Source organism: Pleurodeles waltl, chromosome 2_1, assembly GCF_031143425.1.
Source record: "Pleurodeles waltl isolate 20211129_DDA chromosome 2_1, aPleWal1.hap1.20221129, whole genome shotgun sequence".
NCBI lineage: Eukaryota > Metazoa > Chordata > Amphibia > Caudata > Salamandridae > Pleurodeles > Pleurodeles waltl.
In genome coordinates, this window is record NC_090438.1 from 14,504,865 (window position 1) to 14,576,953 (window position 72,089).

The following is a 72,089-nucleotide window of genomic DNA, read 5'->3' on the forward strand; positions in this document are numbered from 1 at the left end:
AAGGCAAAATGGCCTATTCCCCATGTGGGAGCTTACGGACATGCTCAGGTGGTCAGTCCCTTTCAGCCAGCAATATATCACAACTAAGTTCATGCCAAAATATCACACCAATGGTGCGCTCCACGTATCCCTCAATTTGGATATTTAAATCATAAACCCTGTCAGGTGGGAGGACACGGCCGTCTGCAGTCTCAACTGCAATAAAATCACTAGTTGCTGTTGCATCCAGATGATCTTTCAGACTCTGGCGAACATATTGTGACCCCTGCTGCACTGTCTAACAGTGTCACTGCCCACGTCTTCTTCTTCAGCAATGTTCTCAACTGTTCTGCCACCTTTTTCTTTTTAAACTGTGGCTTTTGTTGTGGGGACTTTTCTTCTTTTTTGTCTGAAGCCTGTAGTGAGTCTTTCTTCTGTTTCACGTATTCAGGACATCGTTAAGGGTGGCCCCCCTCTCTCGCTATGTCGGGTAGGCTCTAATTTTTCTAATGAGACTACTGAATTTTGAGCAGCAGAATTGCCCGCGATGTGGGAGACTAAGGGGGTCATTACAGCTTTGGCAGGCGGATACCGCCGCCCGCCAAGCTGTAACCGCCGGGCGGCCGCCAATGCGGCCACACTCCCGCAGTGCCCATTTGGACATCCCCGCTGGGCCGGCGGGCGGAACCAAGTTTCCGCCCGCCGGCCCAGCGGGGATGTGGGCCGCAACATGGGAGCCGGCTCCAAATGGAGCCAGCGGTGTTGCGGCCGTGGACGGGTGCAGTTGCACCCGTCGCGCTTTTCACTGTCTGCATAGCAGACAGTGAAAAGCCGCATAGGGCCCCTGGGACCCCTGCACTGCCCATGCCACTGGCATGGGCAGTGCAGTGGCCCCCTGACAGGGGGTTCAAACCGCCAGGAAAAGGCTGGCGGTTGGGGACTCGTAATCCCCTGGGCAGCGCTGCTAGCAGCGCTGCCCAGGCGGATTATCACCGCTGGGGCAAATCTGGCGGAATACAGCCGGCCCCGGCGGTGCAACCGCGGCGCTTCCGCTGCGGTCGTAATGGGCCAGGAAGCACCGCCAGCCTGTTGGCGGTGCTCCCGTCATTTTAGCCTGTCAAAATGACCCCCTAAATCGAACCCACTGCGGGTGACACCTGTCACTCCAATCCGGGTTTTGCTCTGGCTAACTAGCAGTGCCTTATCTCTACCCAAAGGTAGTGATGACTGGGCAGCCGAGCTCATGACATACTTAACTTCTCAGGGAAGTCGTGGTCACGCAGGTCTCGTTCGTTTCTCTCATTTACAATTCAGTCACATATATAAATGACACACAGAGGCAGTATATGTTTCAATAATAGGTTTAATAAAACAACTGCATCTTAGATAGCAGAGTGTGAGCTGCAACAACCAGGACGACACAACATGACAGTATTAAAATTGTGACTAGAAGAGTGAAGCATAAGAATAGCGCTTACATATTGTCACTATAGTCAGTGGGATAATTCCTACCTAGGCTAGGATAGAGGCACAGCATGTTAAACCCGAATTCTGCCCCTCAGGTTCTCCTGGGAAGACATCAACCCCCAAACCTGAGCAAAGGCCTGCGGTCTGCATTAGCATCTGTAGCAAAGCGTTCAGCAATCAGCATACAGTCGTGGTTCCCTGGCTGGAATCACCCTCTAACGTGTAAGGGACAAGGAAGTGTTTTTAAAACAACACAGCTGATATTCTGAGAAAATGTCCCTACTTAAGGATGAGTATTTTCTACGAATGTTGGAGACTAAACTTCTACCACGTTCACCGGCAATGTACCATGCTGTAGCCTTGGAAGAAGCACAGAGTGATCAGGAATGTCTTGTTTGAGAACAGAGTGCTGGCCTAGGCAAAAACAGTTAGATAAACGGAAAATAAAACAAGACCTTAAAAATGGTTATTGTAAGAATAATAAAACAACGTTGAATAAAATATATCTAGGTTAAAGTGCACAGCTGCCTAGTGTGTTAAAATAACGTGCATGGAGCTATAACTAAAAATGGCTACACAACACCCTCCCCTTGTCGGTTGAAAGTTATTCAAAGCCAAAGATATATACATTTATTGCTAAAAAGCTCAACCTAAGATATATATATATAAAAGCAATGTTAATGATGACAAGTCCCCCCCTCCCAGCTCCTTGAGACCCTCGCGGGTGAGTAGCGCGCTCTATACCTTTTTTTGATTGATTGATTGATATAACGGGACAATTTAAAATATGAGCATGTGGCATAAAACCGAATTCCAAAAGGCAAGTCAATTTTGAACAATTCCAATTGATTCTTGGTCCATAGAGAGCAGGAGATCTTCCACTTCGTCCGATGTTAAAGTCAGAAAGTCATTGCCAAGAAGGATCAATGAGCAGTTCTGTTCCGTAGCCTCAGCCAAGGCGGCATTCCGTGGTGTGCCCAGTGATGAGTCGTGAGTTACATTCTCCAAGAAGAGTAACTCATAAGTGGCTTCTGGTAGCAAACGCAACCTCAATGCGTATGTCTGGTAATGAACCCTCAGTGAGAACATCAACAGATCAGCGTCCAATGTAGGCAATCGCTGCGTCGAAAGACAGACTTCCAGTGCATGTTCGAAAGAGCACCAGAGGCAACAAAACACGGGCTGCACACAATGCAAGACCGGTCTGAATGACAAAGACCAGCCACACTCCAATTGTTCCAGGAGTGTTGCTCCAAAGTACTGCATCATGCATTCATGACTCAGCTGCGCTGATGGGAGTGCTTTCATTCCTCCTTGTTGCGCGGGACAGCCATTGTGCATAAAAAATAGCAACAGCAAGATGCCAACTAATAAAGCCAAAGTTATCGGAAATCCCCCGAAAATTCTAGAGAAGATTGAGTGGATTGCTGATGGTATCAAACCGAATACGGAGGAGAAAGTGTGAATAAAACCAGAACCAACAGCTTTGAAAAAATTTGCTATTCCAGTTGTACACTGGACGCATTAAATATTCGTCCCACGAGTTCACCAAAGTGTCTCGGAAAGTTTGCATTTAAAAGGAACTGTATTTCTGCTGATGACCATTCCGCCTGAAGTGCGTAGGTCTTGCGTGTAGATGTAAGGGACACATGCTTTTGAGACAGTAAAGCCTTGAGTCTTCTCAACTTGTCAAAATTCACATTTGAAGTAGCAATGTGAGGCCAAATGTCAGCTACCTCTTTCATTTTAGTGGGAGGAAAGAGTACGTTCCCACAGCATGTAACAACCTTAGAGACCGAAACAACGTAAACTATTCTGGCTCACATACCACAACAGTCTTCAACATTGAGAAGGATGTAGCTGCCGTTTAAAAGCACCTGGAACGTAGGTCTAATCAAGGGGACTCGAACTCCCGTCAGATAACAATCTAAATTTGCAGCAGAGGTGTTACATGCTCCGTGCAAGGACAGCTGTTTACAAACCATCGATGGCTGAAAGGTCTCTCAATCACTACCGCTAAGAAAGACTTCTTTCATGCCACTGAGACATTTGTATGAGAAGGGAAGCTCCCACACCTCATGGATGTAACTATCTCTGAGCCTTTCATATCTGCCTACCAGAATGTGTTTTAGACAGGAGGTGAATAGAAGTGTAGAAATAGGCAGATTAATAACCCCGTGTATTAGCCACTCAGCAGATGGTGTTTCAGCCACAGTAAAAGGCAACTTTTCAAATTTCTCAATATTAAGCATGACATAAGTTGCTTCCTTCTTAGCCATTAGTTGTTGTTGTTGCGTTAAATTAAAGGAAGAAAATATCTCCCTCACACTGACATGCTGCCAGGGAACGCGACCCACCTTCAATGTTTGAAGTGTCCAACCCAACTGCGTAATGGACCTTAGCTGACTCTGTACATGGTGTAAAGACGACATATCTGTTTGTATAATGTCTATAGCAGAAGAGACAATGTTATTTAAAGTGTATATCTGGTCAGACAAGGTATTAAGCCCAATATCCATAACAGCTAATTGTTGTGACTATACCCGCATGTTCGGATGATATATAGCGAGGGTCCGGCCTACTAGTTATAAAACCCCGAGGAGCTGATAAAACATTGATGACAGCCATTGGTATCTATTGGCCACAATAACCACCCGCCAGGACGTGTCAGTGAAACATTAAATGTACCATTCTGGACCCATTCGCCGAGCTGATCTTCAGTTGCATTTGTATATTTTTGCCATTTATAGAACTTTGCAGGGACAGGTATACTGGGCATGTTCAATTCCTTAATTTTAGCTAGGCCTAAACAACTTGTTTGTTGTACAATTCATTTAAGAATATCATTTGTACAGGTATAAGGCATGCTCTAAGTAAAGCTTCCTTTCCCCTAATTTGCCAATGTCTAGTTCCTCACACACTTTTCAGATCAATCAATTTCAGCCAAAATTAATAGCCTTCTATAGACAACCGGGAAACAAAGGATTCCGAATATATACATTTCACATTCCTCATTATTATATATATATCTTTAGTAGGTAGTACCTTAAAATAATATGACTCAGCATTTTTTACATTGTGCCTAGAAAAATATGTAAACTTTTCAGAATATATTTTGGAACTCCCTTGTGGTGGAGTCGGACAATGTTCCCATTGTGTATAATTAAAAACAGTTTTGGGTCTGCTCGCTCTATGTATGAAATGGTGCCCATAATTATTATTATAGCAAAACATATCACCATAATTTTCTTTAGATTGATAAATGTCTTTGTTTTCAAACACAGTGTAATACTGCAATTCTGTCATTATAGAATCAACTGTTTTTACATACCAATCATCAGAAATAATGCCTGGTATTATAATATCGTTCATTGATAATTTAAACACATATGGTATTTGGATAACTTCCATGGAACCATATATATCAAATATTACTTTGTCCCAAACAATCCCATCAGGAATTGGTACCACGGAAATGTTCACAAATGATAAGTCTCTTCGGACCTTATGTGATGAAAAATGTGGTTTTAAGACCTCCTCCACCAATTCAACTGTTGAGTTCTCAGGAAGAAAATGACCATGTATTAACAAGAAAAAGATAGCAACAAAACCAATTCAAAGTAGGAAGGCTAGGGCAGTCAAAGAGAGCCATAGATAAATCAGTGGAAAAACAAAATATGTTTCTTTAAGCCAGTTTGTTAGCTTACGTGTTTTTGACAAGTCAGGTGTCGAAGAGGCGAATGAGTCTGAGACGTCATCATTGAAGTCGGCAAAATATCCAGAAGCAGTACAGGCAAATGATGGAGCTGTGGTCATTGGTGGAGTTGGTGTTTCTCATGGTGGCGCACAATAAATAGCAGTAATGCATTACTCTTTGACACTTTAGCATGGAATTACCATTGATTACACAATGTTGGTAGTAGCCCTATCTGCAATAGTCCTTCCAGCACTCTATTCTGCTCCCCAAAAAACAGAGAAAGAGAATCTTTACATTGTAGACATTAAGGAGGAGACCTTTTTCTGGACAAGATAGAAGATTCCAAAGTTTCTTGTTCCCTTTTTGAAATTTTGTGCAGTCAAGCATGTTTTTTTAACATGAAGTCCAAACCATGAGTATTTGAATATGATCCCTGACAACACTGACATACAAGAAGTTAGATCTGGGAGTTCAAGGTAGGTCAAAGAAGGGAACATCAGTTTCTCTATTCGAGTGCAAGGAGCATCATTGGTGGAGATCTGCAGGGCAGCTACATGTGTCACTCCTTCAATCTTTGTGGTCATTATAGAATAATATAAGAAGTAGATATAAAGGAGGTTCTTTCTTTTGTTGAGTGATTAGGAGAAAAGACTAAGTTTATTAATGTTGTGAGCTTTCATTTTTAGTTCTACTGTTGCTTTCGTTGGATAAACCTTCCCTCACTTTGAATGACTACTTTCTTCCCTCCCATCTTGTTATAGCAGTCCATCAACTTGATATGTGGCTTGGTTCGAGCAGGAAGTGATGGAGAGGGAAGGGCATTTATGCAAAACACGTTGTTCATATGTATTCTATTCATAGGTTCTGGCAGCAGATGCCAACACCAGAACATTTTACACATACACTGAAGCAGCAATACTAAACAGTTACATTGATTATGAAGATTTGGAAACTACACTATCATTTCAGGAAAACACAAATTGGTTCCAAGGCACCCTGCCACATCTATTAGCAACTTTCAGGCTGAGTCTCCTCAGCGATGACGGGGCAGCAAGGCCAGTCTTAGCCGGTTACGGACCAACTCCACAATTAGCAGCACTCACAGCAGCAGAGATTTGTGCACTTTACAATGGTTTGGTTAAGTTATACAGATGTATGACAGTTTGTGAACCAGAACAAGCTGCTCATGCTGCCCAACTGTATGTAGTAATGTCTTCGATTAGTCCAGTAACTATTATCACAATTATGGGTGAAGTTCATATAGGAAGGGAGGAGATTCTGTATGGATTGCAAAAAATGCAAACCAGCTTGAAGCAGTGTTTGCCCATACAGGACCCGAAGATAAACACAAAGTGCTTTCAATGTGCCTATCCTTAGGGTTGGTTCCCCAAGTAGAAGAATGTGCCACATGGGGCACAGTATTTGTAGCAATCTATACCATCATGTGTGGTACAGCATCCATAGCTGTTTTGGCTGATGTGATGAGACAGATTCAAAATAAATATGGGGTGGCCTCTGCCCTGGATTTTGGGATGACAATTATAGGCAATTATGCCACAGTAGCCTGAATAATTATAAGTAATATTAAAGGGGAAGCAGCAGCATTGGCAGCATTCCAGTGCCTTGCTCCATTTGCTTTGCCAAACCAGGAGCGCATACCCAATAACCAATTTGGCTGGAGCCTATACGCAGTGCCAAGCCAGCGACCCACAATGCCTAGAGGGGCAACTATGGGAATATTGCTGTGTGGTTTGATCCAATGCCTAGAGTGCAAGTGGGTTGTGATGCCGTATGCCAGGAAGGAATTCTTCCAAAGACTTTATTGTGCCAAAATGGTCACGCAACTGTGTAAAGAGAACCATCCAATTGTAAGGTTCTAGATTCTGTGGAAGGTGGTTGCAAAGGAATGACTAAAGGCTGTGGCTGGGGTTTCATGTAAAAAGACATTTCTCCTAAAACACAAGTGCTTCTGACTTCGTTTCAACTTCCACCTGACTTGGCAGTTCATACTGGACTGATCCCATTGAAGCAGGATGAAGACCGATGTACACATGGTTGGGTCTAATCTAAGGTGGCATGGTGGGCAAAACAATAATGGGTTGGAATGTTACCCCAAGTGATTGCCAGTGGTCAGACTTATTGCAGGCTCCTCCATCACCTTGTGTGATGTGTTTAGGCAGAAAACAATCACAAGGCCTGTCTGTAGTGACTGATTACATGTGAAGCTTGGATGAGGATGAGATGTCTTGTAGAGGTCAGTTGTGTTGATCAACGTTCAGCTCAGCAGGGTGTCACTACCAGGAAATACATCTCTGTGGCAGATCTTGGCTGGTAGGGAATGGCAAGAACTTCCTGGGCAGGGACACAAAGAGTCGACTTTCTCTGTTCTCTGGGGGATACAGATGGCCCAGCAAGAGTATGATTGAGTTGAATGACAAGAGATGCTGCCCAACCCTGCTTCTTGATGACTCCCCATCAACTATCTTCTCAAAGACCCCCACTGAGGGATGTACAGAGAAGTATCCTCAGGTAGAATACTGCTCCTGATCAATTATAAATGGCCTTGTGTTCCAACAAACATATTTCACTGTTGCAGGAAGACTATACCTAAGTTTAATGGCTGAAAAATCAAATGTGTGAAATCACTCAAAAAAGGGTCTTCTGTGCGGCCGGCCACATACCAACAGCTCAGCATGACCCTCTTGCAAGGCACAGGGGATTGTTTAATGGTCCCCTTCCCAAGTCAAACCTCTCTCTTTGATTGGACAACCTTCTCATCATTATCCTTGGCACCCAGACTTCTACTACTTGTTCAGAGGAGGTTGGTTAGTGTGTGTGTTAGTTAAACTCAATGGAAATGGAAATTGTATTTTGACTTTTTGCCAATCATGACCTACACAGCTATTACCCATTTTTCGCAGAATTGTGAATTCACTCAGCCTAGTATCTACACAGCTAAATACACCTTACATGTAAACAAGTTAAAGTTTGGTGCGTCAGTGGTCCAGGAAGTGGTCAACAGGAAGGAAGAACTTCTGACCCCAAAAACACAAGTTACTGAATGCAGATCCTAAAACAAAATGTCTTTAACAGAATCCTAATATGGATACCAGTGAGGCAGTTGAGGAAAAAATTCAAACACAAACTTAGCTGTACCAAAAAGAAAATTGTTCCCTAGTGACATGACACTGTATTAAATGATATAGTGTAGGAAGGTAGCCTCTTTCTAGCCTTGTTACCCCCACTTTTGGCTTGTTTGTGAGTATATGTCAGGGTGTTTTTACTGTCTCACTGGGATCCTGCTAGCCAGGGCCCAGTGCTCATAGTTAAAACCCTATGTTGTCAGTGTGTTTGTTATGTGTCACTGGGATCCTGCTAGCCAGGACCCCAGTGCTCATAAGTTTGTGGCCTATGTATGTGTTTCCTGTGTGATGCCTAAATGTCTCACTGAGGCTCTGCTAACCAGAACCTCAGTGGTTATGCTCTCTCTGCTCTCGAAATTCACATTAGCATACTGGTACACCTATACAATTCCCTAGTATATGGTACTGAGGTACCCAGGGTATTGGGGTTCCAGGAGATCCCTATGGGCTGCATCATTTCTTTTGCCACCCATAGGGAGCTCTGACAATTCTTACACAGGCCTGCCACTGCAGCCTGCGTGAAATAATGTCCACGTTATTTCACAGCCATTTACCACTGCACATAAGTAACTTATAAGTCACCGATATGTCTAACCTTCACCTGGTGAAGATTGGGTGCCAAGTTACTTAGGGGGTCATTCTGACCATGGCGGTAATTACCGCCATGGCGGAGGTCGGCGGTAGCACCGCCAACAGGCTGGCGGTGCACCGCTGGGCATTCTGACCGCGGCGGTTTAGCCGCGGCCAGAAACGGAAAGTCGGCGGTGTACCGCCGACTTTCCGCTGCCCGTCTGAATCCTCCATGGCGGCGGAGCGCGCTCCGCCGCCATCGGGATTCTGACACCCCCTACCGCCATCCTGTTCATGGCGGCTCTCCCGCCATGAACAGGATGGCGGTAGGGGGTGCCGCGGGGCCCCTGGGTGCCCATGCCAATGGCATGGGCACGGCAGGGGCCCCCGTAAGAGGGCCCCAAAAAGTATTTCAGTGTCTGCCCAGCAGACACTGAAATACGCGACGGGTGCAACTGCACCCGTCGCACCTTCCCACTCCGCCGGCTCAATTCTGAGCCGGCATCCTAGTGGGAAGGTTGATTTGCCCTGGGCTGGCGGGCGGTCTTTTGGCGGCCGCCCGCCAGCACAGGGCAAATGTCAGAATCACCGCCGCGGTCTTCTGATAGGTTCTTACCTATCTTGGTAGCCAATCCTCCTAACCTGGTAGCCAAACCTCCTTTTCTGGCTATTTATGGTCTCTGCTTTGGGGAATTCTTCAGATAACGAATGCAAGAGCTCACCAGAGTTCCTCTGCATCTCCCTATTCACCTTCTACCAAGGATCGACCGCTGACTGCTCCAGGATGCCTGCAAAACCGCAACAAAGTAGCAAGACGACTACTGCAACATTGTACTGCCTAATCCTGCCGGCTTTCTTGACTGTTTCCTGGTAGTGCATGCTCTGGGGGTAGCATGCCTTCACCCTGCACCAGAAGCTCCGAAGAAATCTCCCGTGGGTCAACGGAATCTTCCCTCTGCTAACGCAGGCAACAAAATACTGCAACACTGGTCCTCTGGGTCCCCTCTCATCCCGACGAGCGTGGTCCCTGGAACACAGCGATTCTGTCCAAGTGACTATCACAGTCCAGTGACTCTTCAGTCCAAGTTTGGTGGAGGTAAGCCCTTGCCTCCCCACGCTAGACTGCAAAGCTGTGTCCAGCGTGATTTGCAGGTGCTCCGGCTCCTGTGCACTCTTCCAGGATTTCCTTCATGCACAGCCAAGCCTGGGTCCCCAGCACTCCGTCCTGCAGTGCACAACCTTCTGAGTTGTCCTCCGGCGTCTTGGGACTCCCTTTTGTGACTTTGGGTGGACTCCGGTTCACTTTTCTTCTAAGTGCCTGTTGGGGTACTTCTACGGGTGCTGCCTGCTTCTGTGAGGGCTCTCTGAGTTGCTGAGAGCCCCCTCTGTCTCCTCCTCCAAAAGGCGACATCCTGGTCCTTCCTGGTCCTCAGCAGCACCCAAAAACCTCTACAGCGACCCTTGCATCTAGCAAGGCTTTTTTGTGGTCTATCTGCGTAGGAACCCCTCTGCAAGCTTCATCGCGACGTGGGACATCAGTGTTCCAAAGGAGAAGTCCCTAGTCCTCTTCTTTCTTGCAGAACTTATTCTTCCTGCAGAATCCCCCTATCACGACTTCTGTGCTCTCTGGAGGTAGTAGGTGTACTTTACTCCTACTTTTCAGGGGTCTTGGGGTGGGGTATTTTTCTAACCCTCACTGTTTTCTTACAGTCCCAGTGACCCTCTACAAACTCACATAGGTCTGGGGTCCATTTGTGGTCCGCATTCCACTTTTGGAGTATATGGTTTGTATTGCCCCTATACCTATCTGCTCCTATTGCAATCTGTTGTAATTCTACACTGTTTGCATTGCTTTTCTTGCTATTACTTACCTAACTTTGGTTTGTGTACATATAACTTGTGTATATAACTTATCTTCCTACTGAGGATACTCACTGAGATACTTTTGGCATATTGTCATAAAAATAAAGTACCTTTATTTTTAGTAACTCTGTGTATTGTGTTTTCTAATGATATTGTGCATATGATATAAGTGGTATAGTATGAGCTTTGCATGTCTCCTAGTTCAGCCTAAGCTGCTTTGCCATAGCTACCTTCTATCAGCCTAAGCTGCTAGAAACACCTCTTCTACACTAATAATGGATAACTGTACCTGGCACAAGGTGTAAGTACCTCTGGTACCCACTACAAGCCAGGCCAGCCTCCTACATATAGTTCAGCCTATCTCATTGGGACATATCACCCTACCCTCCCAAAACCAGACATCACTGACCGTAGGTCTGAATAGATGCCTGCCATCTTTGTTAGTCATACATTCTAAACATATGTATTTGTTCAATGAGTTCTTATGCCTCACTGACAAACTTTCATGATTGAGGAGCTGTGCAGCTATGGAGTGCCCACCACAGTGTGCCTTAATCTGTGCTTGTTTTTTACTCTTTAGGTAAGTTATGCAGCACAACATGATGTCCTGAGTGACAAGACCCAATATCCATCCTTTCTACGCACTGTCCCTCCTATGCACCTTCAGGCCTCAGTGCTTGCCAAGCTAGTGAAACACTTTGGTTGGTCCTGGATAGGAATCTTGGCCTCAGATTATGACGTATGCTACGTTGCAATGAAGCAGATGAAGGAGGAAGTAGAAGGGATGGGAGTATGCGTGTCCTTCTGGGAAAAGATACATGACTCTTACTCCAAGGAAAAGATGAGGATCATTGCTCAAAGATTAAGGAGCTCGTCTGCCAGGGTCATCATATGTGACTGTTTCGAGATTGACCTCAAGCCTTTTCTGGAGGAGCTGATTGACTTCAATATAACTGATAAAATCTGGATTTTTCCTACTGCTTTTATTCTAACTCCTGGATATTTTCCAATAACCTCCTTGAGAATACTGAATGGGTCCCTGATATTAGTTCTATATGCTCCAGAAATGCCACATCTCAAGACATTTTTAGAGAGCCTTCACCCCTCCAGATACCCTGAAGACATCTTCATCCATTCCTTCTGGGAGGAAGCCTTTGGCTGCAAGTGGCCGATCAATGCCAGCTCTACAGTAGCAATGCCTGGAAAGTCAGGGGGTGAGAAGCAGAACTGCACAGGCACTGAGGTGTTGGGCGACTTGGAGTCAATGTTTGTATTGTCAGATATGAGTTATACCTATCAAAACTACCTGGCAGTGTATGCCCTGGCATGGGCTCTGCAGGACATGATGTTGTGCCGCCCTAGGAAGGGACCATTCTTGAATGGTAGCTGTGCTGATATGGAACATCTGATACCATGGCAGGTAAGAGGCGAGGAGAGACCAGACTCAAACAGAATAACGTATTTAACCAAATAATAAATATTTTCAAAATAACAGTTTCCAAATTAAGGTTATTCTATGATGGGCAGCTAACATGAACATGTTCCTCTCATGCAGCTCTGTATAATATACTAATATGAGAAGTGTTTGGCTCTTATTCATTTATGGTCATCACTGGCTACTATATGATGTTTTTTAGCAGGAGAGTTTTCTGGTGACGTTTGAACAATTGTCAGATTGCATAATTGGTAAAATAAAACGTGACAAATCCTGTGTGGTTTTCCGTTGATTTTCAAATGAAGATTTCAGCTGCATTAATCAGCCCAAATGTCCATGTGAAACACAGCATTTAGAAATCTGATGGGTCCATCAGAATTAAGAGCCCACTCATTATGCATGTCTCAATTGTTACTGCTATTTAATGAAAATTGCTCTAAATCATGCATCCTTAATGGTATCTACATGTGTATTCAAAGCAGGGGTGCATCTATCAATGGTGCAGGCAAAGGGGTAATTCTTAGTGTAGTAGTGTAGTGTGGTCAGTGTCTAGAAGCCAGGCTCTCTAGAGGTAGCTGTGGATGAGCAGCCAAGGTTTATCTAGGAGACATGCAAAGCTTATGCAATACCACTGTAGTCACACATTACTTACACACATGAAAGAACCACACAGTGTTACAAAAATAAAGGTACTTTATTTTGGTGACTGTGGGAGACTGGTCTGGCTTGTAGTGGGTACCTATGGTACTTCAACATTATACCAGGCCCAGTTATCCCGTATTAGTGAAATATAGGCAGTGCCTAGAAGCCAGGCTCCCTAAGGGTAGCTCTAGCTGAGCAGCGAAGTCTGATCTTTGTAGGAGGCTGGCTGCGTCCAGTTATACCTTATTAGTGAAGTGTAGTCATTGTCTCGAAGCCAGGCTGATAGAAGTAGCTGTAGCTGAGCAGCCAAGGCTTATCTAGGATATATGCAAAGCGCATGCAACACCACTGTAGTCACACAGTACTGACACACACAAAAGAAAATACTCAGTGTTACAAAAATAAAGGTACTTCATTTTGGTCACACAAATGCCAAAAATACAATAGAGACTATACTCCCCTAGGAGGTAAGCAATACACAAATTATGTATACTAGTATGCAGAAATAGCTGTAAAAACAGTGCTAATAGTGAAAATCACAATAGTTAGAAATGGGCCAGGGGGAACAAAAACCATATACTAAGAAAGTGGAATGCAAAAGTCGGTTTCCCACCTAGGCAAGTGTAGTGCATAGAGGGGTGAGAAGATAATTCTTCCACAAATCCATTGTTGGGGTCTTGCAGTCTCTTCTGGTTCTTGCATAATCTTTTTCTTGTGTTCTTGTGTGTTCTAGGAAAGTTACTGTGATTTACTCCTGCTTTCCTGCACTCTGGGTTGGGTTCTATTACTTACCGTTGGTGTTTCCTAATACTCCCAGCACCCTTCTACACACTACTCTTGCCTAGTTGGGAAACTGACATTCACGTTCTGCTTTCTTTACACTTCTAGACACTTTCTACATTTCACTAATGAGGGATCACTGGACCTGGTATAAGGTGTAAGTACCTTAGGTACCCACTACAAGCCAGACCTGCCTCCTACATTGGGGGTGCAGCGGTGGGATAAGTACTTGCAATTGCCTTATCACTCTGTCACCGATGTTTTCCACAGGAAAGAACACTCTGTACCTAGAGCTATATACATATACATAGTTACAGAGGTCTAGTCTCTTACTTTCCTTTCTAAGAGACTAGAAGTTAGGTAGAGAAGGTTTTTGCTTACACTACACTAACACTCACACTCACACAACATGATGTCTACTGCTGGGCCTAGCTCTGAGGTCATGGGTGTTAGAAAGTAGCCTCTATCTATCATGGTTACGCCCAATTTTGGCCCATTTGTCAGTGTGTTTTGACTGTGTCACTGGGCTCCTGCTAATCAGGACCCCTGTGCTTATAGTTTGTGCCCGACATGTCAGTATGTTTCACTGTTTTTGTCAGTATGCTTGCCTGTGTCGCTGGAGTCCTGCTAATCAGACCTCCTGTGCTTATGCTCTCAATGGTTCCATATTTGTACTTACATACTGGTAACCCAGTATTACACTCCAAATTGGCATACTGGTCCCTAGTATATGGTACCTAGGTACACAGGGCAATGGGGCTCCAGGGGGATCCTTATGGGTTGAAGCATTTATTTTGCCACCCATAGGGAGCCCATACAAACACTTCTTCAGGACTGCCATTGCAGCCTGAGTAAAAGAGTGTAAGCACTATTTCACAACCATTTTCACTGTACCAGGTCACTTGTAAGTCACCTATATGTCTAACGTGCAGACCATGAAGGCTAGGTGCATAGTATATGTGTGTGAGGGCACCCCTGCACTAGCAGCGGTGCCCCCACGTCATCCAGGCCCATTTTCCCAGACTTCGTGAGTGCGGGGACGCCATTATAAGTGTTAATTACAGATAAGTCAATTCATACATGTAGCTTCACAATGGTAACTCCAAATATGGCCATGTAAGATTTCCAACAACTGGGAATTATACCCCAGTAGTAATTCTAGTATTGGTGGTCCAGTTCCATGCACCCTTGGGGCTCAACCATGGACCCCCAGTACTGCCATATTAGTCTTCTGAGGTTTTCACTGCAGCCCCAGCTGCTGCCACCTCACAGACAGGCTTCTGCCCTCCTGGGGCTTGAGCAGCTCACTCACAGGAAGGCAGAACAATGCATTTCCTTTGGGACAGGGGTGTCACACCCTCTCCCTTTGGAAATATGTGTTACAGGCATGGGAGGTGTAGCCTCCTAGAGCCTCTGGAAGTGATTTGAATGGAACAGATGGTGCCCTCCTTGCATAATCCAGTCTATACCAGTTCAAGGACCCCCAGTCTATGTTCTGGCGTGAAACTGGACAAAGGAAAGGGAAGGTACCACTCCCCTGTCTATCACCACCCCAGGGGTGGTGCCCATAGCACCTTCACAGGGTCCCTGGGTTTTGCCATCTTGGATTCCAGGGTGTTAGGATATCCTTGGAGCATCTGAGTGGCCAGTGTCAGCATGTGACATCAGAGACCCATCCTGATAGATCCATACATGGTTAGGTGACCAATACCCCTCTGAGGGCTATTTAGGGTCTCTCCTGTGGGTGTTTCCTCAGATTCGGATTGCAAGACTCCAGCAGGACTCCTCTGTATCCTTTGCTTCACCTTCTACCACTGGATGAACTGCAGAATTGCTCCAGGAACTCTACAACTTGCAACAAGTATCCAAGGCTACTACTGCAACTCTGCAACTCCAGCTCCTTCCAGCAACTGCAACAGTTTCCAGGTTGTGCATCCTCAGAGGACTGCCTGACTTCAGCCTGCAACAGAAGAATTGAAAGAATGTCCTGTGGAGTGACAGAGTCACTTCCCTGGTTCAGCAGGCACCCCTCGGCAGCAACGACTGGTACTCTGGCTCCCCTCTCCTGACAACAAGCTGTCATGATTTGAATGCTTCTGACCACAGTAATCCACTAGTCTCTGCGCCCAACCTGGTTTCTTGCTTGTTCTGGATTGTCCAAGGTAGGGGCGGCCCTTTCTAGTAGCCACAGTGCTGCTAATAATGAAACACCAAGCAGGCCGTAACGTCCAGAAGGAGTCCCAGAAGAAAAAAAAACCAGCAGGGAAAAACCTCTCATCAAGGAAGTTGTGAAAGATAAGAAAAGAAAAAATGTTAAGGCACAAAAACGACTGGAACAAAAACTGAAGTCAGGAAAAAAGGTAGAATCCAAATCACGGGATACAGGAGCGAGGAGCACAACCAGAACGGAAGTGTTTGCAACGCAAGGAACAGAAGACAAACTGTGCTTATATACAGACAAGACAAGAAGTGACATGCAAGAAATAATCAAGACACCATCTTGAATTGGGAAGAGCCACATAAAGGTAAATGGAAAAATAACCATAGTATAAGATGGGACGCAAAGCATGAAGGGAAAGAATACAGACTTCTGGGAAAGAGAAAATATGGCCAAAGAAGAAACAAAAAGAAAAAAGGGAAATAGAAGAGAAAAAGAAAAACAGCAACAAACAGGTAAGAAAAATGAAGGGGGCAAAAGGTGGATGCAGCGAGAAACCGAGCCAAAAGGAAAGGTCTGAGGTCGTGCTGCAGCCCAAAAAACAGGTCGAACTGAAACACGGCCCATGGCAGAAACAGCTGTCCGTGATGCAGACCGCCAATCTGACTGTGGCCCGCGAGTGGGGTGCTGCCGTTCTTCATGGCGTCACACTAGCGTCCTCCAGGGAACACCGGTGGTGGACTAAAGTGACCGTGACTGTCCAAAGATCCAGCTGTTCAAATTTGGTGGAGGTAAGAGCTTGCCCCTGTGCCAGACAGTACTCCTATGCACTGCATGTTTTGCAGCTCCTAGGGCTCTGTGCACTTCTCCACGAAATCCTTTGTGCACAGCCTAGACCAGGTCCGCACTCTATCCTGCGGCACTGAGCTCCTTGGGTTGTTCTCCTGTGACGTGGGATCTCTGTGTAGTGCTGCGATGACCGCTATTTGCAGCTTCTTTGTCCCTATGTTCTGGGGCTCCTGTGGGTGCTGCCTGGTCTCTTGAGGGCTCTCTGAAGTGCTGATAGACCCCTCTGTCTCCTCACCCTAAGTTGAGACCCTCAGGTCCCTCCTGGGCCTGGGCAGCGCCTTTACCCACCAAACGCGTTTCTTGCATGAGCCAAGGCTTGTTGGTGGAATGCAGAGACGAAAACCAGCTTGCATTCATCTAATCGACGTGGGATATCTCCTGCACCAACCAGGACCCCACACCTGTCTTTGGTGCACTTCTGACTTTTCTTTCAACTGGAGGTTTCACTTTTTCACCTTCATTCGGGTTAGCAGTGGCTGCTGTTCTCCCTGGACTCTTGGACTTGGTCTCCTCTCTCTCACACGCCTTCCGGTCCAGGAATCCATCATTGGTGTCTTGCAGTCTTGCTTGTTTTTTTCATTATTCTTTATCAAGAATTCTAGTGTGTTTTAGGAAACTTGTTGTATTTTACTCCTACTTTAATGGGCTCTGGGGTGGGTATTTTACTTACCTTTGATGTTTTCTTACACTTCCAGCCCCCCTCCACACACTACGCTTGCCTAGTTGGGAAACTAACATTCACATTCCACTATTTTAGTATATGGTTTGTGTTCCCCCAGGCCCATTGTAACCTATGGTGATTTTCACTATTTGCACTAGTTAATGACTGTTTACTTACCTGCTTTTGGGTACTAGTGTACATTTTGTGTATAATACTTCTAATGGAATATAGCCTCTAAGATATATTTGGCACTGTGTCACAAAAAAAAAGAACCTTTATTTTTGGTAACACTGAGTGTCGTCTTTCATGTGTATGAGTACTGTGTGACTACATTAGTGTTGCAAGAGCTTTGCATGTCTACTTGTTCAGCCTTGGCTGCTCTGCTTACAGCTACCTCTAGGCAGCCTAAGCTGATATACACTGACTACATTTCACTAATAAGGGATAACTGGACCTGGTATAAGGTGTAAATACCTGTGGCACCCACTACAAACCAGGCCAGCCTCCTACATTGGTGGTACAGCGGTGGGATAAGTACTTGCAATTACCTTATCACTCTGTCACCGTCGCTTTACGCAGGAAAGTGTACTCTATACTTAGAGCTACACAAAAATATACTTAGGCCCTCATTACCACTATGGCGGTCAGTGATAAAGCGGCGGTTAAACCGCCAACAGGCCGGCGGTAAAAAAAATGGAATTTTTCCCACTGCGGAAACCACCAACACATATAGCCACTTTAACACACCGACCGCCACGGCGGAAGCATTAAGCACTGCAGCGGTAACCACCAACAGCCAGGCAGAAGACAATGTACTGGCCACCCTATTACAACAAGTCAATCCGCCAGCTTTTTTGGGGTGGTACCAACGCCATCAAAAGCATTGCGGAAACAGTACACAAAAGGGAAACAACTCAACTCTGGACACTCAAGGAAGAACCACGATGCAGTGGAGCCGAACTACAGGTGTTTCCCATGCTGGTATACCTCTTCCTACACCAGGAACACGAACGGTGGTGAAGACGACCATGGTGAGTACCGCACCTAGCACACCAGGGAGGGTGGGAGGAAAAAGACTGTGACACACACACACAACACGCAACACTCCCACCCCCAATACCATACACACAAACAGATGCAACAACATTACATATCCACCCTGTACCCCTCAGGAATAACGCAAGGACAAAAGGAAGTGAGTAAAGTCAGTGTAATAACATAAATTTAGAGAAATACGACCTTAAAGCACAAAACAGTATCTACAATATACACAAATGGAGGGACAATGCCCAGTCCAAAACTGTTGGTGGCCCACATGGCCATATCACATAGGCCAAGGCCCCACTTGACTCCTGCCTCAATACAGAGAGAACATTGCTGGGGCATCAGGTCGAAAATACACAGGCACCTCAGGGGGAAGTGGAAGGGGGTGTACCTCAGCTGGAAGATGGCACAATGCCACTGCTCCTGGAGGGGTCTACATGCCCACTGCTTGGTCCTGAGGAATGCAAAGCCACAGTCTCTCAAGTTGGTGGTTTGCCCACTTCTTGGTCCTGGGGAGTGCAAAGCCACAGTCTCTCTAGTGGGTGGTTTGCCCACTGATTGGTCCTGGGGAGTGCAAAGCCACAATCTCTCAAGTAGGTGGTTTGCCCACTGCTTGGTCCTGGGGAGTGCAAAGCCACAGTCTCGCTAGTGGGTGGTTTTGCTTACTGCTTGGTCCTGGGGAGTGCAAAGCCACAGTCTCTCTAGTGGATGGTTTGCCCACTGCTTGGTCCTGGGGCGTGCAAAGCCACAGTCTCTCTAGTGGGTGGTTTGCCCACTGCTTGGTCCTGGGAAGTGCAAAGCCAGAGTCTCTCAAGTGGGTGGTTTGCCCACTGCTTAGTCCTGGGGAGTGCAAAGCCACAGTCTCTCAAGTGGATGGCTTCTCCACTAGTTCTGGAGGGGGCCTTGTGGCCAGTGTGCTTCATCCTGGCAAGGAGGGGGTGAGTGGATGCCTTCTTCCACTGTTTCTCGAGGGGGCTTTGTGCCCAGTGGGCTTCATCCTGGCAAGGAGGGGGTGAGTGGATGGCTTCCTCCACTGGTTGTGGAGGGGGCTTTGTGCACAGTGATGCAGATCTTGGAGGATGCAAGGTCACAGTCTCTCACCTGGGTGTCACACCTACAGTCCCTGCAGGGGACAGGATGCACTACAGCCCATGAAGGCACGACTACATAGTGCCCGCCGGCAGTGACGGCTGCTCAGTGGTGGGGTGGCTGGCGGTGCTGCCTGTGGTGGGTGGAGGCTCCAGCCCTTCCCCCACAGCCTTGGATGGCTGCCTCCTGGGGCTGCTGCTGCTGGCAGTGGTGCTGGCAGTGGTGCTGGTTGCAGTGCAGGTGGCGGTGCTGGCGGCGGTTTTGGCGGCGGTGCTGCCTGTGGTGGGTGGAGGCTCCAGCCCTTCCCCTGCAGCCTCGGATGTCGGCCCACTGGGGCTGCTGCTGCTGGCAGTGGTGCTGGTGGCGGTGCTGGCGGCGGTGCTGCCAGTGGTGGGGGAAGGCTCCAGCCCTTCCCCCACAGCCTTGGATGGCTGCCTCCTGGGGCTGCTGCTGCTGGCAGTGGTGCTGGCAGTGGTTCTGGTTGCAGTGCAGGTGGCGGTGCTGGCGGCGGTTTTGGCGGCGGTGCTGCTAGTGATGGGGGGAGGCTCCAGCCCTTCTCTCGCAGCCTCGGATGGCTGAAGTGCCATGGCTGGTGTTGTTTGCCCAGATGCTGCTCCAGCACCAGGGTCCAGATCCATCTTTCCACCCTGCCTGCGGCATCTGTGCCTTTTTCATTGCCCTTGGCAGCTGGTGTTCCCTTCCTGCCCTTGGCAGCTGGTCGTACCTACATGCTTCTCCCAGCTGGTGGTGCCTCCTTGCGTTTGCCAGCTGGTGGTGCCTCCTTGCTTCTGCCAGCTGGTGGTACCTCCTTGCATTTCCAGCTGGTGGTGCCTCCTTTCTTCTTCCAGCTGGTGGTTCCTCCTTGCTTCTGCCAGTTGGTGGTGCCTCCTTGCGTTTGCCAGCTGGTGTTGCCTCCTTGCTTCTGACAGCTGGTGGTCCCTTTTTGCCCTTGGCAGCTGGTGCAGGCATACTGGCTGTGTGGACAGGTCTCTTCACGGTGCCTCTCACAACTGCAGTGGCTGCAGAAACGACAGGGCGTGGACTGGGTGGCTGAGGTGCTAGCCTGGGTCCTGACCAACCTGGCCCGAAGTGAAGGACGGGGGGCAGGGGCAGGGAATAGGTGAAGGGTGGAGAGGAAAAGCTTTGTATGGACACTGGGGCAGGAAGAGGGTGAAGATTTGTGAGTGGAAGAAGAGGGGATGGTGGACTGTGTTGAGTTTGAGTGAAGGTGCATGGGCTGGATGCTGTCGTGAGGTGGATGGCAGTTGGATGTCTGAGGGCTTGCGTTTATGTACTTTGGGAGGAGGGGGCACAGACACAGCGGGAGAGGACACAGAGGACGTGTGTATGGATGTGGGGTGGTGACTGCCATTGAGGGGCGTGTAGTGATAGGCGTGATGGTGATAGTGGATGAGGATGTAGTGTATGCAGATGTGAATAGAGACGCTGTTGGGAGGGAAGTGGACGATGAGGAGGAGGGGGACACAGTGGAGGCAGTGGATGTTGGTGTGTCTGCATCTGGATGGTGCTTGTGTGAGCGCCTGTTGGATGAAGTGTGGTGCTTGTGTTTGCCTGAGCCACTTTTGTGTGTTTATTTGGGTGCATGCTAATCTGAAGGTGTGCTTGGAATATGCTGGGGTTGAGGGGAATGGGATTGGGTAGAGGAAGTTGGAGGGGGAGGCTGGGAACAGGGACAATGGCTGCCATCAGGGAGTTGGACAGAGCCTGTAATGATGGATGGCAGGAGGTCAATAGATTCCTCACCGAGGGCAGCAGGGATAACTGGGGCAGAGCCTGAGGTGCCTTTGGTGAAGGAGATGAGCATTCTCCTGGGTAAGTGGGCACAGGAAACCCACTGAGGGGTTCCTGGGATGGCAGTGCTGGTACGGGGGTGGCGGCTGTACCTATAGTTGGGGTGGCCACAGAGGTGTCCGCCACCACCAGGGAGCTTCCATCGGAGGAGGTGTCACTGTCTGAACTGTTCCCTCCAGTATCCGCTGTGGTGCTCTCCTCGCCCTCCGTAAAACTGGTGCCCTCACCGTCAGTGGATTCGGACTCATGGGCCATGTGGAATGCAGCTCCCTCCGTCACCAATGTCTCTACTCCTCCGCCAATTGATGCTAATGCACACATGGACATGGTGACAAAACAGAAGGGGAAGAGACACTTGCTCAATGCCAGCAACAACACCACCGTTGGCATACACAACACACAGGGAACAGCCCTATCCACTAGGCCATCCACTACCAGTTAAATGCTAGTCACCAGGCCATGGAGTACAATGCCTAACGCCAATAGCAGCACACCTGAAACCCACATGACCCTGCCCAGTAGTAGATGCCCACTAGCATTTTTGGTGTTGGAGTGCATCAGAGCCTGCCCATCATGAAACCTTCCCTGCCATGTTTGTCCTGGCCTAGGGGCTCCCACAGACCGACATTCCCCACCCATATAACACCTCAACAGGCACAATTTTCTGATTCTGAAACTGTACTCACCCCGTTATGGTTGCTGTGATGCCTTCAAGCGCCCATCCAACTCCGGATAGGCCATCGCCAGGATGTGGAACATCAGGGGGGATCAGGGTACGACGGGCACCCCTTCCTCTTTGGGAGACCATCCCCACCTGAGCCTCCGCTGTCTTCCTTGCCCAGCGGCGCAGGTCCTCCCACTGTTTGCGACAGTGGGTGCTCTACCTGTCAAAGACCCCCAGGGTCCGCACGTCCTTGGCGATGGCATGCCAAATACCCTTTTTCTGATGGGCGCTGACCTGCAGAAAAAGATACATAGAAAAAGATATTAGTCATACCGTCTGGCCTGTTACACTCATGGCCCACCATATCCCTGCCATCCCCTTATGCATAGACATTGTCCACCATACATGCAGCACTCTGCCCAGGACCCCTCAACCACCCCTCATTTACATGAGGCTTACATACACAGCACTCCATGCATTCATGCCCCATGCATCGTGCTCACAGTGTACTCACCTGTTGGTCTGGAGGACCATAAGTAAACGGTACTTGGGTAGGACCCCATCCACAAGTTTCTCCAACTCCTTCGTGCTGAAGGCAGGGGCCCTTTCCCCAGACACACAAGCCATTGTCTCTTCCAGACTGAGGTCACAGCAGCACTTGCAGTGTATGTCCTCTTCTGTTGAAGATCAGGTATCAAGTGATTGAACAGATAGAAAAGGGCGGTCACGTCCGCGGCGGTGCGTACCGTCACCGCCGGCATACATCGTCATTGGCTCCTGGGACCCATAGGGTCCAATGTTAACCAATGCAAGATTGCGCCGCAGTCTTCGACCGCCTACCGCAACGGTGTACAATGCCAGTGCATTTACCTCATACCCCATCGTCCCACCTTACAGTCCAGGCAGCCGCCATTTCATGGGCCCACATGCCATTATTTTGAACTGCCCTTATGTCATTATTTTGGACTGCGTCACACATATCCAGGCCTTGCCTAAACACTAATACATGTGTCACTAAGGCATGGGTCGATTTGCTAATATATCAAGGTAAGCTGTGTTTACGTACCTTAGAGTTGGTTGACTCTCTGTTCTCCTCCATAGGCACCGTCTGCTGGGGCATGTGAGGAGATGGCGGTATCCTTCGGTGTACAGACCGCAGGTGGACCTGTCGACAATGGAGGAGCGACATGTGATCATCACCTAGAGACTTGATCGTGCCACAATCCAGGAACTGTGTGTCCAGTTGGAGCCAGACCTGATGTCAGCTATCCGCCATCCCACAGGAATCCCCCCTCAAGTGCAGGTGCTGTCAGTACTCCATTTCCTAGCAAGTGGGTCATTTCAAACTACAGTGGCTATTGCATCAGGGATGTCCCAGCCTATGTTTTCCAACGTGTTGTCCAGAGTGTTGTGTGCCCTGCTGAAACACATGCGGATCTACTTCGTTTTCCCTCAGGTGGAGGATTTGCCTACAGTGAAAGGTGATTTCTATGCCCTGGGACATATCCCCAACATCATAGGTGCCATTGATGGGACACATGTGGCCTTGCCCTCCCCCCGCAGGAGTGAATAGGTGTACAGAAACCAGAAGATTTACCATTTGATGAATGTGCAGATGGTGTGTTTGGCAGACCAGTACATCTCCCATGTGAATGCCAAATTCCCTGGCTCAGTGTGGCTATTAGGTGAGGACATGGCCCCAATACATTGTGAATAGTTGTCTGGGTCTGGGGATGTCCCTATGAGTTAGTGTGTGTCTAACAGTTATCCCTCTCCATCTGCAGGTGACTCTGGTTACCCCAACCTATCATGGCTACTGACCCCAGTGAGGAATCCCAGGACAAGGGCAGAGGAACGCTACACTGAGGCCCATGGGAGAACTAGGAGGGTTATAGAGAGGACCTTCGGCCTCCTGAAGGCCAGGTTCCGGTGCCTCCATAGGTGTGCCAGATCATCGTGGCCTGCTGTATGCTTCACAACTTGGCTTTGTGACAACATGTGCATTTTCTGCAGGAGGATGCTCCAGATGGACGTGTTGTGCCAGCTGTGGAGCCTGTGGACAGTGAAGACGAGGAAGCAGATGAAGAAGACATAGACAACAGGAACACGGTGATCCTGCAATACTTCCAGTGAGACACAGGTAAGAAGGCAACACAGCCTGCTACATCTGATTTAATTCTACTACCTCTCATCTGTCTGTCATTTTCACCCAGTGTATGGTCACTGAGTTGTCACTTTCCCTTACGATTTCACAGATGTGGGTCCCACTGTGTGACATCTGCTTTGTTTCTGCATTTACTACAGCTGTGTGACATAGGTATGTTGACATTAAATTTGATACAGCATTTTGCCACTGTTATTGCAAACACACATTTTCTAAGCACAGACTGACTCAAGATTGTTTTTTGATTTAAGGGTGTTTAGTTAAGTGCTCAATAGTGGAGGGAGTTGTAAAATGGTCAGGGGTGAAGGTGGAGGAATGTCCATGGCAGAGACCAGTCTTTTAGTCTCACAGGTGCATTGTCCAAAGGGGAAAAGGAAGTTGAGCTGGGGCAGTGGGTGGCTGCTGCGCTGGTGTTGCCAGAGGGGGCAAGCTCTGTAGTGGCCTGTGCCAGTGTGAGGGGAAAGACTGCCCGAAGGTCCCAGATGGGCCAAGCTGGTCATCTAGATCCAGTTGGACAGAGCTGCTGTCATCACTGTTGGCCTCTTCTGTGGGTGGAGTGGACATATCTGGACCCTCCTGTCCCGTGATGTTGGGTAGGGGTCCTGCAGGGGTGTAAAGGCATGATTATTGCATCTGTGTGTGCCATGGTGTGCAATGGGTGGGTGACCGTGTACCCCAGTGCTTGCATTCCTGTGTAAGACCTTGTGTGATAATGGTTTAGGGGGGTATATGGGTATGTGTAGTGGCCAGGCATTGGTGATGGGTGTCCATGCTTTGGTGTTACATGCAGGGCTTGAGTTTGGGATGTGTGGTTTGTGATATAGGGCCATTTGTGAGGAGTAGGAGTGATGGGGGTGAGGGTGAGGGTGGAGGTATGTGATGGCATACAGGTGGGTGGGGGGTGTAATAGTTAAGATTTGACTTACCAGAGTCCATTCCTCCAGCTACTCCTGCGAGCCCCTCAGGATGCAGTATAGCCAAGACCTGCTCCTCCCGTGTTGTTAGTTTTGGGGGAGGAGGTGGGGGTCCGCCGCCAGTCCTCTGAACCGCTATGTGGTGTCTTGAGACCATGGAACGCACCTTCACCCATAGGTCGTTCCACCTCTTCCTGATATCATCCCTAGTTCTTGGGTGCTGTCCCACTGCGTTGACCCTGTCCATGATTCATCGCCATAGCTCCATCTTCCTAGCTATGGTGGTGTGCTGCACCTGTGATTCGAATAGCTGTGGTTCTACCCGGATGATTTCCTCCACCATGACCCTGAGCTCCTCCTCAGAGAACCTGGGGTGCCTTTGCGGTGCCATGGGGTGGTGTGGGTGATGTGTGGGGTGGTGTGTGTTGTGATGTGTGGGGTGATATTTAGAGGTGTGTTGTGTGAGGTGCGTGGATGTTGTGTGAGTGATGGTGTGGGGTGCCTGTGGATGCTAGTTTGTAGATGGTGGTGTCTCTCTCTGGCCTTCATCTACATTTTTGGTAGTAAGGGTTTGTGGGTGATGTGGGCGGGTGTTTTATATTGTATTGGATGTGTGGGAGTGGTGTGTGTATGTGTATCAGGTGTGTATATTTCGAAATGTCCAATGTGGTTGTGTTTTGTATATGTGTGTGTATTTTGAGCGCGGCGGTGTGTACCGCCGATGGAATACCGCAGTTGAAAGACTGCCAAGTGGATTCGTGGGTCGTGATAGTGTGGGCGTATTTCTGTTGGCGTGACGGTGGAGGTTTTGTTCTCGCCAGTTTATCACTGACCTTTGGTGTGGCGGACTTGTGTGGGTGTCTGGATTTTGGTGGATTCCGAGCTGTGGGTCATAATGACCGTGTCGGAATTCCACAGCGATGTGTTGGCGATCTTCTGCACGGCGGTAAGCAGCTTTTACCGCCAATGTTGAAATGACCACCTATATCTAACTCTGAAGCCATACCGGAGTCATGGGAACTCCCTATGAGAAACTGACTTTCAAAGTTCTAAGGGGTCTTTGCTCAGAGGGAAGCCTAGGGGGAAGAACCCTATCAAGAATGTCCTTTTAAGTCTCATTCTCCAGGATGACCAAGAACAGTCTGGTAACCAGGAGGAGGAGAGGGAAGAGTATTCTAACACTTTAGAATCAGGGGAATAGCCTGAGGATTCAGGGGAGGGTCCTTTCCAAAATCTTCCCCATAGCATCTAGTGTAGCTGGCAATGAGAGGGGATCACATACAGGTAGAGCTCCCTTCACACCTAGAGGTCAGGTCACTAGGCTTACCAAAGCTAGAGAGAGATCTGCCTCTGCACATTCCCATGTCACCTCAGTTTCTGAGGGGTCCCACACATCCAATCCAGGGGATGACTCCCTAGACAGGGAACTCAGAAAACTGAGATTGGGGGAGGCTAGGCTGAGGCTGAAGCAGCAACAGCTGGCCCTACGTAGGGAGGCCTTAGCTGTGGAAAGGGAAAGGCAGGTGTTGGGACTAGTTCCCCATGGTGGCAGCATCAACAGCAGTTTCAGGAGTTATGGTGTTAGGGAGAATATGCTTGATTCCAGGAACTTGAACAAAATTGTTCCGCCTTACAAGGAGGGGGATGATATCTACAAGTGGTTTCCTGCACTTGAGAGGGCCTGTAAAGTACAGAGGGTCCCTCAGATGCAGTGGGCTTCTATTCTATGGTTGTCCTTTTCTGGCAAAGGGAGAGATAGACTCCTCACTGTCAGGAAGGAAGATTCAGATAACTACAATGTTTTGAAGACAGCACTCTTGGATGTATTTGGCTTAACAACTGAACAATACAGAGTTAAGGCCCTCATTATGAACATGGCTGTCCGTTCCGCTCCCCCGGCGGTGGCGGTATAAACCGCCAACAGAGGAGCAGTCCGGACTGCCAAATATCGATCCAAACGAAACACAGGCATCCCGCGAACCGCCAGGAGAGGAGTGCCGCCGACAACGGCAGAGTCCGCCCACAGGCCGTCGGAAAGGCCCAACCCCCCATCAAAATATGAACCACCATTTCACTGCCACTTCCGGGGCGGGAACCACCTCCACACAAATCCCGGTGGAAATTAACCAAATATAAGGAACCACGCACCGGAGTCCCAGAGAACGTGCCGTGGCAGCCATGGATAGAGAGCTGCAGATCATGCCAGCCCTGCTCCTTGCCATATACCTCTATGACCGAGACCGCCAATGGAGACGACGACGGTAAGTGCCGCAACCTACGACACAAATTGAGGAAAGGGCACAGTTACATACCCACCCCCTCCACCCATCCTGCAATGCCCCCCCAACCCTTCCCAGCAGCACAAGTCATACACCCCACAGCAAGAGGTACTTACCCGACACAAGGCCAAGGCAATACATACAAAAGCCCCACACCCACAAAAAAGTGAAACAAATGACCAGGGTTTAACGGCGTGCAGCCCAAACACAGGCCACATAGAAACTTTATTCACAAGCTTACAGATCCAAAAGTGCAAACAGGGCCAATGGCCAGTTCATATTTTCACAATTGTCATGGGCCACAATGGGCCCAACCAGACTCCCAAAAGTGCTTGGTACTCCACATAATGGAGAGCCATATGGGCATCCAGGCACCTCACGGAAGGCGGAAGGGGGTGGTGGGGGTGGGGATTTTCGATGGGGGTGGGCCTTTGACTTTCTTTTGGAAGGTGGAGGGGGGTGGGCTTCTCCTTTGAAGGGGGTGGGGGCTGTTGGTTCAGGTGGAGCTGGATGGCCTAGGCTCTGTCCGGGTCTTCTTCTTATCTGGGGAAGGGGCACAGGAATGTGAAGGGCGGACAGGGGTGGGCTGTGATGTGGAAGGAGCGGAAAGTCCAAGGAGGTGGGCACGTTTGGGGACAAGACGGGGTGGGCCACTGGTTTGGAAGAGGTCAGCATGAGGGAGGAAAAGTTTTTTTGGAGCAATTGGGGTGGACGTGGATGAGGCCGTGGGAGTGGAGGCAGAGGGAGTGGATGTATGGGGTGTAGGGGTGCGTGTAGTGGGTGCAGATGACTGCTCAGTATACTGTGGTGTGGTGGATGTCTGATGGGTGGGTGTCTTGGTGCGTTTGTGTGTTTTGGGAGGTGGGGGGTGGACACAGTGGGAGAAGACAGACAGCTAGTGTGGATGTATGTTGCATGGGTGTCTGCAAGTCTGGTGAGTGTGCTGCATGTGTCAACTACAGTAGAGGTGGTGAGTGCAGGTGTGGTGTATGGAGTGCATGTATGGCTGTCTGCTATTGTGGTGAGTGCAGGAAGAGCAGCAGTAACAGTGAGTGAAGGTGCAGTGCATAAGGGTGTGGATGTAGAGGGGACAGACAGGGAGGCGGTCGGGTGTAGGGAGTGGGGTGCTGGAAGGGGTAGAGAAGGTTGGAGGGGTAGAGAAGGTTGGAGGGGGGACGGAATGGCCAGGGATACTGGCTGCCGTCCAAGTGGAGGCCAGAGCATGAAAAGATCTCTGTAGGGCAGACATGGCACCATGAATGCCATCCAGATAGGCATTTGTCTGCTGCACCTCTGATGCTAGCCCCTGGATGGCATTGACAATGGTTGTCTGCCCTACAGAGATGGTTCTCAGGAGGTCAATAGCCTCCTCTGTGAGGGCAGCAGGGCTGACTGGGGCAGTGGAGGAGGTGCCTTGGGCGAAGGAGACGCCCACCTTTCTCAGTGGGCGGGCACGGGCAACTCGGTGGGGAGCAGAAGGGAGGGGGGTGGCGGAAGATGTCACGGTAGTGGTGTGTGCACTAGTGTCCGCCACCGCTGGGGGGCCCCCATCAGAGGATGTCTCACAGTCACTACCTCCTGTGGTAGGAACCTCCCCTGTGGAAGTCCCCTTGCCCTCCCACCCACTGGTCCCCTGGGCATCGGTTGCTTCTGCCTCGGAGGATCCATGGGCCACTGCCTCCCCACGTGCCGGTGCCTCAGCTCCCTCGCCTGATGCTGATTTTGTACCAAACCAACACAAGAGAACAGGGATGGGGAGACAAAACAGAAGAGATACTTGTAAATAGCTGAAGGCAGGTACATAATGGTCAGACATACACCCACCCAGAAAACACACCCAACAGGCAGCACCATTCACTATGCCCATGGACATGCCCCTGACTACTGACCAGAATACTGCTCTACACCCATCCCCTGAAATACCTTTGGAGCAGAAGTAGGTGAAACGTAACAGGGACACCCCTACACCCTTGTGGGGGAACATACTGTAGATGGACACCAGTCAATGTCCCTGCCTCTAAGCAGCATGAGCTCTATTGCACACCCAGGCATCTTTCCAGACTGAAGTATGTTCAATGAGTACTCACCGCCTTGTGACTGCTGTGAAGCCTTCAAGCGCCCATCCAGGTTTGGGTATGCCATTGCCAGGATCCGTCGCATGAGGGGGGTCAGTGTCTGACGGGCACCCCTTCCACCTAGGGAGGACTTCCCCAGCTGGGCTTCACTGATCTTTCGCGCTGAAGGTCCTCCCACCTCTTTCGACATTGGATGCTCCGCCAGTTGTAGACCCCCAGGGTCCACACCCCCTTGGTGATGGCATACCAATGTGCCATCTTCTGGTGGGCGCTGACCTAAAAGGGCGACACAGAAAAGGAACACAGAGGTCAGGCACTTGCACAATAGGAACAGCTGGCTAATCACCCACTATGGGACAGACAGTACTCTCAGACATACAGGACAGTTGCATGCAGCATGTCATGCACCATGGCCCATGCAGGCTCAGAGGTGCACACATATGTCCAATCAACACCATTGATTACACACACACATTGCCCTCCAAACCCAGACTCACCTGTACCTCTGGCCATCCGTATAGTTTTGCGTACAGGGGTAGGACCCCGTCCACTAACTCCAGTTCTTCCCGGGTGAAGGCCGGGGCCCTTTCCCTGCAACACGTGGCACATCCATAGCCAGAGGCAGTCCACAGCAGCACACAGAGTGGAGTACCTGTCCGCACAAGATCAGGGAGTCGTTCTGCGGCGGTGTGCACCGTCACCGCCGGTGGTAATCATGATAGGCCAGGATTCCCCATTGGCATCCATGTTAACCAATGAGGGTGCAAACAGCGATAAACACCACCTTAGGCTGTGATGTCAACCGCTAGCGGTATGAGGTCACTTCCACAATGAAAGGGCAGAACAACAGTGGGCAGACATTTTGCCTTTACCTACGTATCTACAATTAATTAATACTCACAATGCAGGCCCTACTAGCCACATGAAGCACCTAGGCCTCTGTCCATTCAGTATTGTAGCCAACATGAAATATTCTGTTCCCTCATTCTGATGTACACGTATATCTGTCAGGTAGCAGTGATTGTAGAGACAACGTAATGAACAATGCTGTGCACATATGATGACAAGTGTGCCAATGTATTTGTTTTCATCACTCCCTTTTGTAACCCCTCATAGGTACCGACCTTTGTGTTGAGGAAGGGCACCATTGGTGTACAGACCACTTGTGGATTTGGGGACCCTGGTGGAGCGTCAGATCATAATCACTTACAGACTCACACATGCAACTATTCAGGACCTTTGTGCATTACTGGATCCTGCACTAACTCTGGGAAATCGTAATCAGCATGCCATTCCAACTGAAATGCAGGTGCTCTCCGCACTCCGGCCCGTATTTATACTTTTTGACGCTAATCTGCACTAACGCAGTTTAGCATCAAAAAAATTAGCGCCGGCTAACGCCATTCTGAAGCGCCATGCGGGCGCATTATTTATAGAATGGCGTTAGCCGGCGTTAGCCGACCGGCGCTGCCTGGTGTGCGTGAAATAAAACCACGTACACCAGGCAGCGCCGGCGTAGGGGAAAATGGCGTATGGGCGTCTAAAAATGGGGCAAGTCAGGTTGAGGCAAAAAAATCGTCTTAACCCGATTTGCGCCATTTTTTTTCGACGCCCATCCCCCATCAACATGACTCCTGTTTTAGCAAAGACAGGAGTCATGCCCCCTTGCCCAATGGCCATGCCCAGGGGACTTATGTCCCCTGGGCATGGTCATTGGGCATAGTGGCATGTAGGGGGGCACAAATCAGGCCCCCCTATGCCAAAAAAATAAATTGAAAAAAATACTTACCCCAACTTACCTTTTCTTCCCTGGGGTGGGTCCCTCCATCCTTGGGTGTCCTCCTGGGGTGGGCAAGGGTGGCAGGGGGTGTCCCTGGGGGCAGGGGAGGGCACCTCTGGGCTCATTCTGAGCCCACAGGTCCCTTAACGCCTGCCCTGACCCAGGCATTAAAAAGAGGCGCAAATGCGGGGTTTTTTGCCCCGCCCACTCCCGGGCGTCATTTTTGCCCGGGAGTATAAATACCACGCACATGCCTTGGAGTCATTTTTTAAGACGGGAACGCCTCCCTTGCATCTCATTAAAGCAAGGGAGGTGTTCACGCCAAAAAATGACGCTAACTCCATGAACTTTGGCGCTAGACGCGTCTAACGCCAAAGTATAAATATGGAGTTAGTTTTGCGTCTAATTTGCGTCGAAATAAACGACGCAAATTCGGCGCAAACGGAGTATAAATATGCCCCTCCATTTCCTGGCCACGGTCTCATTTCAACTGATAGTGGGCATGGGTGCTGGTTTTTCACAGCCAATGTTCAGCCAGGTACTGACAAGATTTCTGAATGCACTTGTACAACATCTGCAATCCTACGTGAGGTTTCCCCAAAGTAATGGTCTCCCTGCCATCAAGTCTGACTTCTATGCCTTTGCCAACATTCCCAATGTCATAGGTGCCATCAATGGCACACACAGTTATCATCCCCCCATGAGTGAGTGAACTGGTGTACAGAAACAGGAAGAACTTTCCCTCCATGAACATCCAATTGGTATGTACTGCAGACCAGTACATTTCCCATGTGAACGCCACGTTTCCAGGTTCAGTCCATGATTCATTTGTGTTGAGGAACAGTAGTGTGCCACAGAAGATGGAACAACTACAAGAGGACAGAGAGTGGATCATAGGTAAGTTTGCCTGTCACTAACTGACACAGAAAACGAGCCTGTCTGACTAAGGGACATTACAATGACGAGTCTGTATTGCACCATTTACTAGGTGATTCTGGCTATCCAAACTTGCGTTGGCTCCTGACACCAGTGAAGAATCCCAGGACGGATGCAGAGAGGAATTACTATGAGGCCCATGGACGTACTAGGAGGGTAATAGAGCGAACTATAGGTCTCCTGAAGGCTAGATTCCGGTGTCTACATATCTCTGGGTGTTCACTGACCTATGGGCCTGACAAGGTGTGTAGAATAGTGGTGGCCTGCTGCACGCTGCTCAACATGGCAGTGAGACATTCTATCCCCCTCTTGGAGGTGGAGGGTGCTTTAGGTCCTGATCAGCGACCTCAGAGAGGTGAGGAGAGTGATGGTGAGGATGAGGAAGGGGAAGATGTCAATTCCAGGAACCAACGGATACAACTCAACTTCCAAAAACTGTGTGGGACTTAAGCCTGTCATTGGTGTTGGTGACTAATACTGTCAATGTGCTCTGTCATATAGTTGGGGTCGGTCATGATAGGCTATACATGGCCCACTTCTGCATGGTACTGACTGAAAATATATGCATTCCCTCCTTGCCACCATTTGGGCACACAGGACTACCATCATGCACAACATTTACAATAACGTTTTTCTCTTCTAGTTGCATCCATACTCCTCTGTGTTCACAATTTAAGTCAGGGGCCAGTGTTAGGTGTGAAATGTGTTTTATTGGTAGAAGTAAGTGAACTGTGCTATTTACAGTGATGGGAGTCATAAGGGCGGGGGGGCCTCAAAACCAACTTGGTGGCAGCTTTGTTGGATAGTATTGATGGGTCCATTTTGTTGAACAGTACTTCAAATTGCCCTCAGCTAAGTGTTGTTGGGGAATGGGTGGGATGGTTGCTTTGCATTTGTAGCAGAGTCAATTGTTGGAGGGGGCCTTGTTCTTAGCTGGGTTTCCAGTGCCATATCCTAGAGTACGTTTGGGCGCCTGCTGTGGAGCCTCTTGTGGTGACATGATTGGCCATTTGGTTTCCTGGCAGGGTATTTCCTGGGATGTTTCTGCTGCTTGGGTCATCTGATGCTGGTTGTCCAGGGCTGTTGTGGGGGCCTCTTGTCTGGTGTGGGTGTCAGAGTGGTGCATGCATTCTAGTTGTGGTGTACATGGGGTAATTGTAGATGACTTACCCGAGTCCATTCCTCAAGTGAGTCCCTCTGGGTGCAGGATGGCCAGTACCTTTTCCTCCCAGTCGGTGTAGTCGGGTGGTGTTGGTGGCGGTCCTCCCCCAGTCTTCTGCACTGCGATGTGGTGCCTGGATGCCATGCCACGGACCTTCCCCTGCAGGTCGTTCCATCTCTTCCGGATGCCGTCCCTGGTGCGTGGATGGTGTCCCACTGCATTCACCCTGTTCACAATGGTCTGCAACAGCCCCAATTTCCGGGCGATGGGCGTGAGCTGCACCTCGGCCCGAAGACTGTGTAGACTACAGGGGGCTCAATACAATCAACAAGACTGAGCAGATGAGCTGAAAGACACACTTCCACATGCGAAGTGTCTAAGCACTTTTGACTTGACTGCAGAGAATTGGCAGATCAGGCTATCAGAAGATGCAAAACCTAAAAATGCATTCGCTACCATTTGAGGGCATTACCAATTTACAGTTATGCTCTTTGGTTTGAACAATGTACCTGACACTTTAAAGAGGCTGGTGAATACAGTCCTCCAAGGTCTGAAAGCTTTCAGGTCAGCAAATCTAGATGATATTGGTGTATTCAGCTCCGCCTGGGAAGACCACTTGTCCACCTATGAAGAGTTTTGGAGGTCCTGCAAAAGTCAGGCCTCACTAGCAAGGATTCAAAGTGACAGATAGGGCAGGGGAAGGTGGTTTATCTGGGACACCGAGATGGGGGAACAGATTGAACTGCTACAGGGAAAGATCCAGACTATGTTAGACTGACCTCCCGCTACCACTCAGACCCAGGTCAGAGCCTTTCTTGGTCTCACTGGGTATTACAGGAGATTCATTAAGAACTATGGCTCCATTATTGCCCCTCTTAATGACCTCACTTCCAAGAAAATGCCCAAGAAGGTATTATGGACAGGCAGCTGTCAAAAAACGTTTGAGACGCTTAAGCAGGCTATGTGTACTGCACCAGTTCTAAAAAGCCCAAACTATTCTAAGAAGTTTATTTTCTAGACTGATGCTTTTGAGGTAGGGGTTGGGGCAGTATTATCATAATTAAATTCAGAGGGCCAGGATCAACCTGTTGCTTTTATTAGTAGAAGGTTGACCCCTAGAGAAAAGCATTGGTCAGCCATAAAGAGGAAGGCCTTTGCTGTGGTCCAGGCCCTGAAGAAGCTAAGGGCAAGATGTATAAAACTTTTTTGCACTCGCAAACAGTGCGAATCGCAAAAATCGGCCATTTGCGAGTGCAAAAAAGTGGTCTTATCTGCATGAAAGGCATTCGCAGACCAAAAATAAGAAATCGCAAAAATTGCGATCTTTTGCGTTGCGACCTGGTTTTGCCAGTCACAATTTGCGATTCGCTATTTCCAGTAGGAAATTGCGAGGCGCAAATTGCGAGTCGCAAAATCCAAGTCGCAAAGAGATGCATCAAAAAATCGCAAATTGCGATTACTCGCAGAATTGCATTTTGCACATGCAAAATACCATGAACTGAAACCAGATGGTAACCAGGTCCAACCTATATAAAGAGGCCGAGAATGCCTCAAACCCTTTTCAACAATGGCTGCACTCTAAATCATGGCAAGGAGGAAGAGGATCTTAGCAGGTTTGAGGAGAGGGAGGAGGAGACAGGAGCGCATTTTCAGAGTGCGCATTACACTTTTTAACCTGACAGAGGAGGAAATATATGAGAGGTATATGTTGAACTCAGCCATGATACTTGATCTGATAGCTGAGCTACAACCCATACTGCAGCGCAGAACACTAAGGACTCACAGCATACCCACCCATGTGCAGGTATTATGCTCCCTACACCTACTCGCCTCAGGGAGCAATCGAGGGGTCATAGCAGCAGCTGGAGGGGTCTCACAGAGTACCCTCTCTAGATTTTTCAATGCATTCATCAACGCCATGCTGAGCAAATTACAACAGTACATCAGATTCCCCCACACCCCACAGGAATTACAGCAGACAAAAATAGATTTTTACAGGATAGGACAGTTCCCCCACGTCCTAGGTGCCATAGATGGCACACATGTGGCAATCTGTTCACCATCAGCCACAGAGTATGTGTACCGCAACAGGAAATACCAACATTCCATGAATATACAGGTGATATGCAATGCCTCCTACATCATTACTGATCTCGTGGCCAGGTACCCAGGGAGCACACATGATTCTTACATCTTTCGCCACAGCAGGATTCACACACGACTGCTAGCTTGGGAGTTTGGTGAAGGATATCTACTAGGTATTGTCCCTCTGTACACTGGCGCATTGATGCCGTGCCGATGTCAGAGGGCTCAGTTACTCATCATACCCTCTGTCCCTTCCAGGAGACAGTGCTTACGCATTGCGCACCTATATGATGACACCCTACCTCAATCCTGCAACAGCAGCTGAACGGAGATACAATGCAGCACACAGGGCGACCAGCAGCGTGGTGGAGCGCACCTTTGGACTGCTAAAGAGTCGCTTCTGGTGCCTCCACAAAAGTGGAGGGGCACTACAATACAGCCCAGAGACCACATGTAGAATAGTGGCCACTTGTGCAATCTTTCACAATATAGCTACCACCAGGGGCATACCTGTAGAAATATGTGAATCTGAATCAGATGAGGATGATGATCCCATACCACTCCTACAGCCAGCAGACAGGACCAGTGCAGCAGAGGGAAGGCAAAGGCGTGCCGACATCACACACAACCATTTCAGACGTGAGTATAAATGACACAAATCCTCTGAGAACTGTACCTGTAGTGAAATACATTTATTACCTTAAGTCAGGTAATGTACGTGAGAGTAATAAAAAAAACAGGTAATGTGAGAAACGCAAACCAATGAAGAACCAGAGTTAGGCACTATTACTTCATAGTGTCAACAGCATTCCAATGGCAGCTAGAGTCATTTTTTGTGCCCACGCACACCACTCGTGTGCCCAGATACGTCACTGGCACCTCTATCGTCACCCTCAGTGGCAGTGCTGTGCCTGGCACTGCGCCGTCTGGTATCCGCTGCTGGTACAGCAACACTGCTGAGGCTGGAACTGTCCTCAGTGTACCCAGTGTAAGCTCACTCAGAGTGGCTGACCTTGGTCCCATAATGTGTTCGATCACATTGGTGATCTGCAGAAGTCCATTCACAACGTCTCTGATGCTGTGTGCTGCCTCCACTTGCGCAGCCACTGCACGACGGGCAGTCAGTGCTGTTGAATTTGCCACCCTGTTAGAGGAACGACAGAAGCTGCCAAACATGTTCAGAAATCTGCGCTCCTGTCTGCGCTGGCTCACCCTCTCATGGTGCAGCTCCTGGCAGAGTTCACAGACAGCACTTGTGAGGTCCCTGGTGTCCTGTGATGCCTGCACCTGTCCCTCATGCAGCTGTACAATGTTATGTTTGAGGGAGTCAAGTTGGCGATGCAGGCCCACCATGTTGCGGTTATGCTTGAGCAAGTTCTTATCTAATGCGAGGATCTGCTTATTTTGTAGATGCTGCTGCTGCAACATAGCAGCTTCCAGGCAACCAAATAAGGAGGGACCCTCACCTGCCTCATGCTGCTGTGCCCAGGAATCTGTCGCCATCCTACGTGGTGCTGTGGTCTGATGACACCTGACCTCCTGCATCTGGCTCGCCTGCCTGTTGCTGATGGGGTACTTGGACCTTCCTTCTGCTCATCGGAGTCGTTGCTGAGCTCTGGCAGTGGCAGTGCCCTGGGCCTGCGTCGTCCAGTCGCAATGTTGAGGGACTCACTGGTGTTTGAATCGGAGGCCAGATGGGTGTCTGTCTCGTCTACCCGTGCTGATGCTGTGGCTCCTGGGCCTGGCCCACCTGCAACAACAATATGCAGCATGTCAGTTATGTATGTGACATTTACGGTCAGACAATGGTAATAAAGGTACAGGTACTTCTCTACACGCTGTTGTGTGTTTTGTGTTCCTCTGGTGTCACTCTACTTAAATACATTGTATGTGCTACTTTCAGTTCTGGGTTGTGGATTGCCACTCCCATAATGCATTGTTGTGCTGCTTCTAAGATGTGGACTGGACTACTTCTCACACTGTATAACATTACTTGCTAATTCCTAAGGGGCTTTTGTGCATACACATATGGGGTTACAAATCAATATTGCACTTACCTTGGCTGGTACTTGGTGTGCCAGAGTTGTCGATCTCTGTGACCCCAGTCACAGCTTCAGGGAGGAGTGTGGACTCGACTAGGCCCTGCAATGGTGTGGATGGTGCCTCTGTGGGTGGACCGCCTCCTGTGCCCCTGACCTCCGCCAGTCTCCTTGCCACCCTCTCCTTCGCACAGGACCGCAGATCATACCACCTTTTCTTGATCTCTTCGATGGAGCGCTGTGCCACTCCAATTGCGCAGATTTTTGACTGTATGTCCGCCCATAGTCTCCTCTTCTCACTCTCAGGCACCTGGAGTGAGCTTTTTCCAAAAAGGCGGTCATGGCTCCTGACCACCTCCTCAGTCAGCACCTCAAGCTCCTGCTCGTTGAATTTCAGATTGCGCTTTCCTTCAGCCTTCTCCTTTGCTTGGCCTGGGGTATCCATCCTTGCTCAGGTGTGCTGGCTCCTTCTGAGTGCTGCTCTGTGTGGCTGGGCTGCTCTCTCTCAGGTTGCTTGTTTGGGTGTGGCACCTGAAACTGCCTGGGATGACTCGTTTCCTGCTGGTGATGTCATCAGGCTCCTCCAGGTGTGCTTTCTCGAACTTTCTCGCAATTTGCAATTTTTTACCGAATCGCAAAAAAAACGCAATTTGCAAAAATGCAAATTGCGATTCGGTAAATGGGCCTCGCAAATCACAAATAGTGATTTTTAAGAAAACGCTATTTTCGAATCGCAATATTGTTACATGGCCAATTGCGACTCGGAAATAATGATTTCTTAAAAATCGCTATTTGTGATTCGCAAGCCACTGTTTTCATACATATGGCCTTAAGTCCCTACTTATTGGGACTCGCTTTATAGTTCAGAAAGACCACAAATCTCTTTTATGGTTAAAACAAATGAAAGGTGAAAACCCTAAATTGTTGAAGTGGTCCATTTCCCTACAGGGGATGGACCTTACAGTGGACATAGACCTAGGAGTAACCACTCCAATGCGGATGGACTCTCCAGATATTTCCACTTAGAAAATGAAGACTCACCTGGACAAGGTTAGCCTTCTTGTCCCTCGTTTAGGGGGGTAGGAAAGTACCCTCTTTTGGCATGTTACCCCCAATTTCTGCCTGATGTCAGTGTATTTTGACTGTGTCACTGGGATCATGCTAGCCAGGACCCCAGTGCTTATGGTTTGTGGCCTGCTTGCCAGTATGTTTCACTTCTCTTGAAAGTATGCTTGACTGTGTCACTGGAGTCCTGCTAAAAAGGAACCCAGTGGTTATGCTCTCTCTCCTCTCAAAATGATCACTACATACTGGTAACCCAGTATGTCATCCCAAATTGGTATACTAGTCACCTCTTATAAGTCCCTAGTATATGGTACACAGGTACCCAGTGCATTAGGGTTCCAGGGGATCCTATGGGCTGCAGCATTTCTTTTGCCACCCATAGGGAACCCATGCAAAGGCTTCTGCAGGACCTCCATTGCAGCCTGCCTGAAATGGTGCATGCCCCCTTTCACAGCCATGTTCACTGCACCAGGTCACTTATAAGTCACCTATATGTCAGGCCTTCCAGCCCTAAAGACTGGGTGCAAAGTACCTGTGTATGAGGGCACCCCTGCACTGGTAGAGGTGCCCCCACATTCTCTGAGACCATTTTTATGGACTTGGTGAGTGCGGGGACTCCATTTTACACGTGCTCTGAACATAGGTCGATACCTATGTCCATTTTCGAAATGGTAACCCTGAATATGGCTTTGTGAGCTGTCTAACAACTGGGAATTGTACCCCAATAATGATTCTACTATTGGTTGTGCAATCCCATGCACTCTGGGGGCATCAAGGTAGACCAACAGTACTGCCATTCCAGCCTTCTGAGGTTTTCCAGGCAGTCCCACCGCTGCCACCTCACAGACAGGTTTCTGTCCTCCTGTTCCTTGAGTAGCTCAAGCCCAGGAAGGCAGAACAAAGGATTTCCTTTGGTAGAGAGGTGGAAATAGGTGTTACAGGCATGGGAGGGGTAGCCTCCCAGAGCCTCTGGAAATGCTTTGAAGTGCACTGATAGTGCCATCCTTGCATAAACCAGTCTACACCTGTTCAGGGACCCCCAGTCCCTGCTCTGGCATGAAACTGGACAAAGGAAAGAGGATTGACCACTCCCCTGTCAGTCGTCACCACAAGGGTGGTAGCCAGATCTTCTCCAGAGTGTCTCTGGGTTTTGCCACCTTGGATTCCAAGGTGGTAGGGCACTCTGGGAGTATCTGAGTAGCCATGGCCAGCAGGTGGCGTCAGAGCCCTCCCCTAATAGGTGCTTACCTGGTTAGGTGACCAATCCCCCTTTCAGGGCTATTTAAGGTCTCGGGTGTTTCTTCAGATTTGAATTGCAAGACTCCAGCAGTAATCCTATTCATCTTTTACTTCATCTTCTACCAATGGAACCACAGCTGAATCCTCCAGGAACTCTACAAACTGCAACAAAGAAGCAAAGACCACTTCTGCAACATTGAATCTTCAGCTCCTGCCAGCAACTGCAACAGTTTCCAGTTCATGCATCCTCCGAGGACTGCATGTCTTCAGCCTGCACCAGAAGAACCAAAGGAATCTCCAGTGGAGTGACAGAGTCACTTCCCTTCTTCAGCAGGCACCTCTCTGCAGCGAAGACCGGTGACATGGGTCCACTCTTCAGATGACGAGCATAGATTCAGCAACAGAGGTGGTAGACTAAAGTGACCCCAACAGTCCCAAGGTCCAGCTGTCCAACTTTGGTGGAGGTAAGAGCTTGCTTCCCAACGCAAGACAGAATCCCCATGCAGCACGTGACTTGCAGCTGCCAAGGCTTGTGTGCGGCCTTCAACAAAGTTCTTCATGCACAGCACAGCTTAGGCCCCCAGCACTCCATCCTGTGACCCACAGCTTCCTGAGTGGTTGTGCGGCGGCGTAGGATTTTAGTGACAATGTGCCAAAAATATCTCAGAGGATATACTCCCTTAGGAGGTAAGTAAATTACACAAAATATACACACAAACCAAAATCAGGTAAGTAAACAGTTAGAAAAGTAGTGCAAACACTGTAGAATACAATAGGACGCATTAGGCCTAGGGGCAACACAAACCATTTACTAAGAAAGTAGAATGCGAACCACTTAGAGACCCCAAGCCTAGTGTAGTGTGTAGAGGGTTGCTGGGAGTGTAAGAAACCACTAAGGGTGACCAAGATACCCACCCCAAGACCCTGAACAGTAGGAGTAAAGTGACCCTACTTCCCCAGAAACACAGTAAAGTTGTGATAGGAGATTCTGCAAAGACCATAACTGACTGCAAAGTACTGAAGATGGATTCCTTGATCTGAGGATGTGCAAATGAAGGGGACTAAGTCCAAGAGTCACAAAAAGTGTCCAGTGGGGACAGGAGCCCACTAAACCCCGGATGAAGGTGCAAAATGGCTGCCTCTGGTTGGAAAAAGCTGCAGGTTTTGCAACAAAGAAAGGAGGTAGGAGGTTCTTCTTCATGCAAAAGATGTCCCATAGCGTTCTGGAGGATGCAGAGTTGTTTTCTTGGCAAAATCCCACAAACAAGCCTTGCTAGCTGGAAGATTTGCAGTTGGAGAAAAATAGTGCTGCCTGGGCCCATAAAGGACCAGGATGTTGCCACTTGGGAGAGGAGACAGAGGGGGACATCAGCAATGTAGAGAGCCCATGCACAAGAAGGAAGGAAGCACCCGCAGAAGTTCTTGAACACGGATTCAAGAACTCTGAACATGGCAGTCATTTCAACACTACAAGGAGAGGTCCCACGACACCGGAGATTAACTCAGGGAGCTGAGCATCACAGGACAGAGTGCTGGGGAAATAGGCTCAGCTGTGCATGCAGGATAGCTTGGAAATGTGCACAGAAGCCCTTGTGGCTGCAAAACATGCAGTACACAGGATTACTGTCTGGGAGGGGAGGCAAGGACTTACCGCCTCCAAATTCTGACAGTTGGACCACTGGATAGCCTGGGTAACTTGGGTCCACCACCTGTGTTCCAGTGGCCACGCTCTTCAGGATGAGAGGGGTTCCAGAGTACAGGTGACGTTGAAGTTTGATGCTTGCTGGAGCAGGGGGAAGATTCCGTCGACCCACGTGAGATTTCTTCATGGCTTCCAGTGCAGGGTGAAGGGAGGCAGCCACCAGAGCATGCACCACCAGGAAACAGTAGAGAAACTCGGCAGGATTAGGCGCTACAATGTCTCTGGTAGACTTCTGGCTACTTTGTTGCAGTTTTGCAGGCGTCCTGGAGCTGTCAGTGGTCAATCCTTGGAAGAAGCCAAAGAGAGAAGTGCAGAGGAACTCGGGTGAATTCTTGCAAGTCGTTATCTGAGGAAAAGCCCACAGGAGAGACCCCAAATAGCCCTCAGAGGAGGATTGGCCACCTAGTCAGGTAAGCACCTATCAGGAGGGGTCTCTGATGGCACCTCCTGGCACTGGCCACTCAGAGGCCTCCAGAGTGCCCTCACACCTCTGGATCCAAAATGGCAGAGGTCTGAGACACACTGGAGGAGCTCTGGGCACCACCCCTGGGGTGGTGATGGACAGGAGAGTGGCCACTCCTCTTTCCTTTGTCCAGTTTTGTTCCAGAGCAGGGATTGGGGGTTCCCTAAACCAGTGTAGACTAGCTCATGCGAGGAGGGCACCATCTGTGCCCTTCAAAGCATTTCCAGAGGCTACCCCTCCCCAGCCTTCAACACCTATTTCCAAAGGGAGAGGGTGTAACACCCTTTCTCAGAGGAAATTCTTTGTTCTGCCTTCCTGGGACTGTGCTGCCCAGACCCTAGGAGAGCAAAACCCTGTCTGTGGGGTGGCAGAAACTGTAGTTGCAAAGAAAACCCCAGAGAGCTGGTTTGGCAGTACTGGGGGGTCCATAGTGGAGCCCCCAGGATGCATGGAATTGGCTCCCCAATACCACATTTGGAATGAGGGGACAATTCCATGATCTTAGACATGTTACATGGCCATATTCAGAGTTACCATTGTAAAGCTACATATAGGTATTGACCTATATGTAGTGCACCCGTGTAATGGTGTCCCCGCCCTCACAAAGTCCAGGGAAATAGCCCTGAACTATGTGGGGGCACCTTTGCTAGTGCAAGGGTGCCCTCACACTTAGTCCCTTTGCACCTAACCTTCAGCAAGTGAAGGTTAGACATATAGGTGATGTGTAAGTTAATTAAGTGCAGTGAAAATGGCTATAAAATAACATGTGCTTTATTGCAATTGCAGTCCTGTGTAAAGGTTTGTCTGCGTTCCCTATGGGTGGCAAAAGAACTGCTGCAGCCCATATGGATCTCATGGAAACCCAATACCCTGGGTACCTAGGTACCATATACTAGGGAATTATAAGGGTGTTCCAGTATGCCAATTGAAATTGGTAAAAGTGGTCACTAGCCTATAGTGACAAATTTAAAGGCAGAGAGAGCATGAGTACTGAGGTTCTGGTTAGCAGAGCCTCAGTGACACAGTTAGGCATTACACAGGTATTCACATTCAGGCCACAAACTATGAGCCCTGGGGTCCTAGCTAACAGGATCCCAGTGAGACAGGCAGAAACATACTGACACACATGTAAAATTGGGGGTAACATGCCAAGAATGATGGTACTTTCCTACACCCCCCCCCCCAAAATGAGAGACAATAAGGCTAATCTTGCCCAGATGAGTCTTCATTGCCTAAGTGGAGATATCTGGAGAGTCCATCTGCATTGGAGTGGGTACTCTCAGGTCTGTGTTCCACTCTATAGTCCATTCCCTGTAGGGAGATGGACCACCTCAACAATTAAGGGTTTTCACCTTTCATTTGTTTAAGCCATAATAGAGGTTTGTGGTCTGTTTGAACAATAAAGTGAGTACCAAACTTTTTCAAGTCCCTGAACACAGCAAAGGCCTCCCCCTCTACGACAGACCAACGCTTTTCTCTAGGGGTCAACCTTCTGCTGATAAAAGCAAGAGTTTGATCCTGGCCCTCTGTGTTAAGCTGTGATAGAACTGCCCGTACCCCTAATTCAGAACCATCCGTTTGTACATTGAATTTTTTGGAGTAACAAGGGCTTTTGAGGAAATGTGCAGAGCACATGGCCTGTTTGAGCTCATCAAAAGCCTTTTGACAGCTGACTGTTCATAATACCTTTTTAGGCATCTTCTTTGATGTGAGGTCATTAAGACGGCAGCTATACATGTAGTGGCATAATTCTTGATGAATCTCCTGTAGTACATAGTGAATGAAGGAAGGCTCTCACTTGAGTTTGAGTTGTAGGGGGAGACCATTCCATAATTGTTTGGATGTTCCCCTGCAGTGGTTTATCTGTTCCCCACCTACAAGGTGGCACAGATAAACCACTTCTTCCTGCCCTATCTGGCATTTTGAGGTCTTGATAGTGAGGCCTGCCTTTTGCAGGGCCTCCAAAACTTTCCACAGGTGGACCAGGTGATCATCCTAGGTGGAGCTAATGACAGCAATATCGTATAGATATGCTGCATTAAAGGCTTCCAATCCTTGGAGGACTGTATTCACCAACCTCTGAAAAGTGGAAGGTGCATTTTTTAATCCAAAGGGCATAACAGTGAATTGATAGTGCCCTCCAATGGTGGAAAATGCTGTTTTTGGTTTAGCATCTGCGCCAAAACCCTGCAGTTAAATCAAAAGTTCTTACATACCTGGCAGACGCCAGTGAATCTATTAGCTCATCTGCCCTGGGTATAGGGTAAGCATCAGTTTTTGTTACTTGATTGAGACCCCTCATTTCCTTTTTTCCATCTTTACTTTCAGGTTTGGGACAAGCACTCCAAGAGCCAACATTTTCTGTACCTCTTGTTTAATACAGTCTCTGACATGGTCAGGCTGTCTATAATTTTTACTTTCGACAGGTAAGCTGCTCCAGTATCAATTGTGTGCTCACATCAGGTAGTGGGACCTGGAATTAGTGAGAAGAGGTCAGATAACTGATCAAGGAGATTTATTCAGTTGTCCTTTTGCTCAGTAGTAAGGCAATCTGCAAGTACAACTTCCTCCACTAAGCCATCAGCTTCAGAGGTGGAGAATAGAACAGGGAGAGGGTCACTGTCTTCCTCCTGCCCCTCATCTGTGGCCATGAGCAGGATTAAGTCAGCCCTGTCATAGTAAGGTTTACGGCAATTGACATGAAGCTCCCGGAGGGGGCTTCTGGCAGTGCCCAGGTCCACCAAATAGGTGACCTCACCTTTCTTTTCCACAATGAGATGTGATACACTCCATTTGTCCTGGAGTGCTCTTGGTGCCAAAGGCTCCAATACCCACACCTTCTGTCCTGGGTGGTACTGAGTCAGGACAACCTTCTGATCATGCTATTGCTTTTGGAGCTCTTGGCTGGCCTGAAAGTTTTTACTGGTCTTTTTCATGTACTTAGCCATCCTTGGCCTGAGGCCAAGCACATAGTCCACAATGTCTTGTTTGGGAGCTTTTAAAGGTTGTTCCCAACCCTCCTTTACAAGAGCAAGGGGACCTCTTACAGGGTGTCCAAAGAGGAGTTCAAAGGTGCTGAAGCCCACTCCTATCTGGGACACCTCCATATAAGCAAAAAGGAGGCATGGCAACGGGACATCCCATGGTTATGCCTTTGAGAGTTTTGTTAAATCTCTCAACCAATCCACTTGTATGAGAATAATAAGGGGTTGTGAACATGTAGGTAACACCACACTCCACATAGCTTTGAGATATACAGACATGAAGTTACTACCTCTTTCTGATACCACTTCCTTAGGGAAACCCACTCTGGAAAAGATTCCCAGGTGGGCTTTTGCCACTTCAGGAGCTGTAGCGATCCTTAAGGGAATAGCTTCAGGATACCTAGTGGCATGGTCCACTACTATTAGGAGGAATCTGTTTCCTGAAGCTGTTGAAGGGTCAAGGGGGCCAACAATGTCGACTCCTACCCTCTCAAAGGGCACCCTAACCTTTGGGAGTGGAATTAAGGGGGCCTTAGGAGTGCCAGCAGTCTTGCTACTGGCTTGGTAGGTCACACAGGAGCAACAGAACTCCTTGGTGTCCTCTGACATGTGAGGACAGTGAAAAAAGTGAACCAGTTTGTCCCATGTTTTACTTTGGCCCAAATACCCAGCCTAAGGAATGTCATGAGCCAAAGTCAGAAGAAACTCCCTATACTGTAAAGGGATGACCAATCTCCTGGGAGCTTCAAGTTTACGGTCCTTTGACTCAATATAGAGAAGGTTATCTTCCCAATAGACTTTGTGGGTACCAATGACATCCCCATTTTTCTGTTTAACAGCTTGCTGTCTGAGACCCTCTAGTGTGGGACAGGTCTGCTGTGCCACACTGAGCTCTTCCCAAAAAGCCACCCTGCACCCAAAAGCTCAGCAGTGTCAGCTGCCAGCTCCTCTGGTGTAGGTTCTGCACAGGGAGAGGATTTGTCTTCCTCAAAAGGGGAATCTTCTGGAGAGGGGAGGGCAAGGATTTACCCTTTCTACCCCTAGCTTTTGGGAGCACTTGGTCCATTTTTCCAGGATCTAAGCTTTCCTGTCCTACTTGCTTCTGGGCCTGAGCCCTTGTGAGAGCAAATACATGACCTGGAATGCCCAGCATTGCTGCATGAGCCTCCAAATCTACTTCATCCCAAGCCGATGTTTCCAAATCATTTCCTAGTAAGCAGTCTACAGGTAAATCAGTGGCTGCCACAACTTTCTTTGGACCAGTAACCCCACACCCCAGTTGAGATTCACAACAGTCATGGGGTGGCTAAGAATGTTGTTATGAGCATCAGTCACTTGGTACTGCTCACCAAGCAGGTGTTGTTCAGGGGCAACCAGTTTCTCTATCACCATAGTGACACTGGCTCCTGCATCCCTGTAGGCATCAACCTCAACACCATTTATTAGGGGTAGTTGCTTGTACTTACTGTAGGAAAGTACCATCTTGCCTGGCATGTTACCCCCATATTTCACTGTATATATGTTGTGTTAGTCTATGTGTCACTGGGACCCTGCCAGCCAGGGCCCCAGTGCTCATAAGTATGCCCTGTATGTGATTCCCTGTGTAATGCCTAACTGTCTCACTGAGGATCTGCTAACCCGAACCTCAGTGGTTATGCTCTCTCTGCTTTCCAAATTTATCACTAACAGGCTAGTGACTAAATTTACCAATTCACATTGGCATACTGGTACACCCATATAATTCCCTAGTATATGGGACTGAGGTACCCTGGGTATTGGGGTTCCAGGAAGATCCCTATGGGCTGCAGCATTTCTTTTGCCACCCATAGGGAGCTCTGACAATTCTTACACAGGCCTGCCAGTGCAGCCTGAGTGAAATAACGTCCACGTTATTTCACAGCCATTTACCACTGCACTTAAGTAACTTATAAGTCACCTATATGTCTAACCTTTACCTGGTGAAGGTTGGGTGCAAAGTTACTTAGTGTGTGGACACCCTGTCACTAGCCAAGGTGCCCCCACATCGTTCAGGGCAAATTCCACGGACTTTGTGAGGGCGGGGACACCATTACACATGTGCACTATACATAGGTCATTACCTATGTATAGCGTCACAATTGTAACTCCGAACATGGCAATGTAACATGTCTAAGATCATGGAATTGTCACCCCAATGGCATTCTGGCATTGGGGGGACCATTCCATGATCCCCCGAGTCTCTAGCACAGAACCCGGGTACTGCCAAACTGCCTTTCCAGGGGTCTCCACTTCAGCTGCTGCTGCTGCCAACCCCTCAAACAGGTTTCTGCCCTCCTGGGGTCCAGGCAGCCCTGGCCCAGGAAGGCAGAACAAAGGATTTCCTCTGAGAGAGGGTGCAACACCCTCTCCCTTTGGAAATAGGTGTGAAGGCAGGGGAGAAGTAGCCTCCCCCAGCCTCTGGAAATGCTTTGATGGGCACAGATGGTGCCCATCTCTGCATAAGCCAGTCTACACCGGTTTAGGGATCCCCCAGCCCTGCTCTGGCATGAAACTGGACAAAGGAAAGGGGAGTGACCACTCCCTTGACCTGCACCTCCCAGGGGAGGTGCCCAGAGCTCCTTCAGTGTGTCCCAGACCTCTGCCATCTTGGAAACAGAGGTATCTGTGGCATACTGGACTGCTCTGAGTGGCCAGTGCCAGCAGGTGATGCCAGAGGCTCCTTCTGATAGGCTCTTACCTCTCTTGGTAGCCAATCCTCTCCCTTGGTAGCCAAACCTCCTTTTCCGGCTATTTAGGGTCTCTGCTTTGGGGAATTCTTCAGATAACAAATGCAAGAGCTCACCAGAGTTCCTCTGCATCTCCCTCTTCACCTTCTGCCAAAGGATCGACCGCTGACTGCTCAGGACGCCTGCAAAACTGCAACAAAGTAGCCAGACGACTAGTAGCAACCTTGTATCGCTTCATCCTGCCGACTCTCTTGACTGTTTCCAGGTGGTGCATGCTCTGGAGGTAGCCTGCCTCCTCTCTGCACCAGGAATTCTGAAGAAATCTCCTGTGGGTCGACGGAGTCTTCCCCCTGCAACCGCAGGCACCAAAAGACTGCATAACTGGTCCTCTGGGTCCCCTCTCAGCACGACGAGCGTGGTCCCTGGAACTCAGCAACTCTGTCGAAGTGACTCCCATAGTCCAGTGACTCTTCAGTCCAAGTTTGGTGGAGGTAAGTCCTTGTCTCCCCACGCTAGACTGCATTGCTGGGTACCGCGTGATTTACAGCTGCTCCGGCTCCTGTGCACTCTTCCAGGATTTCCTTTGCGCTCATCCAAGCCTGGGTCCCCGACACTCCTTCCTGCAGTGCACAACCTTCCGAGTTGTCCTCCGGCGTTGTGGGATTCCCTTTTGTGACTTCTGTTGGACTCTGGTTCACTTTTCTTCTAAGTGCCTGTTCAGGTACTTCTGCGGGTGCTGCCTGCTTCTGTGAGGGCTCCCTACATTGCTGGGTGTCCCCTCTGTTTCCTCATCCAAGTGGCGACATCCTGGTCCCTCCTGGGCCACAGCAGTATCCAAAAACCCTAACCGCGACCCTTGCAGCTAGCTAGGCTTGTTTGTGGTCTTTCTGCGTGGGAACACCTCTGCAAGCTACTTCACAACGTGGGACATCTATCCTCCAAAGGGGAACGTCCTAGTCCTCTTCATTCTTGCAGAACACCAAGCTTCTTCCAACAGGTGGCAGCTTCCTTGTACCCTCAGCTGGCATTTCCTGGGCTCCTGCCCACTCTCTACACTGTCGTGACTCTTGGACTTGGTCCCCTTGTATTACAGGTACTCAGGTCGGAAATCCACTGTTGTTGTACTGCTGGTGTTTGTTCTTACTGCAGAATCCCCCTATCATGACTTTTGTGCTCTCTGGGAGTAGTAGGTGCACTTTGCACCTACCTTTCAGGGTCTTGGGGTTGGCTATTTTTCTAACCCTGTTTTCTTTCAGTCCCAGCGACCCTCTACAAGCTCACATAGGTTTGGGGTTCATTCGTGGTTCGCATTCCACTTTTGGAGTATATGGTTTGTGTTGCCCCTATACCCATTTGCTCCTATTGCAATCTACTGTAACTTTACATTGCTTACATTACTTCCTTTTGCTGTTACCGGCATAATTTTGGTTTGTGTACACATATCTTGTGTATATATCTTATAAGGTTAGACATATAGGTGACTTATAAGTTACTTAAGTGCAGTGAAAATGGGTGTGAAATAGTGTGTGCCCTATTTCACGCAGGCTGCAATGGCAGTCATGTGTAAGGGTTTGCCTGAACTCCTTATGGGTGGCAAAAGAAATGCTGCAGCCCATATGGATCTCCTGGAACCCAAATGCCCTGGGTACCTAGGTACCATATACTAGGGACTTATAAGGGTGGGTCCAGTATGCCAATTGAAATTGGTAAATGTAGTCACTGGCCTACAGTGACACATTTAAAAGCAGAGAGATCATAAGCACTGAGGTTCTGGTTAGCAGAGCTTCGGTGACACAGTTAGGCACTACACAGGCATACACATTAGGCCACAAACTATGAGAACTGGGGTCCTGGCTAGCAGGATCCCAGTGAGACAGGCAAAACACACTGACATATAGGTTTGTAACCCAGTGACACAGTAAAAACACACTGACACACACTTACAAACAGGCCAAAAGTGTGGGTAACCATGCTAGAAAGAGGCTACTTTCTCACACAGGGAACCAACACTACCACCACCACCAGTGGTCACGGAGCCCTCACCTCCAGCTGAGGCAGTGCAGCCCTCACCTCCAGCACAGGGCATGTAGGTCACCCTCCAGGGACTGCTGTACAAGGAACCCCTCCAGAACCAGTGGGCAAGTCTCCCACCTGAGTGACTGTAACCTTGCACTCCCCAGCAAAGAAAATGGGCATGGTGCCCCCTCCAGAACCAGTGGGCAAGTCACTCACCTGAGAGACTGTGACGATGCATTCCACTGTAAAGATAAGGGGCATGGAGCCCCCTCCAGAACCAGTGGGCAAGTCTCTCACCTGAGAGACTGAGACTTTGCACTCCTCAGCAAAGATAATGGCCATGGAGCCCTCTCCAGAAACAGTGGGCGAGTTACCGAGTTCGGCTGAGGTGCCCCCCCACCCCTTATCCCCCTGAGGTGCTTACCAACTTCAAAAATAACGCCCTGCAGAGTTCAGTGCTGATGTTGTCAGGAACCAAGTTGGGCCTTGGACTGTGCCCAGTGGCCATGCGGGACCTTAGTACTGTGGACTGGGCATTGGCCCTTTGTGAGCAATTGTACCTATCTCTTTGTTATCCAATTGGTTAATTTGTGTGGCTGTTCCCATTAAATACATTCTCAGTACTACCTTCTTGTTGTCCTTGCATTATTATACCATGTGTTGCGTGCCATTGTTTTTCGTCTTCAGCTGGTTGTGTGTATGGTGTGTGTGAATGGTGTGTGTTGTGCATGTGTGTGTGTCACTCTCCTTTTCCTCCCTCCCTCCCTTGTGTGCTAGGCGGCTGTACTCACCGTCGTCGTCTTCGTCGGCATTGGTGCTCCAGGTGGAGCATGGAGTAGAAGAGCATTGGGAAGATTTTCAGTTCAGGTTCCATGGCGGCATTGTACTTCTCTGTGTCTCTGATGGTGAGTCTTTTGTCTTCTGTGCAGTGTTTCTGCCAGGCTTTTGATGGCGTTGGTACCGCCCCGGAAATCGTGGCGGATTGCAGCGTCATGATATGGTGGGCAATACATTGTCTTCCTCCTGGCTGTTGATGACTGGCTCCGTGGTGCGTGGTGTTAACGCCCTGGCAGGTGGTGTAGTACATTGGCTGTCTATGGGAGTTCTCACCGCCATGGTCATAATTTGGAGGTGATTACTGCCAGCCTGTTGGAGGTAATTCTGCCAATTTATCCCTCACCGCCAATGTCATAATGACCACCTATGTCTTCCTCCGAGGCCACCACTGGAGCCATGGGAACTCCATATAAGAACCTGACTTTCAAAGTCTTAAGGGGGCTTTGCACAGAGAGAAGCCTAGAGGTAGGAAAGAACCCTAACAAGAATTTCCTTTTAAGTCTCATTCTCCAGGATGAACAAGGGCAGTCTGGTAACCACGAGGAGTAGAGGGGGGGATTATAACCCTTTAGAATCAGGGGAGCAGCCAGAGAATTCAGGGGAGGGTCCTTCACAACATTTTCCCGTGGCAAACCACCTAGTGTAGCTGGCAGTGGGAGGGGTTCTGTAGGAAAATACCACTGTTGGCATGGTAACCCCCTAACTTTTTGCCTTTGTTGATGCCAGCTTTGATTGAAAGTGTGCTGGGACCCCACCAGGCCCCAGCACCAGTGTTCTTTCACTAAATCTGTACCTTCGTCTCCACAATTGGCACAGCCCTGGCACACAGTTAAGTCCCTTGCAAATGGTGACCCTGCTACCAAGGGTCCTGTGGCCAGGGAAGGTCTCTAAGGGCTGCAGAATGTCTTATTCCACCCTGGAGACCCCTCATTCAGCACATGCACGCTGACTCACAGCTTGTGTGGGCCAGTGGCAGAAAAAGTCGACAAAGCCCTCCTCTCAGAATGCCATGCCCACAACCCACTGCCTGTGGCATAGGTAAGTCACCACTCTAGCAGGACTTACAACCCTAAGGCAGGGTGCACTATACCACAGGTGAGGGCATAGCTGTATTAGCACTGTACCCCTACAGTGTCCAAGCAAATTCAAAGACATTGCAAGTGCAGTGTAGCCATAAAGAGTATATGGTATGGGAGTTTGTCAAACATGAACTCCACAGTTCCATAATGGCTACACTGAATACTGGGACGTTTGGTGTCAAACGTCTCAGCACAATAAATCCACACTGATTCCAGTGTGAGATTTATGGAGAGATGCACACAGAGGGCATCTTAGAGATGCCCCCTGCATGCCAGCCCAAATGCTATTGCTAGGCTGACCGGTCTCTGACAGTCTGCCACTTCCAGACTAGTTTCTGTTCACATGGGGTAAGTGCCTTTGTGCAGTATGTGACCAGAACCAAAGCCTGTCCTGGGTGAAGCTGCTTTACACCTCCCCGTGCAGGAACTGTAACACCCGGTGGTGAGCCTCAAAGGCTCAAGCCTTGTGTTACAATGCCCCAGAGCACTCCAGCTAGTGGAGATGCCCACCCCCGAACACAGCCCCCACTTTTGGCGGCAAGTCAGAGGAGATAATGAGAAAAACCAGGAGAAGTCACCCTCCAGCCAGGACAGCCCATAATGTGTCCAGAGCTGAGGTGACCCCTTCCTTAGAAAAATCTACATCTTGTCATGGAGGATTCAGCCCAATAGGATTAGGGATGTGCCCCCCTCCCCAAAGGGAGGAGGCACAAGGAAGGTGTAGCCATCCTTAGGGACACTAGGCAATGGCTACTGCCCTCTAGCCCTAAATACACCCCTAAATCTAATATTTAGGAGTGACCTTGAACCCAGGAAATCAGATTCCTGACGACCTAACAAGAAGAAGGACTGATGACCTGAAAAACCCGCAGAGAAGAAGGAGACAGCAATTGCTTTGGCCCCAGCCCTACCGGCCTGTCTCAGGACTCAAAGAACCTGCAACAGCGACGTGGGCCCAGCGACCTCTGGTGACTCAGAGGACTGCACTGCAATTCCAGAGGACCAAGAAACTCCCGTGGACAGTGGCTCTGTCCAAAACAACAAGAATAAACCATCTTTAACTCCTTCGCTGCCAAGCCTTTCCCCACCCCCAGGTGCAAGGCATTTTTTTGGCTATTTAGGGCAGTTCACTCTTAGGCCCTCATAATTTTTGTCCACATAGGCTACCAACGCCAAATTTGCGTCCTTTTTTAAAATTTTCTAGGGATTCTAGAGGTACCCAGGCCCGTATTTATACTTTTTTTAGCGCCGCATTTGTGCCACTTTTTGACGCAAAACGGCGCAAACCTACAAAATACAATGGCATTTTGTAAGTTTACGCAGTTTTTGCGTCAAAAAACGACGCAAATGCGGCGCTAAAAAAAGTATAAATACGGCCCCCAGAGTTTGTGGATTCCCCTGAAGGAGACCAAAAAAATTGCCAAAATACAGCAAAAATGTTGTTTTTTAAAAACAAAATGGGAAAAGGGGTTGCAGAAGAAGGCTTGTGGTTTTTTTTCCCTGAGAATGGCATCAACAAAGGGTTTGCAGGGCTAAAATCACCATCTTCACAGCTTTAAAGAACAGGCAGACTTGAATCAGAGAACCCAATTTTTCAACACAATTTTTGCATTTTGCTGGGACATAACCCCTTTTTATGATTTGTGTGTTTTCAGCCTCCTTCCAGTTAGTGACAGGAATGGATGTGAAGCCAATTCTGGATTCCAGAAAGCTAAACATTTCTGCAAAGTAGGTGAAATTCTGAATTCAGAAAGTGTTTATTTGTGTAGATCCTACAAGGGTTGCCTACAGAAAATAACAGCTAAAATAAAATAATATTGAAATTGAGGTGAAAAAAACTGCAATTTTTCTCCACGCTTTGCTCTGTATCTTTTTCCTGCAATATCAGATATTTGAAAGCAATATACTGTTATGTTTGCTGGACTCTTCTGAGTACAGGGATATATAGGGCTTGTAGGTTCATCAAGAACCCTAGGTACCCAGAGCCACATAATGAGCTGGACCGTGCAGTAGGTTTTTATTCTATACCGGGTACACAGCAATTAATTTGCTGAAATATAGAGAGTGAAAAATAGGTATCAAGAAAATCTTTGTATTTCCAAAATGGGCACAAGATAGGGTGTTGAAAAGCAGTGGTTATTTGCACATCTCTGAATTCCGTGGTGCCCATACTAGCATGTGAATTACAGGGCATTTCTCAAATAGATGTCTTTTTTACACACTGTCTTACATTTGGAAGTTAAAAAAGTAGAGAAAGACAGGAGGCAATAACACTTGTTTTGCTATTCTGTTTTCCCCAGTCTCCTGATAACAATGGTACCTCACTTGCATTGATAGGCCTAATGCTTGCAACAGGAAACACAACATGGACACATCACATTTTTACATTAAAATCTGACATGTTTTTTGTAAAGTGCCTAACCTATAGAAACCTGCCAAACCTGCACATTTTTTAAAACTAGACACCTAGGGGAATCCAACATGGGGTGACTTGTGGGGCTCTGACCAGGTTCTTTTACCCGGAATCCTTTGCAAACCTAAAAATATGGCCCAAAAAAAATCTTTCCTCTCATTTCGATGACAGAAAGTTCTGGAATCTGAGAGGAGCCACAAATTTCCTTCCACCCAGCGTTCCCCCAAGTCTCCAGATAAAAATGGTACCTCACTTGTGTGGGTAGGCCAAGTGCCCGTGACAGGAAATACCCCAAAACACAACGTGGACCCATCACATTTTCCCAAAGAAAACAAAGCTTTTATTTGCAAAGTGCCTTGCTGTAGATTTTGGCCTCTAGCTCAGGGAAACCGACCAAATCTGCACATTTCTGAAAACTGGACACCTAGGTGAATCCAATATGGTGTGACATGCGGGGATCTCTCCATGTTCTGTTACCAAGAATCCTTTACAAACCTCATAATTTGGCCAAATAACACATTTTCCTCTCATTTCGGTTACAGAACGTTCTTGAATCTGAGAGGAGACACAAATATCCTTACACCCATCGTTCCCCCACTTCGCCTGATAAAAATGGTACCTCGCTTGTGTGAGTAGGCCTATCGCCCATTTCAGGAAAGCTTCCTACATTGGTGGCAGCGGTGGGATCTAAGACTTTGGAATTGCTGGACTACTCAGCCAATATCTGATCATACGACTAAATTCCAAAATTGTAATTAGAAAATTGATTCTCAAATTTTGACTATTTTTTAAAGTCCTTCTAGGGCCCTGTGTAAGTCCCTGTTAGCATTTCATTTTAAGTTTAAACGTTTTGTAAATGTTAGGATTTAAGTACTAGAAGTAGTTTTTAGTTTCTTAAAAAATCCCAACTTTTAGAGACATAGGCCCTCATTACAACCCTGGTGGTCAGTGTTAAAGCGGCGGTAAGACCGCCAACTGTCTGGCGGTAAAAAAAAAGGAATCAAGATCATGGCAGAAACCGCCAACATAGACAGCCACTTTAACACTCCGACCGCCACGGCGGTACACCCAAACACGGCAGCGGTCACCGCCAACAGACAAGCGGAAGACAATGTACCGCCCACACTATTATGAGAGGCCAATCCACCACCTTTTTTGGGGCGGATTCAACGTGAACAAAAACAGGGCAGAAACAGGACTTGGAAGAGGAAACACTCACCTCTACACAACCCTCAAGAAACCAGGACGCCATGGAGCCAGAACACCAAATACTCCCTGCAATAGTATTCCTGCTCCTCTACCAAGAGCACGAAAGACGGTGGCGATGACCACAGTGAGTACTGCTCCTACAACACAGAGGAGGGGGGAGGGAAAAGTGACACACACACGCAACACGCAACACGCAACACCCCCACCCTCACCCACAACATACACACAAATACATGCTGCGACATTACATTTACACACCCCAAGCCCCCAAAAGAATGCAATGACAAAAGGAAATGATTGTAATGATTGTAATCAATAAAAATCCATTAGTCAATATTTAAATACAGTATAAACAATTATGCACACCAACTATACAAGTTCGGGTAGTGCACCATTCATAGTCCATGGACCACTGGGCCCAAAATGCATGGGTGAGGCCAACACTCGATACCAGAGTCGAAACGGAGAGAACACTGCTGGGGCATCAGATCGAAATGAAACAGGAACCTCAGGGGGAAGGGAAGGGGGCACCTCAGGCGGATGAGTGCACAGCGCCAGCTCCATGAGGGGGCTCCATGCCCATTGATGTATCCTGGGGAGTGCAAAACCACAGTCTCTCAAGTCTCTCCAGTGGGTGGTTTGCCCACTGCTTTATCCTGGGGAGTGCAAAGCCACAGTCTCTCAAGTCTCTCCAGTGAGTGGGTTGCCCACTGCTTTCTCCTGCGGAGTGCAAAGCCACAGTCTCTCAAGTCTCGCCAGTGGGTGGGTTGCCCACATCTTTATCCTGGGGAGTGCAAAGCCACAGTCTCTCAAGTCTCTCCAGTGGGTAGGTTGCCCACTGCTTTATCCTGGGGAGTGCAAAGCCACAGTCTCTCAAGTGGATAACAGTCTCCACTGGTTCTGGAGGGGGCTGTGTGCCCAGAGTGCTTCATCCTGCCAAGGACTGAGGTAGTGGATGTGACACTCCACTGGTTCTGGAGGGGGCTTCATGCCCAGAGTGCTTCAGCCTGCTAAGGACCGAGGTAGTGGATGTGACACTCCACTGGCTCTGGAGGTGGCTTTGTGCCCAGAGTGCTTCATCCTGCCAAGGACTGAGGTAGTGGATGCCTTTCTCCACTAGTTCTCGAGGGGGCTTTGTGCCCAGAATGCTTCATCCTGCCAAGGACTGAGGTAGTGGCTGCCTTTCTCCACTGGTTCTGGACGGGGCTTTGTGCCCAGAGTGCTTCATCCTGCCAAGGACTGAGGTAGTGGATGTGATACTCCACTGATGGAGGTGCAACATGCAAGCTGCCCAGGCTCCTGGAACTGACCACCAGCCTTGTACGACTGACCACTGGGGATGGCAGCCATGTCTGCGGTGGTCCCACTGTCTCAGGATGTTGCAGGGCCACTGGCGGTGCTGGCATCGGGGTCAGTAGCGGCTATGCTTGCAGCGCGCTCTGACATCGGTGCTGGTCTTTGTGGTGGTGGTGCTGGTGTCGGCCTCACTGACTGCGTTGCTGGTGGCGGCCCTACTGACTGCGGTGCTGGCGGCGGTGTCAGTAGCGGCGGTACTTGTGGCAAGCTCACTGACTGCGGTGCTGGCAGCGGTGTCAGTAGCGGCAGTGCTGGTGGCGGGCTCACTGACTGCGGTGCTGGCGGCGGTGTCAGTAACGATGGTGCTGGTGGCTGGCTCACCGACTGCGGTGCTGGTGAAGGGCACAGTGTCTGCGGTGCTGGTGAAGGGCTCAGTGTCTGGGGTGCTGGTGGCGCTGTCTGTGGTGCAGGTGGCGGTGCCAGTGGCGGTCTTGTCCGCCGTGCAGGTTGGCGTCGACGTGGACCTGCCTTTGATTTCCAGGCCCTTCCCCACCTTGGATGGTGGCGCAGCTGTCTTGCCACTTTCAACTTTTGTCTTGCCTGAGCCCTTGGTGGCCGGTGTTTTCGCCTTCTCCCTCCGGGATGTGGGCAACTTTTTCAGTTTTGGAGGTGGCGGAATGTCCTTGCCCTCGCTCCTTGGGATACTGGCAGCCCTGTTGCTTGGCGCACTCCAAAATCCCGCTATTGCTGGCACCACTGTGCCCGGTGATGTGGTGGCTGAGGTGCTGGGTTGGGACCTGGAAAGGCGGGCCCTAGGGGACAGACGGGGGGAGGCGTAGGGAAGAAGTCAACATTTGATAGGAAAAGCTTTTTAGACACACTGGAACGGGTAGATGGAGGGGGTTTGGGAGTGGAGGAAGAGGTAGTGGTTGTTGGAGGTGTTCGTTTGGTTACTTTGGGTGAAAGTGCATGGGCTGTAGGCTGTTGTGAGGTGGATGGCTGTTGGGTGGGTGTGTGACTGCGTTTGTGTACTTTGGGAGGAGGGCTCACAGATACACTGGTAGAGGACACAGGGGATGTGTGAATGGTAGTGGGGTGGTGAGTGCACATGAGTGGGGTGTGGTGATGGGCGTGCTTGTGATGGAGGTAGTGGCTGAGGATGTAGTGCATGCAGGTGTGAGTGGAGACGTGACAGGAAGGGAGGAGGGAGACGTGGAGGAGGGGGACACAGTGGAGGCAGTGGATGTTGGTATGTGAGCATGGGTATGATGCTTGTGTGAGTGCCTGTGGGATGTGTGGTGCTTACGTTTGCCTGAGCCACCCTTGTGTGTTGATGTGTTCGCTTGATAGGCTGAGGTACAGGGGATTGGGTCCGGGTGGAGGAAGTTGGAGGGGGGAGGCTGGACACAGGGACAATGGCTGCCATCAGTGCAGAGGCCAGAGCCTGAAATGCTGGCTGTTGGGCTGCCTGGCCACAATGAATGCCCTCCAGGTATTCATTTGTTTGTTGCAACTGCCTCTCTACACCCTGGGTGGCATTCAGAATGGTGGACTGCCCAACAGTGAGGGATCTCAGGAGGTCAATGGCCTCCTCACTGAGGGCAGCAGGGCTGACTGGGGCAGGGCCTGAGGTGCCTGAGGCGAAGAAGGTGCCCAACCTCCTGGGTGAGCGCCCACTGGACACACGCTGAGGGGCTGCTGGGAGGGCAGTGCTGGTAGGGGGGGTGGCGGCTCTACCTGTAGATGCGGTGAGCACAGAGGGGCCCGCCACCACAAGGGATCTCCCATCGAGGAGGAGTTGGTGTCGCTGGTCTCTGCTCCTGTCCCCGGCGTGGAGCTCCCCTCGCCCTCCGTCCCACTGGGGACTTCAGACTCCATTGTCTCGCCCTCCAGGGCCATGTGGGATGCAGCTCCCTCCTGCTCCGGTGCCACTGCTCCTCCGCCTGATGATGCTAATGCACACAAGAACAGGGAGAGCACAAAAAGGGGGGGGGAGAAAGAAGAAAGACATGTTCAGTGCATGCAATACCGCTACTGTTGGCGGACACTACAGACACAGCAGCCTTCTTCACTACGCCATGCACTTAGAGTTCTCTAATTAAAACTTTAACCGTCTAGACCGTCACAGTCATTGGCCCACGTTCCCACCCTTGCCCTGACGCACATACACTCACTGTCTGCTCATGCAGGCCTCAGTCCCCCCCACCTGTATCTTCCATACACACCACTCCAAACAAGCATTGCACATACAGCATACTCACAGTGTACTCACCTGTTTGTCTGGAGGACTGTAGAGTAGCGTGTACTTGGGGAGGACCCCATCCACTAACTTCTCCAACTCCTCCGAAGTGAAGGCAGGGGCCCTTTCCCCAGACACATGAGCCATTGTTGCTTCCATACACAGGTCACAGCAGCACTTGCAGTGTAGGTCCTCTCCTGTCGAAGGTCAGGTATCAAGTGAGTGAACAGACAGAAAATGGCGGTCACGTCCGTAACAGTGTGTACCGTCACTGTCGGCGTACATCATCATTGGCTCCTGGGACCCATAGGGCCCAATGTAAACCAATGCAGGATTGTGCTGCGGTATTCAACCACCTACCGCAACGGTGTACAACTCCAGCGCAGTTACCTCACATCCCCTTGTCCCACATTACAGGTCAGGCAGCCGCCATTTCAAGGGGCCACATGGCATTATTTTTAAATTCGTCACACATATCTAGGCCTTGCATACACATAGAGACAGGCACATAGCGGATTGACAAATGTGTGCAATAAATTCTTTTTTTACTACCTCAGTGTTGGCTGATTCTGTGCTCGCTGTTCTCGTCCATAGGGCACGTCCGCTGGGGCAGGTGAGGAGATGACGGCATCCTCCGGTGTACAGGCTGCTGGTGGACCTGTCGACAAAGGAAGAGAGAAATGTAATAGTCACCTACAGACTTGATTGTGCCACAATCCAGGAACTGTGTGCCCAGTTGGAGCCAGACCTGATGCCAGCTATCCGCCATTCCACAGGAATCAGGAATCCCCCCTCTAGTGCAGGTCCTGCCAGTACTCCATTTCCTGGCAATTGGGTTTTTTCAAACAACAGTGGCCATTGCATCAGGGATGTCCCAGCCTATGTTCTCAAACGTGTTGTCCAGAGTGTTGTCTGCCCTGCTGAAACACAGGCTCAGCTACATCGTTTTCCCTCAGGTGGAGGATTTGCCCACATTGAAAGGTGACTTCTATGCCCTGGGACATATCCCCAACATCATAGGTGCCATTGATGGGACACGTGTGGCCTTGGTACCCCCCCCCCACAGGAGTGAACAGGTGTACAGAAACCAGAAGAGCTACCATTCAATGAATGTGCAGATGGTGTGTTTGGCCGACCAGTAAATCTCCCATGTGAACGCCAAGTTTCCTGGCTCAGTGCATGACGCTTACATTCTGAGTAATAGCAGCATCCCTTATGTGATGGGGCAACTCCAGAGTCACCGTGTGTGGCTAATAGGTGAGGACAAGGACCCTATACAGTGTGAATAGTTGTCTGGGTCTGGGCTTGTCCCTATGGGTTAGTGTGTGTCTAACAGATGTCCCTCGACATTTGCAGGTGACTCTGAGTACCCCAACCTTTCATGGCTCCTGACCCCAGTGAGAAATCCCAGGACAAGGGCAGAGGAATGCTACAATGAGGCACATGGGTGAACTAGGAGGATTATAGAAAGAACCTTCAGCCTCCTGAAGGCCAGGTTCCGGTGCCTCCATATGACAGGTGGTTCTCTGTACTACTCACCAAAGAAGGTGTGCCAGATCATCGTGGCCTGCTGTATGTTGCACAACTTGGCTTTGCGACGACAAGTGCCTTTTCTGCAGGAGGATGGTCCAGATGGAGGTCTTGTGGCAGCTGTGGAGCCTGTGGACAGCGAAGAAGAGACAGAAGAAGAGAATATAGACAACAGAAACAATGTGATCCAGCAATACTTCCAGTGAGACACAGGTAAGAAGACATCACTGCATCCTACATCTCATACAATTGTTAGACCTATCATATGTCTGTCACTTTCACCCAGTGTATGGACCCTGACCTGTCACTTTGCCTTTCCATATCACAGATGTGGGTCCCTCTGTGTGACCTCTGCTATGTTACCTCATGGACTAGAGCTGTGTGACATAGGTATGTTGACAATACATTGGACATTGCTATTTTCCTCAGTTATTACAAATACACATTTGTGAAAGCACAGACTGACTCCAGATTGTTTTGTGATTCAAGGGTGTTTATTCAAGTGCAAATTAGTGGAGGGGTTTGTAAAATGGTCAGGGGTGATGGTGGAGGAATGTCCATGGCAGAGTCCAGTCTATTTGTCTCACAGGTGCATTGTCCAAAGGGGCATAGGAAGTGGAGCTAGGGTAGTTTAAGGATGGACAGGGTGACAAAGTGGGACAGAAGGATGACATTCAGGGTGGTCTCATTTTTTGGCGGGAGTCTTGGCATTGTTCTCTGTCTTTGTCCTGGATCTCAGGGACCGTTTGCTGGGTAGTTCTCCATCTGCAGAGGGTGGGGTGCTGGTGTTGTGGTCCTGTGGCGGTGCCTCCTGTCCACTAGTGCTGACGGAGGTGGTGGGCAGTTCATCATCGAAGCTAGTGTCAGGGGCCACTTGTTGTGCCACAGTGTCCATCCTGGTGTTCACAAGGTCCTTCAGCACCCCTGCAATGGTGACCAGGGTGGTGTTGATGGACTTGAGTTCCTCCCTGATCCCCAAATACTGTTCCTCCTGCAGCCGCTGGGTCTCCTGAAACTTGGCCAGTACCGTTGTCATCGTCTCCTGGAAATGATGGCACGCTCCCATGATGTTGGAGAGTGCCTCGTGGAGAGTGGGTTCCCTGGGCCTGTTCCTCGGTTTTGCTGTGCTTCTGTCCCCTGAACCGTGTGCCCACTGCCACTGCCCCCAGATCCCTGATGTTCTTGGGTTAGTGGGTTTGCCTGGGTTCCCTGTAGTGGTGGACGCACTGCTGCTTGACGTGTCCTGGGGACAGTGGTATGGGCCCGCTGGGTGGGTGCTGTGCTAGTGTTTCCTGAGGGGGGAGGCTCTGTGGTGGCATGTGACAGTGTGTGGGGAACTGACTGTCCTGAGGTCCCAGATGGGCCGGGCTGGTCATCTACATCCAGTTTGACAGAGCTGCTGTCATCACTGTGGGCCTCTTCTCTGGGGGGTGTGGACATGTCTGGAACCTCCTGTCCGATGACATTGGGTAGGGGTCCTGCAGGGGTGTAAAGGCATCTGTGTGTGCCATTGTGTGCAATGGGTGGGTGACCCTGTACCCCAGTGCTTACATTCTTGTCTAGGACCTTGTGTGATATTTGGTTTGGGGATCTGTGTGGGTATCTGTAGTGGACATGCTTTGGTGATGGGTGTCCATGCTTTGGTGTTGCATGCAGGGCTTGGTGTTGGGATGGGTGGTTTCTGATAGTGGGACATATGTGAGGTGTTGGAGTGATGGGGGTGAGGGTGGGGGTATATGATAGCATGCAGGTAGGGTGGGAGATGTAATAGTTAAGATTTGACTTACCAGAGTCCATTCCTCCAGCTACTCCTGTGAGGCCCCCAGGATGCAGTATAGTCAAAACCTTCTCCTCCAATGTTGTTAGTTGTCGGGGAGGAGGTGGGGGTCCGCCGCCAGTCCTCTGAACTGCAATCTGGTGTCTTGAGACCACAGAACGCACCTTGCCCCGTAGGTCATTACACCTCTTCCTGATGTCATCCCTAGTTCTTGGATGCTGTCCCACTGCGTTGACCCTGTCCACGATTCTGTGCCATAGCTCCATCTTCCTATCAATGGAGGTGTGCTGCACCTGTGATCCAAATAGCTGTGGCTCTATGTGGATGATTTCCTCCACCATGTGGAGGTGTGGGTGATGTGTGAGGTGGTGTGTGTTGTGATGTGTGAGGGGATGTGTTTGAGTGTGTTGTGTGAGGTGTGTGGATGTTGTGTGAGTGATGGTGTCCTGTGCCTGTGGATGCTAGTTTGTTGATGGTGGTGTCTCTCTCTGTGCTTAGTTCTCAGTTTTTATTGTGGGGGTTTGTGGGTGATGTGGGTGGGTGTTTTATATTGTATTGGGTGTGTGGGAGTGGTGTGTGTATGTGTATCAGGTGTGTGTATTTCAAATTGTCCAATGTGGTTGTGTCTTGCAAATGTGTGTGTATTTTGAGTGCGGCGGTGTGTACCGCCAATGGAATACCGCTGTTGAAAGACCGCCGCGTGGATTCATGGGTCGTGATAGTGTGAGCGTATTCTTGTTGGCGTGACAGTGGAGGTTTTGTTATTGCCAGTTCATCACTGACCTTTGATGTGGCGGACTTGTGTGGGTGTCTAGATTTTGGCAGATTCCGAGCTGTGGGTCGTAATAGCTGTGGCAGAATTCCGCTGCTGCAGCAGTGTGTTGGCGGTCTTCTGCACTCGGTAAGCGGGATTTTCCGCCAATGTTGTAATGAGGGTCATAATGAGTAACTCAGAGGAGATGGTGATGGTACTTAACCTCACCCCTTACCTGCATCTAGAGATGTCAGAGCTAAGGACACTGTGCAAATTAAAAAAGATCAAAACTGGGTCCAACCCTATCAAGGTCAAGCTCCAGGAGCTCTTGGCTTAGTATGCAAGGGACCACCCCACTGAGATGGAAGATCCTTCCTCAGATGGGGAAGAAATTAGTGAACAGGAGGAAGAACTCCCCCCTCCTGTCCTAATTAGGGAGACCAGGGCTCCTAGAACCCTGTCTCCACAAATCATAGTCAGAGAGCATGGTTCTTCCACAGGGGAGTCCAGTCCCTATGTACGCATTGAGGACAGCCTCAATGAAGAGGACATCCTCTTAGCAAGGATGGCCAAAAGATTAGCTTTGGAGAAGCCTAGCTATAGAAAGGGAGAGAAAAGACATGAGTTTAACAGCCATAAATTGTGTCAGCAATTAAAATAGGGTCAGAGAGAATACTGACATCCTAAAAATCCCGAAAGGATTGTAACCAAATGGTTCACAGCTTTTGAGACGGCTTGTGCAACCAGAAAAGTAAGCAGATCTCACTGGGTAGCTCTCTTGTGGTAAATGTTCACTGGTAAGTGTAGGGATAGACTCCTCACACTCTCTGGTAAGGATGCAGAATCCTATGACCTCATGAAGGCTACCCTGATTGAGGGCTTTGGATTCTCAACTGAGGAGCATAGAATTAGGTTTAGGAGGGTTCACAAAATCTCAAGCCAGTCCTGGGTTAATTTTGTTGACTTCTCAGTCAAAACACTAGATGGTTGGATAACTGGCAGTGGAGTAAGTGACTATGATGGGCTGTATAATTTATTTATGAAAGAACATCTGTTTAGTACTTGTTTCAATGATAAGTTGCATCAACATCTGGTAGACCTAGGTCCAGTTCCTCTCCATGAATTGGGAAAGAAGGCAGACCATTGGGTCAAGACAAAGGTGACCAAGACTTCCACTGGGGGTGACCAAAAGAAAGGGGTCACAAAGTCTCCCCAGGGAAAGGGTGGTAAGACATCTAAGGAAAAAAACAGAGTCTTCACAAGGGCCCCTAAAACCTGCTCAGGAGGGTGGGCCCGAGCCTCTTCACAGTCCACAAATGGGTACAAGGGTAAGAACTTTGATCCCAAGAAGGCCTGATGTCACAACTGTAAAAAGCATGGACACCAAACTGGAGACAAGGCCTGTCCCAAGAAAAGCCCCACAACTACTACTCCAGTTAGCACTGGAATAGCCAGTCTCCAGGTGGGATCAACAGTGTGCCCAGAGCAAATCAGGGTTCACACTGAAGCTACTTTAGTCTCCGAGGGTGGGGAGGATGTAGCCACACTAGCTGCCTGGCTGCCTAACATGCAAAAATACAGGTGGCACTCTTGATAAGTGGGAATAAGGTAGAAGCCCAAAGGGATACAGGTGCCAGTGTCACCATGGTGACAGACAAACTGGTTTCCCCAGGACAGTATCTTGCTGGACAGACATATCCAGTCACCAATGCTGACAATTACACTAAACTCCATCCCATGGCAATGGTGACTTTAAAATGAGGAGGGGTTAGAGGTCTTGTAGTGTAGCCATTTTAGTTATAGCTACATGCATGTTATTTTAACACACTAGGCTGCTGTGCACTTTAACCTAGATATATATTTATTCAGCTTCATCTTATTATAGTTACAATAACCATTTTTACGGTGTTGCTTTATTTCCGTCTATCTAACTGTTTTTGCCTAGACAAGCACTCTGTTCTCAAACAAGACATTCTTGATCACTCTGTGCTTCTTCTGATGCTACAGCATGGTACATTGCTGGTAAAAGTGGTAGAAGTTTAGTCTCCAACATTAGTAGAAAACACACATCCTTACGTAGAGATATTTTCTCAGAACATCAGCTGTGTTATTATAAAAACACTTCCTTGTCCCTTACACGTTAGAGGGAGATTCCAGCCAGGGAACCACAACTGTATGCTGATTGCTGAATGCTTTGCTACAGATGCAGGCCTTTGCACAGGTATGAGGGATGATGTCTTCCCAGGGGAACTTGAAGGTCAGAATTAGAGCTTAACATGCTGTGCTCTATCATAGCCTAGGTAGGAGCAAGTCCATTGATTATAGTGACAATATGATAGCGTTGTTTTAATGCTTCACTCTTCTTGTTTTTAATACTGTCATGTTGTGTCTTCCTCGTTATTGCAGCTCACGCTTTGCTATGTAAGTTGCAGTCATTTAATTAAACTCATTACTGAAACATATACTGCTTCTGTTTGTCAAGTATATATGAGACTGAATTGTAAATAAGAGAAACAGATGAGACCTGAGTGACCACAACTTCCCTGAGAAGCCAAGTATGTCATGCGCTCAGATGCCCAGTCATCCCTATCCTTGGGTAGAGATGAGGCACTGCTAGTTAGCCGGAACAAAACCCGGATTGGAGTGACAGGTGTCACCTGCAGTGGGTTAGACTTAGGGGGTTATTCTAACTTTGGAGGAGTGTTAATCCGTCCCAAAAGTGACGGTAAAGTGACGGATATACCACCAGCCGTATTACGAGTTCCATAGGATATAATGGACTCGTAATACGGCTGGTGGTAAATCCGTCACTTTTCCGTCACTTTTGGGACACATTAACACCTCCTCCAAAGTTAGAATAACCCCCTTAGTCTCCCACACCGCTGGTGATTCTGCCCCTCAAAATCCAGTAGTCTCAGTAGAATAATGAGAGCCTACGTAACAGTCTATTCTGTAATTCAAGTAGAGTGTTTGCTAGGGAATGATCTAGAGTCCTCAGCATGGGCTGAGGTAGAGCTCAAGACCCATGCAGCCATGCTGGGTACCCCTGAACTGTTGTGTGTTAAGGCAAGAGCACAGATCAGAGCACAGGGTAAACAAGAAGTGTTGGAGTCTGGAATAATGGTCTAACCTTCCAAGAGAAAAGGTAAGGGAACTGGCGGACCAGCTTCAACACAGCAAAAGAAACAGGACCTCTCTTCTCAGGAAGATGTCATATCCCCTGAGGGAACTGAGTCCATGGGGCTAGAGCCTTATCAGGTAGAGCTCTTGGGCCCAGGGGGACCCTCAAGGGAACAGCTGTGCCAGGTACAAAAGACTTGTCCCACACTTGAAGGCCTGAGACAGCAAGCAACTGAGCAAGAAAAAGGAAGTGTCGGTGGATCCCATAGGGTCTATTGGGAGGATGGACTCCTTAACACTGAGGCAAGAGATCCCAAACCTGATGTTCATCCTCACCTTAGCCCGTGACATTCTCCTTTCTGGGCATTTGGGACAAACCAAGACTTGGGAGAGAATAGTCAACCATTTCTATTGACCCAATATGTCCCAGGAGGTAATGGAGGTTTGCAGCTCCTGTGTTACCTGTCAAGTAAGTGGCAAGCCACTTCCAGTGGTGGGGGTCCGCTTTGAAAGGGTTGGTGTGGACATAGTGGGTCCACTTGAACCTCCAACAGCATCAGAAAACCAATACATACTGTTAGTAGTGGATCATGCTACCAGGTACCCTGAGGCAATTCCCCTTCGGTTGACTACTGCCTCTGCAGTAGCCAAAGAACTCATAGGTATCTTTACCAGAGAGGGTTTTCCTAAGGAGGTGGTTTCTGACAGAGGTACAAACGTCATGTCAGCTTACCTGAAACATATGTTGAATAAGTGTGGGGTGACTTATAAGTTCACCACACCTTATCTTCCACAAAGCAATGGTCTTGTGGAAAGATTTAACAAGACATTGACGGGCATGATCATGGGGCTCCCTGAAAAACTTAAAAGGAGATGGGATGTCCTCCTGCCATGTCTGTTTTTCGCCTACAGAGAGGTGCCACAGACTTGAGCTTCTGTTTGGCCATCCTGTAAGGCGACCACTGGCACTTGTAAAAGAAGACTAAGAGAGACCTCTCCATGAGCCTAAACAAGATGTAGTGGACTATTTACTAGGCCTCCGCTCCAGGATGGCAGAGTACCATGGAAAAGGCAAGCAAAAACCTTGAGGCTAGCCAACAACTCCAGAAGTTGTGGTATGACCAAAAGGCTGCAATAGTTGAATTTCAGCCAAGGCAGAATGTCTGGGTTTCTCAAGACTATGGCTTCCAGGGCACTCCAGGACAGATGGAGTGGCCCTTACCCAGTGCTAGAAAAAAAGAGTCAGGTCAGTTACCTATGGGACCTGGGCACTAGCAGGACCCACAAGAGGGTGATCCATCTTAACTGCCTTAAACTCTACAATGACAGGGCAGACATAACCATGCTGATGGTTACTGATGAGGACCAGGAAGCAGAGAGTGAACCTCTCCCTGACCTCCTCTCCACTGACCCTAAATTTGGCTCAGTAGATGGAGTTGTCAACTCAGACACCTTCTCTGGCCAACAGCAAGCTGACTGCAGGCAAGTCTTACAGCAGTTTGCTGAGCTCTTTTCTTTGACCCCTGGTCAGACACACCTGTGTACCTGTGAAGTAGCTTTATTTTTAGTAACTATGAGTATTGTCTTTCTCATGATATAGAACCTTTATGATATAAGTAGTATTGCATGAACTTCGCATGACTCCTAGTTCAGCCTTGGCTGCTCTGCTATAGCTACCTCTATCAGCCTAAGCTGCTAGAACACTACTACACTCTACTAATAAGGGACAACTGGACCTGGTAAAAGGTGTAAGCACCATTGGTGCCCACTACAAACCAGGCCAGCCTCCTACACCCTTTCACTGCCATTTGCTCTGCACCAGGTCACTTATAAGTCACGTATATGTCAGGCCTTCCAACCCTGAAGGCTGGGTGCAAAGTACCTGTGTGTGAGGGCACTAGCAGAGGCACTCCTATGTCGGCAAGGACCATTTTCCCAGACTTCATGAGTGCGAGGATGACATTTTACGTGTGCACTGGACATAGGTCAATACCTATGTCCATCTTCACAATGGTAACCCTGAATATGGCCTTGTAAGGTGTCTAACAACTGGTCATTTTACCCCAATACTGATTCTAGTATTGGTTGTACAATCCCATGCACTCTGGGGGCTCCACAGTAGACCCCCGGTACTGCCATTCCAGCCTTCTGAGGTTTTCCAGGCAGCCCCAGCAGCTGCCACCTCACAGACAGGTTTCTGCCCTCCTGCTGCTTGAGCAGCTCAAGCCCAGGAAGGCAGAACAAAGCATTTCCTTTGGAAGAGGGGTGTTACACCCTCTCCCATTGGAAATAAGTGTTACAGGCATGGGAGGGGTAGCCTCCAAGAGACTCTGGAAATCCTTTGAAGGGCACAGAAGGTGCCCTCCTTGCATAATCCATTCTACACCAGTTTGGGGACCCCCAGTCTCTGCTCCGACCCGTAACTGGGTAAAGGAAAGGGGAGTGACTACTCCCCTGTCCATCACCACCCCAGGGGTGGTGCCCAGAGCTCCTCCAGAATGTCCCTTGGTTTTGCCATCTTGGATTCCAAGGTGGTGGGGCACTCTGGGAGCATCTGAGTGGCCAGTGCCAGCAGGTGATGTTAGTACCCTCTTCTGATGGGTGCTTACCTGGTTAGGTGACCAATCCCCCTTTCAGGGCTATTTCAGGTCTCTCCTCTGGGTGTTTCTTCAGATTTGGATTGCAAGACTCCAGCAGGGATCCTCTGCATCCTTCACTTCATTTTCTACCAACGGAACTCCAGCTGAACCCACCAGGAACTCTACAAACTGCAACAAAGAAGCAATCACGACTTCTTCAACATTATATCTTCAGCTCCTGCCAGAAAATGCAACAGCTTCCAGGTCATGCATCCTCCGAGGCCTGCCTGTTTCCAGCCTGCAACAAAAGAATTGAAGCAATCTCCTGTGGAGTGACGGAGTCACTTCCTTGCTTTAGCAGGCACCTCTCTGCAGCGATGACCGGTGGCGTGGGTCCCCTTTTCAGACTGTGAGCGTGGATCCGGCAAGACGGGACTAAAGCGACCCCGACAGGCCCAAGGTCCAGCTGTTCAACCTTGGTGTAGGTAAGAGCCTGCCTCCCCACACAAGACAGTACCCCTGTGTACCACTTGACTTGCAGTTACCAAGGCTTGTGTGTGACCAGTAAGTTCCTTGTGCAGACCACAGCTTAGGCCCACTGCACTCCATCCTGCAATGCACAACTCCCTGAGTGGGTCTCCGGCAGTGTGGGATCCCTTTGTGTCATGCTGCCTCCATCTGCACCTTTGTCCCCGTGTTGTTGGACTCCTGTGCAGGCTGCCTGGGCTTTTCAGGGCTCTCTGAGTTGCTCTGTCTCACCCTCCTGGGTAGAGGCCACCAGGTCCATTCTGGTCCCCGGCAATGCAATTTTCTGCTAACCGTGAGCGTTGCGTGTGCCAAGGCTTGTTGGCATAATCCAGCAACGCAAACCAGATTGCAATCATCCATCTGACATGGGACATCTTCTGCACCAACCAGGAACCCACACTAGTCTTGTTGGGTCCATAACTGACTGTCTTCTCACCTGTGGTTCTCCTTTTGCACCTTCATCTGGGTTAGCAGGAGCTCCTGTTCTCTCTGGACTCTTCAGTGCTTATTGGACTTTGTCCCCTTTTTCCACAGGTCTTCAGGTCCAGGAATCCACTGTTTGTATCTTGCAGACTCCTGGCCTTTGCATACTCTTCTATCATGACTTCTTGTGTGTTTCAAGAAACTTACTGTGATTTACTCCTGCTTTCCTGGGATCTGGGGTGGGTTCTATTAGTTACCTTTGGTATTTTCTAATACTCCCAGCGCCCCTCTACACACTACACTTGCCTAGGTGGGAAACCCACTTTCGCATTCCACTATTTTGGTATGTGGTTTGTGCTCCTACTAGGCAACCTACTGTGATTTTCACTATTGGCACTGTTTTCTAACTGGTTTTACAGCTATTTCTACTTTGTAGTGTACATACTGTGTATATTACTTACTTCCTAAGGGAGTATAGTCTTTAAGGTATTTTTGGCATTGTGTCACTAAAAAATAAAGTACCTTTATTTTTTTGTAACACTGAGTATTTTCTTTCATGTGTGTGAGTACTGTGTGACTTTAGTGATATTGCAAGAGCATTGCATGTCTCTTACATAAGCCTTGGCTGCTCAGCTACAGCTACCCCTAGAGAGCCTGGCTTCTAGATACTGACTACATTTCACTAATAAGGGATAACTGGACCTGGTAGACCTGGTATGAGGTGTAAGTACCTTTGGTACCCAACATAAACCAGGCTAGCCTCCTACATTAAGCTTCATTCTCAAAATGGGGAAAAGGAGATGAAGTGTTGTGTAGATTATAGAGGGCTAAATACAGTCACAAAGACTGATGCTCACCCTATACCCAGGGCAGATGAGCTTAGAGATACACTGGCTTCTGCCTAGTATCTCAGCACTTTTGACTTGACTGCAGGGTATTGGCAGATCAGAAGAGGCTGAACCTAAAACTGCATTCTCTACCATTGGAGGGTATTAGCAATTTACAGTATGCCCTTTGGTTTGAAGAATGCACATGACATGATATTGCTGTCTTGTGCTCCTCCTGAAGTGACCACCTTTTCCACCTCTGGAAAGTTTTGGAGGCCCTGCAAAAGGCAGACCTCACTATCAAGGCTTCAAAGCACCAGAAAGGGCAGGGGAAGGTGGATTATCTGGGACACCTTGTTGGTGGGGAACAGATTGAACCCCTGCAGGGGAAGATCCAGACAATTTTAGACTGGCCTCCCCCTACATCACAGACCCAGGTCAGAGCCTTTCTTGGTCTCACCGGGTATTACAGGAGGTTTATAAAGAATTATGGGTCTTTTGTTGCCTCTCTAAATGACCTCACATTCAAGAAGATGCCTGAAAGGTATTGTGGACAGCCAGCTGTCAAAGCTTGTATGGAGCCTAAGCATGCTATGTGTACTGTACCTGCCCTAAAACGCCCAAATTACTCTAAGATATTTATTGTCCAGACAGATTCTTCAGAGGTAGGGGTTGGGGCTTGTAGGAGGCTGGACTGGCTTTTAGTGAGTACCAAGGGCTACTTACACCTTGCACCAGGCCCAGGTATCCCTTATTAGTGTATAGGGGTGTCTAGCAGCTTAGGCTGATAGAAAATGGTAGCTTAGCAGAGCAGCTTAGGCTGAACTAGGAGACAAGTGAAGCTCCTACAGTACCACTAGTGTCACTTGCACAATATCATAAGAAAACACAATACACAGATATACTAAAAATAAAGGTACTTTATTTTTATGACAATATGCCAAAGTATCTCATTGAGTACCCTCAGTATGAGGATAGCAAATATACACAAGATATATGTACACAATACCAAAAATATGCAGTATAGCAATAGAAAACAGTGCAAACAATGTATAGTTACAATAGGATGCAATGGGAGCACATAGGGATAGGGGAAACACAAACCATATACTCCAAAAGTGGAATGCGAACCACGAATGGACCCCAAACCTATGTGACCTTGTAGAGGGTCGCTGGGACTGTAAGAAAACTGTGAGGGTTAGAAAAATAGCCCACCCCAAGACCCTGAAAAGTGAGTGCAAAGTGCACTTAAGTTCCCCAAAGAGCACAGAAGTCATGATAGGGGAATTCTGCAGGAAAGACCAACACCAGCAATGCAACAACAATGGATTTCCAGACTATAGTACCTGTGGAACAAGGGGACCAAGCCCAAAAGTCACGATCAAGTCGAGAGTGGGCAGATGCCCAGGAAATGCCAGTTGTGGGTGCAAAGAAGCTGCTACTGGAAGGTAGAAGCTGAGGATTCTGTAGGAACGACAAGGGCTAGAAACTTCCCCTTTGGAGGATGGATGTCCCACGTCGTGAAGAGTCGTGCAGAAGTGTTTTCCAGCCGAAAGATCGCAAACAAGGCTTTCTAGCTGCAAAGCTCGTGGTTAGGGTTTTTGGATGCTGCTGTGGCCCAGGAGGGACCAGGATGTCGCCAATTGCGTGAAGGGACAGAGGGGGCATCCATCAAGACAAGGAGCACTCTCAGAAGCAGGCAGCACCCGCAGAAGTGCCGGAACAGGCACTATGAAGTGGAGTGAAATGATGCTCACCTGAAGTTGCACAAGAGAGTCCCACGCCGCCGGAAGACAACTCAGGAGGTAGTGCAATGCAGGTTAGAGTGCCATGGACCAAGGCTTGGCTTTGCACAAAGGAAATCCTGGAAAAGTGCACAGGAGCCGGAGTAGCTGCAAAAGACGCGGTTCCCAGCAATGCAGTCTTGCGTGGGGAGGCAAGGACTTACCTCCACCAAACTTGGACTGAAGAGTCACTGGACTGTGGGAGTCACTTGGACAGAGTTGCTGAGTTCAAG